This window comes from Leptosomus discolor, chromosome 9 (assembly GCF_034619465.1).
Source record: "Leptosomus discolor isolate bLepDis1 chromosome 9, bLepDis1.hap2, whole genome shotgun sequence".
Classification (NCBI taxonomy): domain Eukaryota; kingdom Metazoa; phylum Chordata; class Aves; order Leptosomiformes; family Leptosomidae; genus Leptosomus; species Leptosomus discolor.
In genome coordinates, this window is record NC_141399.1 from 47,714,840 (window position 1) to 47,786,266 (window position 71,427).

Consider the following 71,427-nt stretch of genomic DNA (forward strand, 5'->3'; position numbering starts at 1 on the left):
TCCTCCTCTCCCTCTGCCCTCCGCGCCTTTTCCCAGCCCCTTCTCCAACCAGTATAAATTAAAATCCTTCCATAAAGAGAGTTTACAGCCAAACCCAGCTAAGTCAGATCCTGCTCCACCATCACCCCGACGCGGAGCAGGAGCTGAGGTCCCTTCTGTTTTCTCCCCTCCCCTCCCCTCCCCTCCCCTTGCCATCTCTTCGCACAGGCACTGCTTTTCGGAGACCCCTCGTAAGCCAAAATGACTTTGCCACCACCAGTTCACGGCGGTTTCACGCCGCACAGATGCGAGCGGCTTTTAACGCGGGGTGCTGGACGTGTGTCCGGGGCAGGTATCTCTCGGGGCGGGCTGGGCATCACGGCTGGTGTCGGAGGTAGTTCGCCAGGACCGTCGGGATCTCCAGCTCGCCGAGGGCGGGCGGGCGGGCAGCCCGCTTCAGGAGGCGTCTCATCGCCAGCCTGGACTGAGACATCAAGGACTTGGGATGAGCTGCGTAAGGAGAGGGAGGAAAAAAAGGAGATGGTCCCCTTCAAGATGCACAACCCCGCTCCCCTCCAACCCGGGCATCACCCTAAGGCGGAGGGACAGCGAGAAAGCAAACCCAAAACTCTTTGCTAGGGCTGGTTACGCAGCGTGAATCAGCCGCAAGCTTTGCAGCGGGTGTTTGCGGGAGCCGGGCCCACAGAGATGAAATCTTCCACCATCATATGGAAATGAGTGCACTTTTCCCGGACATAGGGGGTACAGGAGAGCCAAAGTTGAGCAGCAGAAAGGAGAGGAATGGCAAAAAGCAGCTTTTAACCCAACAGGTTTATATATAAAGGGGCAAAACCAGGCTGTGGCGACCCCCAGCCAGCACCGGCTGCGGCGAGGACCCTCATTGAAAGCAGCTTCTTCAGCAAACGTCTAGAACTATTGACGAAAAGCAGACGCTGCGGTGAGTCCAAGAGGGAAGACAACCACGAAAACGTACGCCGTGGCTGCACCGAGTCACACCCCAGGCCCAAAACAAGGTAGCCTGCCTCCAGCCGCAGCCAGCAGTGGAAACTGGGGATATTTGGTGGATATTTATTAGAAACAAGCCCTCCCGTGATGCTCTCCCCCAAATCCCAGCAATTTGTTTCAGGGGTTTCCTGCAGTAGCGTGTGTATCCAAGCCATCGGATTGAATCACCGGTGGTGGACCTATTCTCCTTAACCTTGCGATGTCCTTCTCTTGCTGTCTGCAGTATTGGAGACTTTTTTTTTGGCCTGAACACAGCAATCGTTAGGGGAGAGGGAGGAATAAGAGTTCAAACAGTGGAAATACTCAAGAGTTTAAGACTGGAGAGACCCATGCACTCCAGTGATGCTGCAGAGGGAGTCGAAGCTTGTAGGAAAGCCGGGATAAGGCTGTTGGGAAGCAGAAGTAAAGGGAAGGGGAATCAGAAGCAACTGGCACCCAAACGAGCAAAATTAGCGCTCGTTTCCAGCCCTGGGACCCCCACAGATTACCTCTCGCCTGCAGCAGCAGCTCCAGACCCTCGCTGCGGGGTGCCATCTCGTCTGCCGTGACATTGGGCAGGTACACGTTGGCTCCAAAGTCAATGAGCAGCTCGACGAACTCTCTCCTGCAGCCGTGCCTCAGGCAGGTTTCCAGCAGAGTCTTGGGCTCCTTGATCTGGGCGATGACCCTCTCCTCGGTGCAGTTGTAGTCAGGATCGGCGCCGTAAAGCAACAGCATCTTAAAGCACTCGAGGTGCCCGTACGCAGCGGCGAGGTAGAGGGGACCGGAACAAGCCACCGAGTTGGCAGCCCACTCGGGCAGCCGCGCTTGAACGTTGGTTTCGGCACCGTGGTCCAGGAGCTGCTGCAGGATGTCCACGTTCCCATCCCGCGCGGCGATGAGCAGCGGCGAGCAGTTGTTGTAGATGCTGCCGGTCGGGCAGGCCCCCGCGGCCAGGAGGACCTTCACGCACTCCCGGTGGCCGTTGCTGACCGCCATGAAGAGCGGGGTTTGAGCCTTCACGTCCAGGCTGTCCACCTCCGCCCCATGGGCCAAGAGGACCTTCATGCTCCTGACGCGGCCCCACACGGCGGCCAGGCGCAGTGGGGTGCTGGGTACGCCCCAGCCGCTCCTGCGGTTGATGAACCTCTTGTACCTGTCTTGGGACAAGAGGTTATCTAGGGTTTGGTAGTCGTCCTCGGATACCGCTCGGTTCAGCTCCTCGCTTTCTCCGTTGTCTTCTTCATCTTCTCTGGGCTGGAGCATGGAAAACATTTTAGTGATATCCATTAAACTCATTTTGTTTTGGTCTGTCTCCCACGTACCGCTTTCATGGTAAAAGGCAAAGCCAAAGATCTACGGGACAACAAAAAACAGCACCACCACTGCGTTAGGACGAGTGACACCAACGCCATCTTTTTATTCCTGGTTTTTTATATACAATTGAAGGAAGGGTCTCAAAAAAAAAAAAAAAAAGACAAATAACATTGGATTGTGATGCTGCTGACACGCTCATGCCACCGCGGGTGAGGAAATCCAGGCTGGTGAAGGGCTAAGGCAAAGGCAAAGATCACAACGTTTAAAGGGGAGGTGGCCCACGCACGTGCAAGAATGTGCTGAGATAATGGAACCTGGTGTTGGAGCTCAAACGCTGCACGGGGGAAGTTCACAGGCTTTTACTTAATTGTTTAAAAATTATTTGACAGTGTACAGGTAGCCCTTGAAGCCGTAAAGGGTGTGAAGCTGCTGATGGGTTACTCAGACCTTGAGATCAGGGAGGCTCCTGGGTGGCCACAGGCTCTTGGAAGGACTCTGCACCTCACCGCTAGACGAAGCCACCTGTTGCCCCAAAACCCTCAGAAATCACCCCAACCAACTGTTCTCGAGGGGAGCTGCTGAGTGAAGAACACACTGGGAAAGAGCAGGAATCAACTCTGCTTCGTATCAGCCGAAGCTCGTGCTGGAAGCCTCACCAGCACCTGCCCTTCCAGGTATTTTGGGGCACAGGGAAAACTGGGGAGGGGGGAGTTTTCATTTAGGAATTAGGCAGCATCGCGAGGTTTTTACACCTTGTCCCTCTTTACAGGGATTGGATTTCAGGAGATGAAGGGAAAGCGGCCGGTTCGATTGAGGACTTTCAGCATCGCCCTTCCTCAAACGACGCCAGTGTCCGCATTCGGCAAACCCTCGCCCTCCCTCCTGCCTACTCAAGCCCGAGGAACGTGGCTGCGAGAAGGGTCGGGGATGTTTATAGCGGGGGGCACGGGGTGGCGGGAGGAAGGTGAGGGAATGCCGAGCTGATCACACCGGAGCTGGGCCTGAACCCCGACAGGGTGCGGGATCTGGCCCCGCGGTGGCCGAGGAACGCGACGCCCCGGCTGGGAAACGCCAGGAAGGGCAGAGGAATTTCTCGCCCCGTCGCATCTCGGGAGCTCCTGGGGGAGAGGCGGCAGGGGCAGAGCTCCGGCTCCTCTGATCCCAGCAAGGAGCTGCACCGAGGAGCCGTTCGCCTCTTTCTGCAAACGAGCCCGGCAGCGAGGAGGCCGTCACGGGGGGCTGGTCCCACGTCCCCCCCGCGGTGGCTGGGCGGGCGAGCTCGGGGGAGTCCCCGGCCCACGGCCGCCTTCGCAGCTCCGTTAAGTAGGGCGAGTTCGACGGCAGCGAGCGACAGCAACGCTCTGCTGCGCTTCCACCTGTGGCACTAACCTGATTTATACAGAAATAGGTGCAATTATAACATTACTGCTATTCGTTAGACACGCTGATAACGAGCTCCGGAGGTTTGGAAACACCAACACCCCCTCCCCCTGGCTAATGAGGTGGGGCGTTTGCTACAGATTCGACTCAAAAAGATGGCTCAGTTGTATTTCCAAGGGAGATGGTCTGGAAAAGTGAAAAAAAAAACCCAAAACCTAGTTGTGACACTTCCTGAACACAGAAAGGGACGTCAGCTTGACAGGGCAAGCGCCCCCGTGGGGAGCTCACAGGCGTTCCTCAACCAGAAGAGCCCAAACCAGAGTTGTCACCTCTTGAGCTGCAGGAAGCTGTTGTTGCACCCCCAGAAAACGAGGTTCTGACTGAAGCTAAAGGTGACAGAGAAGATGCTGGTGCTTGTGCCACCAGTTACCTCCGACCACCCGATGCTGCTCGGGCGCCTTTACGCTGCTGCCTTACCTTTGGGAGGAGGGCGATGCTCGCAGCCAGGCAGTGGCGGTCCCATGGCGAGTTCTCCCTCAGTTTAAACAAACAAACCCAACAAAAAAGGAGAGAAAAAGAGAGGATCTTGCCACGTCGGGGCTGGACGTCCGCTCCGCGCGACCGGGATGCCGCAGGCTGTCGAGCTCACAGCTGAAATGCCAGGAGAAGGGCCAGGGCGGTGGGGCTAATTTTAGCCCCCCTCCGGGGTTTTATCTTACCACTTCCATTCTTGGCAAGCTCCCCCTGGGTAAATATAGCGAGGGGCAGCGAGGCTGGGGGCGGGGGGAGGCTGGGACAGGTGCTGGAGGCTGCTTGACCCATCCCAGCAGAGACGAAGCGGCGGCTGCACCGTCCCCTCGCAGGAATTGCAGGGGACCGGGCGGGTCGAGTCCCTGCCGCAGCACCGGCCTCCACGGCATCTCGGGGGGCTGCCGATCCCCCGGACGGATTCCCTCGGGACCCCTCTCCCCACCGCCTCCTTCCACTTCCAGAGCGACGCGAACGACCACCCGCAACACCCAGAGTGGTTTATTGGACACCAGGAGGACAAAAGGCACCAAAGATGGTCCCGATTTCTCACCTGAGCGGCTCCTCATACAACATCATAAAATTAAGCAGCGCAGAGCGAGGTAGAAAACTACAGAGGGCCCAACAAAACGAGGGGGGGGGAGCAGCGTTTGGGCTGCCTTATCACAAGCTGTCAACCACTGAGTGTAATCGTATTTTACCCAGTTCCCTGGAAACCTTTTCCAAACTTCTCGGCGGTGGAGCAGGGGCGGGCTGACAGTTTGAGGCAGCGTTATCAGTGGTGCCAGATAACGAGAGGGGAACCAAATCATCCAGCAGCAAAATCTCCCCTGCTGCAAGAAGGAAAGTCAGGGGGCTCTGCGAAACATCCGTGACGTCCCCACCGTCCCCACCCCACTCGCAGTTTGCAGTCACACCGTGGAAAGGATGGAGAGCAGGAACGCTCGGCAGCGATAGGTTTCAGACTTCGGGAAAGCCTCTCCAAACTATCTCCAAAATGGATTGTTACTTCAAAAAGGTCGATGTCCCAAACTCAATACTATGAATGGAGTTATCCAGGAGGAGAAATGTGGATAAATGTTGGAGCAAAAGCGGGGTTTTCAGGGTTTATTAAGTGTGGCGAAGCTGCAAGCACAGGGGGGGTGTGGCAGCCCGAAAAGCCAAGCCTGGCTGGAAACCCCTTCAACAAAATGCAGAAATAAAAGCAGCAATTAAAAAGACAGTGTAGAATAAAGGGGGGAAAAAAAAGGGATACAGACAACAAAACGAGTACATGTTAGAAAGTGTGAAATGTAGGAAACTGTAAGGGAACCTAGAGATGAAAGGGAAATCCTTGAATGGGAAATCGAATGATAAACTGCCTATTCCTTTGTTGTTGCTGCTGCTGTTTAGTTGTTAACAGAGAAAAATCTCAAGAAACTAGACCAGCTCTTTGGTAAGGAACGGAGATGAAACTGAATGCTAATGAAGCAAAAAGCACCAAGTCCTGGCTGATAAATCGGCCCTCAGCTGGAAGAGCGCAGGCTCGACGTGCTCATTGTGCTCCCCTAACAGCCACAGGAACGCGTTAAAGAGCGTCCCCCACGAATATTTAAACGGGCAGATTCGGATAAACCCCAAAGGGGAGCCCAAGGAGAGGCGACCGGTAAGTCTGACCCGTTTCGGATGAGCTCCCCAACGCCTCCAACAGCGGGGAAGGCTGAGGAGTCGGGAGAAGCCTTCACCTCCTGCCTGCGCTCCCAGCTGCCCCCCGAGCCGCCGGCTGACCCGACACATGCTCCAGGCAAAGCGGCTCCTTTATCAGCGCTCCGTTAATTGGGGAAGAACGAGAGGGCAGGAGTACATTTAACGCCAGTCGAGGAGGTTTTTTGGGAAGTAAATCCTGTCCAATGAAGTTGCTTCCATTAAAGAGATTATAGTTATTAATGCAGCTGAAGAGAGGTAATGAGCTTTCTGATTTAACGCCGCTAAGCGTTCCGATTTAAAAGTTTAGCGCTAAACAGCACCAAATAAATCATTTAGCGGGGATTAAGGATTTACCGACGGTCCTCAAGGTCAGAAACGCGCAGTTATGGCGAGGGGGCTCCTTCTGACTCCCGCCTTCGAGCTGGAAGTCGCTGCCAAACCGCAGCAAAGCCTCTGAACTCGGGAGTTCCCCCCCCCCTGCCCCGTGCTGATCAAACCATCCGCCACCCCACCTCCCCGCCACCCCACCTCCGAGGTGGCTCCAGCTCCGAGGTGGCTCCAGCTCCGAGGTGGCTCCAGCTCCGAGGTGGCTCCAGCAGCCACGGGATTCAGGCATTAACCCACGAGAGGGCACAAACACCCATGGACCACCCCTGCCTCCGCCGCCCAAGCGCAGCAACAGCTCCCAGGGCCCTTCACAATGTAACGGGCGTATTTGCACCGAAACCCCGTAGTTAGAAGCAAAGGAGGGATCCAGCAACTCTTTCTTCTCCTCCACGAGCTGCAATTCCTCGAGGAAATTCAGCAGCGTGGGAGCCCCACAAGTTGCAAGGGGGCTCCCTGCATCCACCGCCTTCCAGGAGCCCCTTTCCTTGTCGATCCGAGGATGCGCCGGATCAGCCGATGCCAGACATGATTGTTAAGGACCTGACACACAGAAGCCGAAGTCAGCACGTGCCTGCTCCTTGTGACGCCCATGGTTCCCATAAATCTGTTGGCCCCAGCATGCTCCTAGCGTGCCCCAGGGCTGGCAACACTTAGAAGTTACTCCTGGGAGATCCAGGGGGTCCTCTCTTCATTCCAAGGCTTTGGGGAAGAAGTAAACCTCTAGTAATCAGCTCTGAGTCACGCCATCCCCAAAGGCATCTTTGCCCAGAGATCGTAAGCCATATATATTCAATAAGCGAAGGGGGTTTTGATGGATCCAAAATTTCAGGCCAGGGGAGAACGGTCTGCTCTTAAAGGGTTCTCCAACGACAGGTAAGAGTCATCAACCCCCCTTCAGAAACAGAATTTCTGATCAGCAGATTTGCCTCACACGCTTCTTCAAGCCACACACACACTGCGCAACAAAAATCATCGCTTTCAAAGCATCACTGGTCATTCAAAAAAAAACAAAAACCAAACCAAAATCCAACCAAAAAAACCAGGAAAAGGGAAGTATCGAGCTCTAAGATGCTGCAAGAAGGGACACGAGTAGGACAGAACACAAGAGTTGGACCAGAACTTCTTAAAGTGGCAAACGGACTCCCCGTATCTTTATCCTTTCCCTGGTCTCCCCTCGGTCGGGTAAGGTCTGTACAAGTCTCTGTTGCCTGAGGCGACTGCCCTCAGCTGCTGTACAAAAACCGGAACACTGGCCCAATCCTCACATTTCGGAGAGTCAAGCCAGCCCCAGCCTTCGGTCCGTCCGTCTGCCTGGCTGCCGGGGTGTCAGCCTGCAAAGCGAGCGGCCAAGCGCAGCGCCTGCAAATCCAAACACGTTTGGGGTTTGGTTTTTTCCACAAGGAAGCTCACATATGTATTTTTATCGATTCCCACTCACGCTGGATTCCTTGCTTCTCTCCCACAGCTCAGCAGGCTCCGAGATCTGTTCTTTGTTGAGAGGGAAAGAGAAGAAAATAAATAAAATTCAGCAAGTAGCGTTGGCTTTTCCCAAAACCTACTGCAAGAGAGCCATGGGAAGAGGGCTCTGGTCTGACTTACAGAGGGGTTATTACTCTTAAGGCTACCGGGTTTTGTCTGCCCCCCATCCCCTCCACTCCACTGCCCCCAAGGCGAACGAAAATACAAGTTACAGAATCTAGAAGGTGGTCGCATGCCAGAGAGATGACGACGAGCACCCCTTCTGCCTACCGTGAAAGGACAATTATTCGGGACAAACCGTCCCTCTAGGCCGGGATCCGAGGTGCCGAGGGCCTGCAGCAGCCCCACGCACCGGCTGAGCCCGGCCAAGGGTCGGGTCCATCCCCCCCTCTCCGCAGCCAACGGCTACGGTGGAGGTTCAATCCCGTTCCTGCGCCGCAGCGAGGGCAACCAGAGCATCTCGTGGCCTTGCCTGCGTACACAGGCTCAAAGATGCTCTTTCTGCTGCTAGTCTGGGTTGGCTTTTTTTCGGTGTTTATTCCCTTTAAAAGTCATGAACCCAAAAACGCGTAGTCTGCCTTCAATATCGGAGGAGTTTATCCGTTTTACACGTATGCATGAAGCCTTGACACCAACGTATCTCCAGCAGATCATCACCGGCATCTTTAACTGCTGGGTCACTGAATTGTATAAAACTGGAGTACAAAGTGACGCCGCTATCGATAAAAATATCAAGTATTATTGCCCTACTCCAACAAAGAATGCAGCGATGCAGAACAGCAACGAACCAGCATTTCGAGGTACCCTTGGGCACACGTGAACCCGAGCCTCAACGAGCAAGCAGGTTAACTGCACTTGAAACACCAGATTTGACCTTAAACCAGGGATTTTTCAGTACATACCTCCGCAATTATCTTCACTGATGGGTATTTTTACCCAGCGTAAGGTATTTCCCGAGAGCTGGTAAAAACATCAGTCTTCAGCAATACTCCCACGACGACTCTAAAGGGAACCTGCCCCCTCAAGGCTAAAGTCAGCTTCCAGGGGGAAGTTTTCAATCACCTTCAGCAAAGATGCTCTCAGACAGACAGCGAGTTTCCCCCAAATCAGAGCTTTACCAATTCTAGTCAGTGTTAATGCTAATAATCCAATTAAATGCAAGGCAAGCCTAATTTAGGTAAATGAAGGATTTCACTGGCAGCATTAAGAACATTTAAAATTAGCAGGGAGGAAAAAAAAAGGCTCTGAAACCCCTGGGGACTGAGCATACCCGAGCGTATCTTTTGCCTTCCCACACAGCAAAGAAATACCCGTTTGCAGGATGCACAGTGCAGTGGAACACACTCACCAGGGGCCGGGCGACAGGTCTGGGGGCCGTGCCTGCGCTCCCAGCCTTAACCCCCGACGGGGAGTTCAGGGCTGGTCGGATTTAGGAGCCAAGGCTGAACCGCCCGGTGCTAAGCTGACGTGGGGAAAACGGTCCCTCCGCCTCCCCTGCCGACCTTCAGCACGTTCCTCTGCAAGTCACATCCCTGTCGCTCGGTTCCCCCACCTCCCAACGCTCCTTTTTGAAATGAATTCCTAAAGCAGCCTACCCGGCTTTCCCAGGCACGGATTTAAACCATTTCTGTGGATCTGCCAATCCAGCCGGCACCCTGAAGCCTTCGGTGAAGCCTTAAACACCCAATTCACTCCTGTCACCTCATTTCTCTCTGGTTTGCGGATCTATCTTTCCCTGTAGGGCTGGACTGCTCCTGCACGGCTCTAGGTTATTAAAGCACCTGCTCCAGCCTTGGTTATGAACACGAGGCAAGTTTTGCACCCGGAATCTCCCTCTTCCCTGAGCATCCCCCCAACCACCCTGGAGCTTAAAAAAAAAAAAACCAACCCACCTTGACTCACTGCTGAAGTTACGACTAAAAATAATTGGAGAAAAGAGCATTTTCAAGTGACACACCATCAGCAGATGGACTGCAGATTCTTCACTCACCAGAAAAACAAGTCTCTTCACCTGGTACCACACAACGCCCACAAAGGTCAGACTCCATTCCTCGCGGCAGGCCACAAGAAAGGTCTGGTTGCTTCTCAGAAAGCTTCTGAGGTCAGCCCGGAGTCACCTGTAGACAGACTTACCCAGGAGCGAGGGACAGACAGCTTTCCAGGAGGAAGAAAACCCTGAAATGCTATTTGGTTTTAATATATAAAGAAAAATCTAATTAAAAAAAAATAAAAATCAAAGTGTAGAGAAGATACTAAGACTTAACACAGCTTTGTTAGTAGTATTACTTTCTGTTGGGTTGGGTTTTTTTAATTTCAAAAGCACTAAGCAGTGCTGCACTCAGCAGCCCTTTGGAAACCAGTGAGGTCACCCAGTTTCTATTCTGTAAAAGCAGGGGAAGTGGAATCGCGCTCGGTTTAAGCTCACTCCTAAGAGACTTTAGCCGACCTCCCATTTCAAAGTGTGAAGTTCTGGTTTGAGTTTAATTAACCAATAAACAGACTAGTCGTTTACTTTAAAAAGGCAAGGTATTTATTTTTGTAGGGAATAAAAATAAACTGTAATACAAGTGAAACTTCATGGAACAAATATATTTAGAGAAAAAAAAAAGACACAGTGCTCCTCTAAACATGGTACTTTTTTTTTTGTTTTCTTTAAAAGCAGTGCATGAACTAGAACGACTTACACGTACACAGCCATGGCAGCACACTCAAGCACACGGGATTTCATCACCCACAGGTTGATACCACTGTCCCTCAACAGTTACACCGACAAAACGAGCGACCGACTTACAGAAACAGCAAAAACATTCACAATTTTCAGCCGAGCGCTACAGACAAGCTCAGGTACGTTCCTACAAAGGCCAGTTTGGGGCTGACAGGAGAAGTACATCCGCGCGCTCGGCGACGCACGGCTAGATCCAGTGCTACAAGTTACTCCAGTAGTATGCTGCTACATTAAACACAGACGGATATACACGGATAAACCACAGGAGGGGAGCTGTAGGTCCGGCATTTTGCCCTACCCTCTTCCTGCACTGCTTCGGTGGCTCAGAGATGCCAAAAGGACGCGGCGCTGTACGTTAAAGTACCCGCCCTGACAGCTCACAGCGAGCGCGGCTGGCACCGACCCGGCTGCTCTTAGTGCGGAAGATGCTCAGGCAAACGTGGACTTTAACATCACCTGGTCTGAGACATTCCTCATCTAATTAATCAAGCGTTGCGTATCAGTTGAAACAAAACCTACTACCTTCAGAACAGACTCTTCCCCCGACTCCACCCCTACGTGCACGAGGGACAGCAGGCCAACAAGGGTCACTGTGTGAGGTCCGCACAAAAAACGACCCCGGCGCTCACCGCAGAGGGGTGGGGAAGGGGAGAAGAGCCAACCAGCAGACACATCTTGAGTTCTCCTGGTCACGCGTGAGGATTTGTTACTAACCAGGGCCAAGAAACGGTCCCTTTCGGGCACTGAAGCTACGCAAAGCCCAGTTTTGCCAGAAGGTGAACTTGAAGCGGCGTCCGGCTCAAGAGCTCTTTTCAAGGCCTTCCCTGCAGGTGCTACAGCTTTGTGAGATGCAAGGGCGGCGCTCTGAGGGCTCACCATCTCCAAACCTGATGGACACACAACACGGGGCCCTTCACCAAGGTGGAGATCTCCACCCAGAAGCCAACCAGGTCTACCTGAAGGCAGAGATCCTGCCAAGCTCTGCGCGCCGTCCGCTCCCAGCCAGCCTCTCTCACCAGGACTGGAGCAGCTCACTGAAGCTCAGCAGCTACCTGCAAGCGAGTCTCCTTCTCCCCCCCACCCCGGTCAGGGGAGCTTCGTGTACCGGTGAGCACCCACCTAGCAGGTGGGTTCTCCCCCTAAGCACGTCAATGAAAGGCATTCACCAAGAGCAGCGCAGCTAGAAGCGTCCTGTGCCTACAGGCTTTAACAAACTGCTTTTTCTCTCCCCAAAAAAAGATGGCCAGCTGGGAACTACAGCATCTATGGGCAAACCAATGATTCCCTTTTTTTTTTTTTCTTTTTCCTGTAAAGCAAACAGCAGCGATTGGGTTTTCCTCTACCACAGCTGACAACCACAGAACCAAGGACGGTGTAAGACTCCAGCAACGTGAAGTTCACAAAAGACATTTCCACCCAGAAATAAAGCGACACGAGCCCCTCTTCTACTTCCAAGTAGCAGCTTTACCACAGAATACTACAGGCGCTTGCCTGCTGCAATGCTGTACCTGTCTGTAGCAAGAGACACGATGTACAGGCGTGATACCACGGAGCAGCTTGGTAAAGCAAGAGGTGCTCCAGAAAAGCAAGAGTTTTTCCACCAACAGAGCCCACCCACAGCAAACAGGACCCCTCTTCCCTCCCAGTCAGAGGAATCCAAATGGAAAGCAGCAAGTTGCATTGTTCACTTAACAGCCCCCAATAAAACCCAGTTATTCGTGGCTTCACCACGCACGGATGCTCCACTAGGAATAAATAAGTTACAGCAACTTTTCACCTACATAAGAAGATTCCTACGTAACAGCTTCGAGATTTCCTTTAACACTTTTAGGGAACAACAGAATCGAGTCACTGGCCGCTGCCAGCAGGGCTCTCCGTAAGGAGTCAACACAGGCTTTCTGCAGGGCGCTGGGAAGCCAGTCCCAGCCAACCAGAGACCTGAGGACACGCCGCAGTGCTCCGAGCAGCTCCTCATTTTTGGTCTTGAAACACACAAGAGTTACCTCAAAACTAAAAAGCTTCTAGCTCATGGATTTTCAAGCAAATAAGCTCAGGGAAAGCCAGGAAACCCTGGAATCTTTTTCAGCTCTGTAAATTTACAGCACCAGAACGAAGGATTTTTGTACTATCTTGTAGAGTTTGACCACGTTTATATACCTTAAGGTTTAAAAAGACAGATCATTACCCTTTTTCTTTTTTGGCTAGGTTTTGCATTTCAAAGTACAAACTCATCCATTGTTTTGTTACTGAAGCCAAAAGCAGCAAGATTACTAAGAGCTTACTAATACTTTGAGTGTCCAAAGTCATCTTTTCACGGTTATATGCACCTGTAGTAATATTGTAGGCAAGGAGGATTTGTGGAGATGTCAGCATCACCTTTTAGGGCTAAGCAGAGACTATACTTTTTCCAAGGTAATCTATGGTAATTCAAAAGGCAAGGGAATGTGTAAACATTTATAGAAACCTTCTGCAGAATGTTTTCATGCAAAGATTAACCATCGGTATGTCGGAATCCTTCAGTAGTCAGTCAAAATTGTTTTACAGCTCTATCTCTAACTTGCACTGGCGAACAGATTAAAAGAACTGATGACATCTAGAACAACTGGTCCTAAAAAGTGCCTGTCTTGGTCTCATTTACCACTGTAGAGTTCTCTCCTGAGGAAGCCACGCGTGCCACCCACTACACTCTTCTACCACCTCCGAAGAAAAGCCAGGGCTGATCGATCAGTCCGTGTGCAACAGGCTCCAAACGGCAAAGCGCACGTGTGAAACTGAGCTCTTACACTACGCAGAGGGAAAGGGAAATCATCTCCCCAGCACCCTCCAGTGGAAATCCACAGCAGATTCCGAACCCCGGCTACGTAGAGCAGCCGGATTCAGACTCGGGGTGCCATCTCTTCGCTCGAGTAGTACATGGATATGGCAAACTCAAAAGGCTGGCAGACCCTCTAAGTGAACGTTAGGAGCTTCGCAGGTCTCGCTAGGAGCAAAGAGACTCAACAGCAGATACTTGAGATGGAGAAAAGACGCGTTCAGAAACGAGCATCCTTCTAAATAAAACGTGTAGCGGCTGCACGATGCGCTATTTCTGACACGCACCCACCCAACACATTCCCAACACCTCCTGTTAAGCACACCTGGTTCACTGTTTTATGGGCTTGGTTTTTAAAGTAATTGTACGCGGCCGTTGCTGAAAACAACTACGTTACCTGCTCCGAGACTGAAAAACCTCCAACGTTAAAAAAAAGTTTCTCTGTGCCATTCTAGGGACTGAAGAAACTCTGTGTTCTCAGGTACTGCCCTTTTTCCTTGGGTCTTCTGATAGGCTTAATAAAATATATATTTTGTCACCCAAAGTGAGACACTCAGGGGAGTTGTTTGTTTGTTGTTTGGTTTTTTTTCTTTTCTACTTTATCCTGAACACCGAAACTAACCTTATCATTTCACCACAGGTGATGTGAACAAGGGCTGTTGCATTTTATGATGCTATAATGGAATGTTTCTACCTTTTATTGTAGATTGGGAGGGCTAACTGAGAAAACATTCTCAGTTTGTTTCAAAATTTTACACAAGAGCAAAATCTGATTTTAAGACCTAATGGCAGCACTGAAGTTAAACAACAGGATCCAAAAGAAAGCAGAAAAGCATCTCGAATTAAGCGGCCCAAAGGGACCCTCTGTGCAATTAAGCACATCTCTAGAAGCTCATCCAGAACAAGTACTGTGGAACAGCTTTCCTGGGCCATCCACTTCCCTGGGGAGACAAGCCCTTGCTGCTTCCCTTCTCCGTAAGTGGAATATACGTCTCTGTTTTAAACCTGCAACTTTGAACTAGGATCTCCAGCTGAGATTACTGCAGTTGACAGACACCAAGTGGCGTTAGTGAGCACTACAGTGAGTCCAAGCTGGAGCCACAGCCACAAGCCAAGCTGTCCCCTTCTCGCTCCAACAAGGGGTCACATCCTGACTGGCATTTTGTCACCAGCTTCACCAAATGACAAAGTTCACTGCCATGAGAGATACTGCTCACCTCACCACGTCTTGACAGGACAGACAAAACACCTCTGAGGTTCATGTAGTTTTAACATCCAAGGTAACATTCGCTGTAATCGCTCAGCACATGATGGGAAGCGACCGGTTTAGGCCCCCTTTCAATAATAGAACACACACTCATCTGTAATTATTGCCTCATCGATGGATGTGAGGGAAGCAGATGGACCCCGGCTTAGAACAAAGAGTTAGTGTCTTGCTTTGGTTTAACCAAGATCATAAAACAAGAGAGCAAAGAATTTATATGGAATTTTTCCTATCTTTTCTCATTTCTAACCCTCCCTCTGTCGAAAATACACGTGCTACCGGCCGTCTTTGTGGCTTGCTGCACTCTCACCGCCAGTAAATGAGGTCCACAAAAGCTTACTCTTTGAAAGGTCAGCTTAGAAAGAAGCTACTAAACTCAAGGGATTGGCAAAGATCCTGGAGAAGCCGGCAGCAGATAAAAAACCTTGTTTAAAAATACTGACTACAAAGAAGACCCAACTACTACACCCTACGCTACAATAATAAAAATAGCACATCGCGTGGCTAGACATTAAAACGGTCTCCATAAAAAGGCACAGGGGGGTTTGGTTTGTTCAATATGCATAGGAAACAAAAAAATGAATCAGTTCTGCCACAAGGTGAGGGTCCATGCAGAGATTCATTTACAGCTACGAAAAGGGAGGTTGGGTTTCTTCCTCATTTTAAGATGAAGTTTTTTTTATCATTTTAAAATGACCTTGCACTGAGAATAAACGGATCGGGTCTCTCCTACTCCAGTTATAAACGCTGCACAACTCCTAAACCCCAGTTAATTGGCTGAGATTTCTTTCAGCTTGAAATACCAGTCCTGGCAGGCAGTCCTAAGCCTTAAACACACCGCGTGTTGCCACTGAGAAAGGTTTACCCGAGCTCAAGGCAGCCTCCTGGGCAGCTCCGTACGCACCTTCCTCCTGCGAGCCGCAAAACGATGCGAACCAACCCAAAGGCAGGCTCTCCTCTCCCGCGAGCACCGCTCCCCCCAAGCAGAGGTCCTCAGGCTTAGCTGTCAGTGGTCAGGGAGGGTCTGCGCCCCCGGGGGGGGGGCACAGCTCCCTCACGCCTCACCCCCACGAGCGCCTGGGTCCTGGGACACAGTTCTCGGAGCTGAGCAGTGGTGCTGCGGCTCCCCAGCCTTCGCCGCGGAGGCTAAAGTGTCAATGGCGTCGCGGAGGCGACGGAGGTCCTGGTGGCGAGACAGGTTCTCTTTGGGCTGGTGGTCCCCACCTGACATCGCCTCTGTATCCCCTGCCGAGGCGCCGTTGCTCAAGCCAGGAGCGGGGTCCCCTTCGTAATCCTGAGGAGTGTTGAGCATCGGTGTTTTTGAAGCAGCACGTCCTGCTTTAGATGAGGAGCAAGCTTCACTGGGCAAAGGACCATCGAAGAAAGGAAGTTTCTATGGAAACAAAAAGATATCAAAAAAATTAACAAAAGTTATTATTCCCAGGTCTCAGGGATACAGAAAAAAGAACTGTCAACATAATAGTCCTGGTGCCAGCGCCTCTTCCTCAGCTCTGTAATCCAGCATTAAAGGACACGGGCACAGGTCCTTACATGCTTGATTCAAACGTCATTGTTTAACTAATAAAACTAAAGTTTTCAGCATTCACATTAACCCAGCAAAGCACAGCCGCACATCTTCTCACTGGTATATTTTAGACGACTCTCCCACTACCGTATTTTTAGGCATTTTCTGGTTTATTTGTGGTGCGTTTTTTTTGATATGCACAGAAAGGATATTGCCAAGTAGAGCCTGAGGCATAAAGTAAAGCCCCAGTTCTCCTTTCGGGCGGCTGTAGAGGACTGGGGTGGGCTGACCCTGGCTGGATGTCAAGTGCCACCAAGCTGCTCTGTCACTCCCCTCCTCAGCAGGAAAATAAGATGAAAAAATACCCTCGTGGGTCCAGAGAAAGGGAGTTTGATAAAGCACAAGCAAAAGCTGCGCACAAAAGCAACGGAAAATGGGAGATTTATTCTCTACTTCCCAGCAGCAGGCGATGTCCAGCCACTTCCCAGGAAAAAGGGCTTCAGCAGGCGCCACTCTTGCTCCAGAAGACAAACGTCATGATAATCAACGTCCCCCCGGCTCCTCCCTTAGCACTTACTGCTGAGCAGGCTGCTGATGTTATGGAACACCCCTTTGGGCAGTCTGGGTCAGCGTCCCAGCTGGGATCCCCCAAAATCTTGCCCACCCCCAGCCTGCTGGCCTGTGGGGGCGAGGGTGGGGAATGTGGGAGAGACACCTTGATGGCGCGAGCACTCGGCCGCGGCCAAACACCGGTTCCTAATGACAGAGACTATGGGGGCTGCCAGGGGGAAAGTTAACTCCATCCCAGCCAGACCCAACCCATATGGGACCACAAAAACTACAGCACTTCAAAACTAACAAGACTATCCACATTTCCCCCCCCCATCTTGCACTGCTGAGACAGGTATCTACATCTTTATACAGGTAAGTAGGGGAATCCGATCAGAAGTGAACAAACCACAAAGTGTGTTGCTGTTTATTATTCTGTGTTGAAGGAGAGAAACTGGTTATTCTGGACACAAGACCTGTGCCCTCCAACACCACAGAACAGTAGATGTGCCAGATTCCCTGTCTTGTTTTAGCAAAGCACTTCAAATCCGAGGTGGCCACTTCTAGAGGGTAATTCAGCCTACACAGTCCAGTTACATCTTGGCCATTACCCAAAAGCCAACTTCAGTAACTCAACTGTTTTAATACTTGGTTGATCATCAGTTTTTCCAAGGTGGCTTGGGAATGAGGAGGCAGGAAATTAAAATGGGGGGGCGAGCTGAAAACAAGAATATTTTTGTATATTCATATTATTTGGAGGGGGGGGGGGGGGGGAGGAAGCAGGCCCATTCTTTTCTTCTCTCCCTCGGAGTCTGCTGCGAGTGGAGTTGAAACCCAGATGTTCTCTTAACACCTGCCTCATTTAGCAAATCAGAACATCACGAGCCTGCAACAGAACTTGACCAAACACAGCTTTTCCAAACAGATGAGAATTCTGGGTAAATCAAACCTATTTATTACAGCAATGTCATTTAACCCCCTCATTTTGCCCGGCATGTTGAAGCGATTGCTCGGTGCCAACGTTCAATCCCAGTTATATTTGCCAAAACCACCACGTGATTTTAAATATTATTAAGATTCAGGACTCACATTTTCCAATTCTGATGCATTGTCCTCCAGTTTCATCTTTTGGCTCATGCAGCTGAGCAGATGATCCAGCACACGCTGTTTTGGATGCATTCCTTTGTCAAAGCGATTATACATCCCACACCAAAACCTCAGGAACAGGGCGAGAAAACACAGTTAGGCAGCTGATTGTACACTGGTGGCCAACAAACGAGATGCTGTTTAAGAAAAAAAGTTTCAACAAATTGAGATGAGTCATCGATTTTAAAACACTGCCACAGCCTGAGATGAGAAAATTCAGTATCAATGGGCAAAGTCTCATAAGTTAAAAAAAAAAATCTGAGGATTTAAGTACTTCTGCTTATGACCCACATGCACTGGCAGCAGGTATTAGCATAAGACAAAAAAAATACACTTTTTTGTATAGCAGGATCACTGGAGGCTTGGGCAGATCATCTTCAAGCCCTCGGTTTGCCCTGCCTCCCTACTTTTTTTTTTTTCTATTAAAGCCCTTTCTTTGCCCACCAGCAACCACACAAAGCACTCGAGCACCTCTGCATCCCTCCCTCTCTCAGCAGGGAACAGGAGTGAGCCAGAAACCAAGCAAAACGAACCACTTCAGCTCGAACACCCCGGGCGAGCAAGCAGACGTGGCGACAAGAAACCCCTCTCGTGAAAACCACCCTGACTGCATCAGCCTGGGTGTGACTGCGCACTGAAACTCCTGTTTGAAAGACTTCCTTAATATATATTAAAAAGGAGGAACTTTCTTTAACAATTGCTGCCCTGTCACATAAAATTTGACAGAGCAAGCAGTTGGGGGGTGGGGGTGTCTATCTACACATCTGAAGTTGTTTTGCTTGCCTTCTCCCACCCTCTTTCTCAACACTGAAGGAAAAATATTATTTTAAATGACACTACCTGCACTTATTTAGCAATTACCTGTGCACTACTACTCCCAGTTTATGGATGAGGAACAGAGGGGAAAGGTAAAACAAACCATGCTAATCAGTGACAATTGATTTCATTAAACCTGAATTACCCATCTACGGTACAATGAAAGAAATGTCCCTCTTCTTCCCCTTCTTCAACAAGCAACTTACTGGAAACTGAAAGGTAGGGTGTTTGGTTGAAGCTCTTTGTAAGCTGTAAAGCCTCTGTACAAAGGATTTCTGAATTCCTGCTTCTTCTGCAAGAGGAAAGGCCACAGAGAATGGGTCTTCTCAAAGATTCTGTCAATTACAAATAACATCTAATCACTAAAAAAAAAAAAGAATCAAGTGAAGTGGACTAATAACACTAGCTGTTCTGAGCAGAATTAGATTAAGAGAACTAAGAATTATTTTTACACAGTATCTGATTAACTTCACAAGCACAAGATACATCACTGAGGAATATATAACCATTTAAAACCCACTATCCAGTCCAAAAGGGGTTATCTGCAAGTTGTTACTGTGCTCCAAAGGTAAACACCTGACTTTGCAGATATAATTAATCTATCATCTTTTTTTCACCCTGCAGAACAGAAGCATCTATCAAGACAACGTTCCCCTTAATCAATCTACAATTACACAAAACACACACAAACACACACAACCTGCCCTTTTCCTGACATCTAAAGTGACTTCTAGCCTGTGAACTGCCAACTCACTTCAGGTCCTCACGCTCCTTATGACAGGTCCCAAGGAAGTTGCCGAACTGGCAGGAGTAAACATGGTCATGGATTTCCAGCAGGAAACGCTCGTTAAACTCAAAAGCGCAGGGGAACTGCTGCATCAGCTGCCAGATACACTCAACGAACTGAGTGAAGACAGGGGACACTTCTTTGGGGTCACCATCCAAATGGCCACACCTAGAGGGAGGCAAACAAAACAGGGTTAAACCCCGCGTCAACCAAAGAATAAAGAATATTTCTTCACTACCAGAAGAAGGAATTATTCTGCAGTCAGAAAAACAAACCCCCGTGGTTTATCTTACAGCGAGTGTACGCTAAGGTGTGCCAGCCTCAGCATTGATTATTCTCCAGGGGTACCTGGCAGGAGTGACAAGAACTGTGCAATGTCCCCTTCTCTACAGTAAAGTTAGCAAGGGAAGAGCCTGCGTAACAGACTCACAAGCATCACAAGAAACACGCGTGAAAGAGGAATCCTTGAGCCTGTGCTAGGAGGTCAGCACAAGGGAAAAAGCCATATTCTCCAAAGAAGCACCTATTCCTCAAATAAAAGAGCCAACGCGAGCCCTTAATTGGGGGGGAGAAGTCGACATTGGTGGGATTCTGTCTGTCTGCCAGGAACAATAAGAAACGGGGGGGGGGGGGGGGGGAGCGTCCTCCACAACCTTCTATGGATGTCAGTATTTTACGGTGCAGGCACAACCACAACGGGCAGCAACGGTCACAACCACCTGATTTTGCCCCACGTGGACATTGAGAATGAAATCCTGGTAGGCAATTACTCAGAAAGGGAAAAAAAAACAAACCAACAAACAAAAACACTCAAACAAAGAAAATCCCAAAACAGCAATCCCAAAGTATTTTTACAGCTCCAGATGAAGTTCAGAAAACCCCAAATAGTTCTGCAAAAATCTAGCCAGGGATCTATCGTTCATTACGGCTCATCACAAGTGAAAAAACCACCAGAGAAGGAACAACAGCATTTCTGGAAAGCAGCCAACACGCTGTTGTACTGTGCTGACTGTTCTTTCTCAAGAGAAAAAACAAAACTGGGGCAGAATCCTCCTTTTCTAGAAGGGGATAATCTAGAAATCCCCAGAAAGGAACAAGGCATCCCCACGCTCCAGTGGAAAACTGAAGTCAGGTTTCTTAGGACAGAGGTCTAGCCGATCAAATCCCGGTTCCGACTTCTGCGATTCCAACCACGACACCCTAAGCAGCAGCGTGAAGGAGGATTGGTTTCCCCCAGAACCGCAAGGCACCAGCCACCACTACGAGAGGAACGATTTTGTCTGCTGGAATTAAAGTTCATATTCTCAGTCAACACCAAAATTCGTGTCTCAAGTAGTTTTTGTGTCCATTGCTGAGTTCTCATATTTGGAACAATTCTTTATAATACCAGAATAGGAGTATTCTTTACCTCTTTTTTTCGGTCTTAAAGCAAGAAAGGTGAAAAGAGTCCCTAAAGAAGCAGAAGCAATGACCACAGAACATTTATTTGGGCAACAATGACCAAACAGCAGCTTATCTTTGGCTGCTGCTCTTTATATACCAGTAGAAGGGTGTGCCTATTGCTGCTTTTTCCCCAGGTAGGCTTTAAGGCAACAGTTAAAAACAGGAATCGGTTTCACATGAAGAACAAAGCTTCAATTTTTAACAAGCTAATATCACTGAACAGACCAGTCCCTTCCCTCCTCTCTTTCTTTTGGACCACCTCAGTTTCTAACTTCTACATGGTAAATCTAACAAGAAGTCACTCAAGGCAACATCCCTACCAGATGCAGGCTACCAGTTACAGGAACGACAGCATTTTTATTCTGCTCCAAATCGGTTTTTAGCACTACACTGGGCTCAAGTTTATGTTTTGAACTTGGTAAAAGTCCTGAAAAACATTAGCTGAGATTTTCTTCCAGGAGATAACTGCAGAAGAACGAACACGTCTTGCCAGAACGTCACCACTCCTCACGTAACGCAAATGTGATTTTACAGGTAGGAAAACACTCAGAATTCAAGCAATTTGTTCAAGACTGGACGATTCTGTAAAGGAATTCAAAAAGCCCTGACGAAGTATCAACCCTAGCAGATACTGGCCTCACGTCACCAACACCAGGATTTTCCAAATCTTCCCTCCTCTGTCCTGTACCTTCACCTACATTCTTCATGGCAGTACCTGAACCTGAAACCACTGTATTAGTTTCACAGCCAAGCCTTCGCCCAGCCACCACACCCACGAGAACACGCTGCTCTTACCGGTGCGAGAACTTGTGGCCCATCGCGATCCACTCCTTCTCTATCAGAACCTTCAGTTTCAAAACAGAGATTACAAAGAGAGCGTCACTTTGGCTAGAAAAAGCAAAACGAAGCCTTTTCTGTTAAAACTCCAAAAAGCTTACAACCAACGCTACCTGCTGCTGTGAGGGTATCCAAGCCAATGAAAACAGTAAGTGATTTACAGATTAGAGCTATCCACAGTTACTGTTGGAACCAGAAGTTACTTCAATCAAGAAGTCATTTCAAGTCCAGCACAATTTTGAGGGAGCTTCTATGTTGTTAAAAATCACAATATATAAACACACTGAGAATTAACAGCTTGATGTAACACTATGTACTATTTAATTCGGAAAACAGCATCATGATATTCAGCAAAATAAATCACCAACTGAAATTCAACAAAAACTTAACACACAAATAGGAATAGAAGTAGTACAGCTGTGTATTGAGGAGCTCAGGATGAAATTGGAAAAACTATCAGGCTATAAAACTGTATTTTAAACAGAATGCCTGTGCTATAGATAAGGAAATAACAAGGAAACAGTATTTTCCTTAAACACGTCTGTGAAGGAACCAAATGTCCGATGCTGAATCCATTATGACTCGCCTTGCTGGATCACACTTAAAAGCCCAATTCCTGCTAGCATCATCCAGAGACTTACAGAACAACAGGAAGGCAGAAATTCACAACAAAGTCATATGGCTTTTCAAATTTCCCCATTCTTCACGCTTTTGTTGCGTTCATTTTGGAATAACCACTGTCAGAGGACAGACAATTAGTTACTGCTCCTGTTCCTGATCAAAATCGACTTTTAGTTCACACAGGATCGCCCTGTGCACAAGAATGAGTTCCACCCAGTTTTAAATCCCAGCAGGTAAGAGGCCATTTGCGATCACGGTCTTAAATGACAAGCTGCTTCACCACTTTTTTTGTGGCTTGCTGCCAGACTTGCCTCCTCTGCTCACTCCTCTCTTGCTGAAAGGTCCCATTAGTGGCTCTCACGCGGACATTCAAGGGAACAAAGATTTGGGAACCGTAAATCAAACGGTGCCGTTTTGTGCCCGTGCTGTTCAGAGCAATTAAAGCTCGTTTATAGAGTCAAAGCTGTTTTTATAGAGGTCACCCACTGTTTGTTCCAGGAAATGACCCAAACCATTTCATTAGGGCCCGTTTACATTTCAAACCCAGGAAGCACTTTTCATTTTGGAAACTCCCAACGTTCGTGTTCTTACCATGAAGCCTTTAAAAGTCCTATAAAAGGGATCTAGGAGGAGGCTGGCCAGGGAGCAGACCTGGGCTGTGCGATCCCAGCCGTCAGAGCAGTGGACTAACACGCTAGCCCTTTCATCTCTCACAGCCTGCGAAGGAGAGAGCAGACACAACAGTTTAGCAGCTTTCGGGGTTGGTTACCGTAACTAAATGCTGCCCTTTCATCTGCATTTACCTGACTGGCCTAAAACTCAAGAGGAAAATTGGTCATTTCTCTTCTGGACCACGGCAATGCAGTTTCTGGGCACACAGCCACCACCCCACAGGAAACCCCAACCAGAATAAAACGCTGTAGCATGCCTGGTCAGCAACACAGGCTGTCAAGAAACAAAGGCCCTGTGATCTCAAAATGCTTCGTCTTCTGAAAGGCTAAGAATCCTCGGTGCCCTCTGAGGAAAAATTTGGTGGATGAGCGGAGAAAAACGGGGACTAAGAACTTCAAGAAGAACTAGAAGAGCTCATCCCAACTTCCTCCCATAAGGATTCCCCTTCTCCTCCACCGGTGGCAGAAGAGAAACACCAAATAGCTTCTTGCTGGCCACACAGGAAATTTTAAGAGAGAAAAGGCAACATCCACAGAAGGTCACTCCTCTGGTCACGTGTTACCTGCATGCCCTCTGCTGTCACTGAAGAGCCATAGGGACTTTTCTCCTTTTGCCTGACCTGCAAAGCCACCAGCTCTGCAGAAACGAGGACTGCCTTGAATAACCAAAATGAGCAGTCCCCGCATCGCACGGAACCAGGAGGAACTAAACCGGTCTGAACAGTCCCTCACTTAAAGCAGAGCAGTTCAATAACTAACGAGCACAAGGTTACAAGATGTTTGCACTACTAAACAGGCGTTATATAAAGGTCATTTATTCACATTCTGGGATTTGATTTGTTTCAAATGAGTTCTCATAAAGCCTAGAGAGCTGCTCGTTACCATGCAGCCAACAGGACAACGTCCCAACCCCAAGGCATTTCATTTAGTCACAGGCAGCGTCTAGGAGAGCGCCAGCTGGGTAACCCACTCGACGTTCTCCCGCTGCAGGCTTGGTTTTGAGAGCTGAGGCCAACCTCAACAGCCACGTTTTCCCACCTTCTCTCCAGAAACACCTTCACAGCCTTGGAGCAGTCCCCAACAGACAAGTACATATTTTTTTAATTCCCCTGCAGGTTGGAGGACAGTTTTACCTTGGCAAGAAAGACACCTGCATCCATCACAGCCTTAATGTGCCGTAACCAGCCTGAGTTCTCCAGCCCAGTGAGGAAATCGCTCATTGAGGGGGACTTCATTTCACACACTAAGAACACAAACACAGGAATTAGCTGACACTCCGTCACCAACATCTCTTTCCCACCTCCTCATTATCTCTTCACAGCACAGAGCTTGGTAGATCCCAAAAGCTAGCATTCCCACACTTTTTACATGTCAACAGCAATACCCTGCCTAAAGGACACAGAAACTACTGCCTGCAGACTTAAACACACAAACCAGCAATTTGTATCTAGGGAAGAACCTGAGGATCTCAAAATATCCTCCTCCTCTCTTCTTAAATGGTAACTCAGTATTTTTTCAGCTGAGGTTTTTTCCGCAACAAAGAAGCGTTTGGTGATCTGGTACTTCGCTATAGATCACACATCCCAACCACTACCATGCCGTCACCATCAGAAAGATCTGAAGAAAGGAGAACTCTGACTTAGAGAGAGAAATAACATGTCCAACCTTGAGGGCAACTCAGATGCTACACTGAAACCCAGCACAGAAAATACTTATCGTAATACAATCCAATAGTCTGTGAGGACCAGCAACAGAGATTTTATTGCTGTCCAAGAAGAACATGGGAGTAAATCAGTACTTATTCTGCCTCTTCTTCCACCACAAAATAAATCTGCCAGGAACAGGCAATTGAGGTCTTATACTTGCGATCAGGCCAATCTCTTGGTAGTGTGAATAGCCTCATTTTTTTCCAAGGTCACCACAGATCCTGCAGTGCTACCTGGCCAGGCAACTGGTAGCATCCATTATCCAACTGTTTTGAAGCAAGATGACTCTTAGGCTGGTTACTAAAATATTAAACTCCTATTCTGACTGACAGCACTTTATTGCATTTTAGAAAGCTAAGCACAGGGACCAAGCAGAATGATTTGCAGCATCTACTCCGCCCTGTTCCGCAGTCTTTGTCAGCCCACGGATGGTAAAAGTGCTGGAAAGCAGCTAGCAGAGTATGCTGGTTGGATCCAAGCTACGCCCTCACCTTTAATGGAACTTCTCCAAAACTACATTAATGAGAAGATGGGCCTGACTCACTTCTTCTCTCCAATGGCTCAGGTAAGCATTGCTTCTGCCCTGCTTCACAGTTTTACCCAAGATCACAATCTCAGAGTCACTGAATTACCAGAGCTACTCTGCATTTTAATATATTTTAATGTATTAAAACATTGATTTAATACATTTTGATGGATTAAAACCAAGTTCAGCTAAAGAAATCAGAAATAAATGAAAAAAAAAAAAAAGAACTACGTACGTATGAGAGTAAAGTCTCTGGAAGATCATGAGAAAACTTTATTTCAAATCAGAAGCACTGTTTAACACTGAAATACTCCAAACTAAACGTAGCAAACCCCACAAAAGTATTTCCTCAACAACCTATGGTAGTTTTCTTTCAACAGCTCACAAAGTAAGCACGAGACCACCTTAACGGTAAAACGTAGTATTCCGTTGGCCTTTTTCTTCTAGTTCACGGAGGGTTTCTATATTCAGCAAAAAGTTCTGTCCAAAATTAGCCAAGGGTAATGAAGACGGGCCGCTGGCACGGACCGCACCTACCTTCCAGGAGTTTCTGCAAGCTGTTCCGCATCACATGGATGTTCTCTATGCCGATGAACTTGAAGCGAATGTTATCGTAATTATCTTCATTCTCATAACCCTTCCCCGCAGCTCGGTTGGCCATGGCATTTAACTGTCAAATCCAAGGGAACGGGATAGAAAAGAAAGAGAGAAAATTACAGCAAACAATACACAGAAATAAACGAGTCTTTTTTTTTTTTTTTTTTAAATCTCCCAGAATATATACTGACCAAAGTCGTTACTCAGATGTCCTGCCCCACCTCCCAGACTTTACTTCCAGCCGTTGCACTACCATTATGCCAGTGTCTCCAGTCCATTAGCCATATGCAGAGACTCGTTAAAACCCTGGCTTGAATTTTTAGGGTAGGCAGTAGCGAAACTGCGCCCAATTTCAGAATACTCCTGTCATCAAAACAGGTAAAGAGACACCGAGTCTGCCTGAACCGTGAAGCTACGTAACAAGATTCAGACAGGAGCGTACGAAAGCAAAACTAGGAAAGCCGCTTTTACGAGTAACATACATACATGGTGGTACAGAAATAGTAAGAGAATTCCAAAGCTTTTCACAGACATACATGCACAGATGAAATAAAGCCACCTAAGGGAAACATAGAAATATTAAAGTTGAGCAGAAAGAAAGCAACCACCTGGAACTGCAGAAAAGGAGTAGAAAAGAAGCCAGTTGCTCTAACAATTACCTCAATCAGTTCAAGAGCTACCGGGAAATCTGTAGTGGTGACCAATAAAATAAAATAAATAAAAAAAAATCACTTCAACCCCCCACATATTAATTTGGGAAGAGGAGCGATTTGCCTCCATGGAGAGGAGAGCAGGAAGAGTCAGATACAGTATATACATCTTTAGAACAAGTACATAACCCCTACCCTTCAGAGGGAGACAACGGTGTTACAAGGAGAAATGTGACCAATTATAAATTCTCCCTTTTCACCAAAGACTTCAGAACAAAATTGCCACCAACGACAGATTTCAGCGGAACATCTACGACACTGGAAGCTGTCTGTACCCAAAGAACATGCAGCGGTTGCCATAAACATACAGTAATTACAGAACGGGTTCTCTCTAGGAAACATCATGCTACAAAAAGCCAAAATACATCTTGGAACAACAGGTGAAACATTCCCTGTTTTCCCAAAAAGACTTTTTCCCTTCTTGCCCTTGCCATGGTTTAACTAAATCTGCAGTTTCTATAAAACAACTGCAATATCTGAACAGTGAAGCAGGTTCTCAGAAAGCTCAATTTCAAAACCATCAGAACACTTTGAAATCTTTGCATTTAAATAATTGTGTACTATGAAAATCCTTGTGTTCCGATTTGCTTATACCGACACTCCCAATCAATAGGCTCACAAGCCAATCATTTGAATTGGTTTCTTGACTCCTCAAGCAGGAGTCAAGAGATTCCACTCTGGGAATGTTTCTTCAATATCCTCTTAGATGAACATCTCCCCAGAGAAGTTCTAGCCCCCAACAGCGGCTACGGACCAGGAGAGCTGAATTGTATTAAACGCCAAGCGGCACATCATGACAGTAACACCAGTGTTATCCTTACAAAGGCAAGAAAACGGAGGAATTGCTTTTCTCAATCGTTACCAGACTCCGTACAGCCCCGCTTGTTGCCAGCTCTGCTGATCAAAGCACTTCAGCCTCGTGGAACTGAATCCTAAGGCTTCTCTCCAACTCAACACAGTGAGGAGGGAGCTCTCTGCAGGAGAATGCTTCACTGCCTCGGCCAGCTCCAAGGCTGCCAGCCACTTCAGGTCATCCTTAATGCAAACCTCAACCCAGAATCCTCCAGGAGCACATTCTTAACAGCACTTCACGCTGCAGTTCTATTATGCACGAGCATTTGTCACATTCAGACACCGAACCAGGAGCCTGATGCTGAATTCCTGATTGGGGAATTCCATCTAACGCAGCATAAGAAAGCATTAGCACAGCTGTGAAAGAAAGAACTGGAAACAGCATTACTACTTCAGACACAAGCTTTAAAAGTAGCCACAAACCCCGTGAAGATACCTTTGGCCTTGTGTCTACAACATACATGAAGGGGCTCCCAGGGTTGGCTTCTCTGATCACCTGCAGCATTTGTTCATCCTCCAGGCAGCGCGCACTGAACCCGGACAGAGGCTGGCTACAACGACATATGGCAGCCTGCAACACACAACAGCTCACAGCTTTCTGCTTTCAGGTTGTCTCCACTGCACTGCCCCAAAGAGCACTCATCTGTTGGGCTTAAGTGTCCTCTTCTCCGTTTCACTGAAAAACTGCTACTTGAGTGGACACACAGAAATACTACTGGAATATTCCTCAAAGCTAGAAGTTTGGGAATCTTAAGAAAAACCATCTTTTCCACAACTTTGCTCAGCAGTTGCTACCGTTCCATGCTCGGAACTGCACTGAGTATGCTTTGGGGGAATTTCAATCCTCGCCAGCACAACTCCATACAGTTGCCCAGGTCAAGGCACGCTTCCTCAGGAAAACAGCAATTTGACTGTGACAGCATTTTCCTAACATCTGCATCTAAAACATTGCTGAGACAGCAAAGTTAAAAATTTACATTCCCGTCTTCAGTGGAAAAAAAAAAAAAACCAACCTGAAACCTTCACTTATTCTGAGCTACTGGGGATTTATTTCAGGGTGGCTCCTCCTCTTCAATACTAAGAAAAATCTAGCTGAGTTACGTGTTATCTCGTTAAAACATTATTCAATACAGCTAAACAGTAGATTAAAAAAAACCCACGTAGTGAGACACTGCTGAAAGCTGATTAAAAAAAAAAATTTCCAGACAGGAAGCTTGGAAAGTTTGTGCTTTTCACATAGCGCTGGATGCGTCCCAAGCGTTTGTCTTTAGCTGATTCTGTGACTCAGAACAAACTAATATCAAAGCTGTTAAGAGAAGCACAGCTCTCAAACGTGAAGTTAACAGGCTCTACTAATTATCTCATTCTTTCCTTTCACTAAAAAGGGACTGGACACAAGGGGAACCCTTACTCCGCACAAGGACAGCAGGCAATGAACAACTAACATTGTTTTCTTTATATAGGTAAGAAAGCACCGGAATCCGCCCTCTGCTTCTGAACCTTGAACTTCCGATCACCACTGCCTTATTAGCAGCTCTAGGCACCACTATTTCTGGAGGATATGTGTTGCAAACCTAAGTGAGAAGAAAGAAAAAAAACAAACAAACAAAAACAAACCACCCAGATATTACTACTTAGCAATTCCAAATTCATGAAAAATTCATCTTCAGCTTATAATCTAGCATTTATAAACAGGAATAGATTGTTTCCCACAGTGCATCTAGCGCAGCCCACGTCTAAAGTTTCAAGCCATTAAGATACATTTAGAAAACCAGGAATAGGTGCAAAATAAAACAATGTGGTGAAGGAAGCAATGAATTTTGCAATCGAACCTAAAAAAAATGGACTGCACAGCACACCATACACAGTATGAGGAAGTTCTTTAAACCCATAAACTTCATGAAAGTTTCTGATTTATCACAAAAAGAAATTAGGAACACCTATATTAAAAAAGTTCCCTCTAAATCTTATTGAACTTGAAATGAGCTTCCAGCAATCAGGTGGCATCCTCAGAGACCAGCTTTATCCTTTTTCCTCAAACAAGTACAGTCTTTTCAGCACGTACTTCAGAGATAAGCTGTTCTCCAAGTCTCGCTTTACTTTAGGCTTGACAATTTTAAAACATAAGCTGGAAACCCTGAGGAAATTATAAAGCCCTGGCACTCGAGAGTTAGCAAGCAAAGCTTCAAAGTGATTAATGATTTTAGATGCCCACATTCAGATGCCCTAATCAGCTAATGGAAAAAGCACCTCTCGCGCCATATCTCAATTCAGGCAGCCAAAGATACAGTCATTTAAAAGTACCAGTCACTTCTGACAGCACAGCCTTCCATTTCTTCAACCCAAAGTGTAACAGTAAAGAAAACTAGCGGGGGAAGAGAGTGGAGAGCAGAGGGAAGAGATTTGAGACTTAATATGTTGGTGTCTTCCTCGGAGTTGTTTGCTTTGTCTTTTAGACAGAAAGGTCTGTCTGTTCACTCCACCAGAAGAAATAAAAAGGGAGATAACATGAAGCAGGAGTTTGAGTAAGCTTGCTGAAAAATGCTTTCAGTTAGTGTTGTTTAGATCCAACCTGGCCTTATACAGGGGAGAAAGGAAGGGGTTAACAGCAGCAGCCAGTTCGGACTGAAATAACTGAGAGCCCTTGTTCAGAAGAAGATCCAAGCAAGCAAGAAAAAAAAAAAAAAAAGTTATGTCTGTTTTCCATCACCATTTTTTCCTCCCTTACCTAGTCCCTTTCCACTCCGCCTCATTCCCCCCCAGGCCAAACCACTGCCATTTATTTCTCTGCTACACATCTGTCACCAGCCTGGTGGGACAGGGCCTGGAAATGCCAAAAGCAGCTAAGGGTACTTCAGAGTTTTCCTAACAGATGGTTTGACATTTCCCTAGAAAAACAAGCGGCTGGTACTTTGCCAGGGGGATCAAAGCAAACCAAGGTGACTCTGCAGCTCTGCTCTGTTCTTCCAGAGCATCGTTACCTGCAACTTCACATCGAGACGATGCTGCTTCGATTAAAACCAACTGAGCTCATCCCTCCCCAGAGGCAGCACTTATGCAGCAGTGGAAGGACTGCTGTATGTCATTAATAACAAAGAGAGAACTGCATTAAATGGCTATTTTGGGCAAGAATTACCTCATAGTCCTTATTAACATCCGTTATTTCCCAATAGTCATTCGGAATTCCCATACGCTGGTAATCTACTTTTAAATCAATCAGCTTCCATCCAATCTCCCGGTTTTCTTTAGACATTTTAGGATTGTAAGAGAAAGCGTAAAGTTCTTCAGTTTTCACTGGGAAGAAGAAAGAAAAAAATTACCTAGTTAGAGACACAAAGACATAGGGAGAGGTCAGCACTTCTCCCCAACGGTCACCTTTCGGGTAAGCCCACGAGCCCCAGGGGGACCACGACCGATACAAGGGCTGAAAAAAAATTATTCCATCAAGAAAGATCAGGAGACTCAGAAATCATTTACTAAAGAAGCCAAAGGGTCACGCCACCGTACTGCAGAGTTGGCTATATTTTAATAAGAACTATCTTCCTCATGCTTCTGCCTCCTCAAAGGTCAGAAGCATGAAGTTTTCTTTTATCACTTCGCATACTTCGCTACTCTAAACAAACTTCAGACTGATTCTCACTCCTTCAAAAAACAAAAATTCAGTACTACATAGAAGAGTACAGACATTTAAAATTTCTCAACCTCACATTTACAGGTTTTCGTTCAGGGCAGCACTGAGCGCTGACAATTTGTACCGAAATCCTCAGGAATTTCCAATGCTCGGTTCCCACATGCAGCAAGACAAGCTAAAACACCTTGTCAGAATTAATTCAAACTTCAAGTCAGTCATTTTTCCCCGGACAAATTATTTCCTACTGATTTCACTGCAATAGGCACGTTAGACGAGATTTATATCGTAAGAATTAATCCATAATTGAAAACATGTATTAAAAGATGTATTTTCTGTGAGGAGTTCAAAAACCAGCTCTTGCACACCCGCGAGTTCACCATGCAACATGAGTTCTGAGCCACACGGAAAACTTGATGGATGTCTTGAATATTCCTGTCAGCCCAACAAAAGCTTCAGGCTGTGTCTGACAAATAGCAATTTCTTCCTCCCTCCGTCTCTACCGTCCCCATTTCCTTCCCTCTCTTCATAAATTGCAAATCCAACCAGTAACTCATTCAGCTGGTTTGCAAGGCAGCAAGTGCTCCAGAGACAGTGACACCTGTCAGTCTCTGATAAAGTAGCGAGGTCACCGGACAGGTAACCCACAGCTGTCCATCACACACAGGCAAATCCTAAATAATTATATGCTCTGTGAAAAAAAAACCACGAAGGAAGCACACAGAGATTTTAAAACAACAAAAGAGAACTGTTGAAATCTATACATAGAACAAAAGAGCTGCAGAATATTACACAAATAACCACAAGACAAAAGAAACTGATGTCATCCCCCGCGGTGACGGCTCCCACGCTTCAAGGCACTGCACAAGCCTCTAATTTTCAAAACTGAAAGCCCAGTGACAGCTTTTAATCGCCACACGAGAAACCTGCCAGCTTCAGCGTCAGGATTAGAACTCCAGAACTAAGAAAACTCCAATGCTCAGAGCACAAGGGAGATGCTGGGAATAGACAAAAGCCTTAGTTTCAATCAAAAAAAAAAAAAAAAAAACCCAAACTCAGCAAAACCCATTTCTGCTACGGTATTTCTATTTGAGTCCTATGTAGTGGCCAGTGTGAAGCAGGCTGGTGCTATCAATTCCTTTCCCTTAGACTAGCGACATAATTACAAATGGCATCGTTATAATAACGTCAAGCTTCACACACTGGTTCACTGGAGGAGCACCCCAAAACCAGAAGCTGCCACAGACAGAAGTCAGGTAGGAAACTGGGTGGAATGCTGTCCCGCAAGAAGAACAAGCAGCCTGAAGATTCATCCACGATGGACTGAAAAGCTGAAGCCAGAGGAGACCACAGGCTTTTGAGGATGCTTTGTTTACACTCTACGAGTGACTCCAAGCCAGGGTGAAGCGCAGGGTTTCACAACTGAATGAAGACAAAGCACTGAGTAGCCTAAACGTGCTATTGGGAATGTTATTGTGGGAACTCCGTGAACATCTGGATCAACTGGGAAGTGCAGAACTACCCACGGCCAACAGCTAAGTCCCAGCAACGCCTGACAATGGCCAGGTATGGGATACGTCACCCAGCCTGAGCGCTACAAGCCCAAGAGGCCACGTACAGCCTCAGCCAGGCAAACGAACTTTGCACAGGTCTTCCACAGGTCCTCACGGGAGACCACCTCCTCCCCAGCGCCACGGCAGATCTGCGCTTCGTTTGGAAGCCCTGGAGCGCAGGCCAGCGCTCTACTGACTGAGCCAACCCGCGCAGATCGTCTCTGGTGGTGGAAACGGGTTCTGATTTCACGTCCTCCCTCTCCTGTACCGACACCGCAAACCCGTGGCAGAGCTTTCTCTGTCGCTCAGACGAACCTCCCAGCTTAAAGCACCTCAACAATTTGCAAAACAGACTCTGATCCCAAATACCTGGTTGGGAAAGCTTAAGCAACGAGGTATACACGTCGTGACAGTCACGTTCCTGCCCGATGACAAAGTGGGCCACGTGGAAGTTCTTGCAGTGAAGGAGGAGGGGGTACCCAGCCGTGGTCAGGGGCAGTTTTTCCACAGTTGCAATGTGGTGATGCAGAATCTGAAAACCAGGAAAGAGACAACATTTTTCAGAAGCCAGCGAGGAGGCTGCGAGCAGCACAAGCAGATACTGAGTTTTTGTGATACCATCACTTATTTATGCTTCCTGCACCCGACTAGCAGCAGAAAAGGAGTTTATTGGCGATATTGATCAAGCACACAGAGCAGACGTCCAGACTGCGCACCCAAAGGCTACGTAGCCAAAAGCAAGACTGAAAAAATACAGGTCTATAAATATCACTTTTAGAGACTGATGTGCAGCTCAGCTCACCTGGTTCACTTTGCCTTCCCACCACCCCCACATGCAATATATTTTGTCACTCCCTTTTTACTTCAGAGTTACTAAAAAAGGTTCACTTCAGTGCTAATTTTGCACTTCTAAAAGCTGTAAATTCAAGTTTGGTGGCTCAGTATATTGAGCTTGAGACAGGAAACTAGACAAGTTTTGTTATATTCCTGGAACTAACAGTAATTCTGCGAGTGACCTCTACCAAGTCACATCACCAGTGTGTTCATTTCCTTCCAAACCAGCTGTTTCTGCTGAGCATTTGGTATCAAACTGCTATAAAAGGCCACTACAGCTTTGGAATTCACAAACCTGTTCTTTTTGGGTACAAAATATAAAGTAATTTTTACACTTTTAAACAGGCTCCAGGTATCACAACATACCCATGTTTCTTTTCTGACTTCAGCAGAAGCATCTACATAGATAAGGTGGGTCGCTGTCAGGTATAACGTCCCGTTTGCTGCCTTCCTATTTGTATAGCGGTCTAGTAATTTCACATTTTCAACCTGCAACACAAAAAGAGCATGAGAAAACGAATTTAACTTTGATCCAGGGAATATCTAAGCACTTGTTGAACTGCAAACATGTAACTGCCAATACACAACTCGGGAAGAAACACAGAAGAAGACAAGAATTAAAGTTTCCCCTGCAACAGTAACTCAGCTTTAAACTACAAATTCAAATTATTTCTCCAGCAATTAAAGCCAAAAAGGTTAAGCAAACAGCCCAGGTTTAGCACCAGCGTGAGTAACAGGATTACTGGACTCGTAGCCAAGATGATCACAGTTTATTACTGTGCAAGGTCGCAGAAATAATAAGACAAAGAACTTTGAAATAAAAGACTGTCCATGTTCAGCGTAACCAAAGTGTTGCTCCGAAAAGCAGCCCTCCCCAGGCTGACTTCCAACTGCTCTGACACTCTAAGAAGTATTAGTAGCTACTTCTAACTACTACTAACACACTTCCTAGGCATCTAAGTGCATTTCATAAACCACACTAAGCTAATTAATAAAAACAGTTTTAAAGAACATCAGCGCAGACATAATAAAATATTAAAGTATTTTACATTATTTGATTGATTTTTCTCCTGGCCTATTTGCTTCTTGATGGATGCAGATGGAATTTTTCTTCCACCATTAAGCAAAAATAATGGAAAAAAAATAATTAGAAGGGCAATGCAAGCAAACATTTTAACAGTATCTGATAAATTAGGTCTGGGTATGGGATATGTGAGCTTCCTTACAGGGTCATTGGTCTGAGATAGATCATGGAAAGCGTCAGCAAAGAAACTTAAAAGAGCAGAGGCCTCGGCTGTACGTCTTTCTAGCATGCCATGTTTTCCAGCACCTGTAATTATTACGTCTAATACTGCCCTTTTTCAGGCCACTAGAGACAAGCAGGTCCAGCAAAGCACCTGAGGCAACATGGGTAAGGAGCATCCCCAAATAACATCCTAGAGGATAAAAGAACACAAAATACAGCAACCTGCATGGTATTAAAATAAATAGATCAGTCGACAGCTGGACAGACAGCTGCCTTAAGTAAATACAATTTTTTTTAGCTGCCACGAGCACAGCATTCCCAGAGCTCCTGTTTTACTGCACTTAACTCAAAAAAAGGCACATTTTGATTCGCTTATTCGGACTGAGGAGGGGGGGGGGTGGGGGGGTGTCTCCGCACTTTGATATCAATGAAGTTCACACGAATCGCACGCAAACCACCTTTTGATCAGAATCCTTACTGCAAGCTGCCCTTCCAACGAGGCAGAAATACCTAAAAAACACCATGTCGAGGAGCTTTAAGCCTGCCAGGTCCATCCGTGACCCGCCTGAGAAGCACAAGGATACCTAGGCCTTCAGGGAAAGCACAGACGGCTCCTTCCCTGAAACTAATCGCGGCTTTAAATCAGAACAAGCCGTTGGAATCGCTCGGCCCTGACAAGAGCCCCGGCCGAGGCCCGCCGCCGCCGCCGCCACCGGAGGGGCTTCACGTCGCAGAGCGGGACCCGGGCCCGCCCCCGAGGCACCGCGGGGGGACCCCCACAGGACGGCGGCTGGCTCCCGCGGCGACCCGGCCTCTTACCTTCGGGGTGGTGATGTGCTCCATGGCGGCACCGCCCGCCTCCCCCCCGGCCTCACCTCGGCGCGCCCGGGCGGCCCGGCCTCCGCGCCGCCATTTGCACGGGGCAGCGCCCGGCCCCCGCCGCAAACCTCGCGAGAGTTCTGCGGAGCGGCGCTGCGGCCGCCATCTTGGGTGAGGGCAGGGAGCAGCCGGGGCGGCGGGGGGCGGGGGTCTGCGGGGTCTCCGGGGCCTCGGAGCCCCGGGTTGGGGTGAGCGGGGGGGGGGGGGGGGGGGGGGGGGTCTGGCCACCCTCCGCAGGCCCGAGTAGAGGGCCCCGGAGAGGCCTTTCTGTCCCGCTGTGGCCCCGGTGTCTCCAGGCCGACTGCCCTGCCCTCCCGGCACGGGCGTACGCGAAGCTCTCCGGGGATATTTCGGGGAAAAAAAAAACCACTTTTTTTCCTCAATATGTAAGGTCGTCAGCTCTGGCATTAGCATTGCCCTCAATGAGGGGCAGGCTAACAGCATTCCCCACTCGTGAAAGGGGGTTGCAGACCCATTTGACCGTGTTAGTACAGGCACTTACCTAATAATACCGGTTTTATCTGTTTTTTCTGTATATTTAAATTTCAAAGCAGAATGCAGTCTCTCATGGATACCCAGGCTTGATCCTGAAGAACTGCTGTAATTACTATTCACCTGCTGTGCCTCTGCAATGAATATTGATGTCTCACAAACCCAAGGGCAGCAGTTTCCCAGGTGTTCGTTGCAATCTAAACCCTTAATTTGCTGAGAAATTTACCTCAGGAGGATGACCTTGTATCGAGCCCGAGAATTTACAGTTTTTAATTGTCACGTAGTGGGTAATATTTAGCGTATGGGCTGGTCAAGTGTTTGTTACCGATCCCAGCAAGGCACTTGGACTCCATAAGGCGTTGATTAAAATACTGTTGATTAGCGATAACGCGAGAAGGAAAAGGGATAGCAGAAATATTTTGCATTCCTTCAGCTGGCGGGAAACCCAAGCTGGATGGGGTCAGACAGACCCCCTCCACCAGCGCTGCGGTCCTTAGGCCTGTTGCAGGATGCTCTTGGCAGTAAGCGACCCAATTAATTTCTCCAGCTTCTATAAAACCGCACTGCATCGCTTAAGGTGAGATGAGACACACGGGGGGTGTCATTGCTGGGTGCCAAGCAGCACCTGCCCGCAGGCTTCTCCACCACAATTAGTGGGGGCAGCACTCGTTAGTCAGAGCTTTGTGGTTGAGCTGCACATCAATCCCAAGTCATTTTTTTTCCCCGGTACTTCTGAGGTTTGCAGAGGGATGATGATAGTTTACAACATTAATAATAAACAGGGTGGGGATCATCGACACGATGCACACGTATAATAGCAACACTTCTTCCTCCTCTTCCCAAAGGAAAGTTCACACACAGAAGGCAAGAAAGAAAAAATGAGGGAAGAAATAAGCATGTTTAGAGGAGAGGTAGAAGACACAGAGTAATAGATACATTTCTCAGCCAGACATTTATCACCTTCACAGCTTGCTTGCAAACTAATTATTATGCCACAGGGATCAGTTCTGAGCAGGAATCCCAAGGAATAAAGGGTGCCGCCTTCTTCCAGGGAGCTTTTCTCCAGTGATAGATGGAGCCATGGGCAAAGGACAGAGCAGAACCGAGCTGCTGAGGCTGGCAAATGCCCACAGTGGAGAGACATAGTGATTCAGCTTAATCTGGGAGAAATTTGAAAGTGAAGGCAATTCTAGCTTTATCAGAGGGACGCTGCAAAGGGGGGAGATGTTGTCCAGCGCAGAACTGGCTCCCTCTCACCTGACGCAGCAGCAGCAGGTTCACGGTTCCTTTCTGGACCCTTCAGGTCTGTGTCCACATCTTCTGCCAGAAATCTGCATTTACTGAACCTGAGGAGATGAAGCAAAGGGCGGTATCAAAAGCAAGAACTAACAGCGAACTAGGCCGCAGAGCTGAGCTTAGCAAAATAAATTTTGAGGGTATTTGGGGAGCAGGGTGAAGTCAGAAAAAGGGGTCTTACAACCACCCAGCTCAACGATGACTAGGATTTCCAAAGAGGCTGTCTCACCTGTCCTCCAGCTCCTTCTGTTCTGCGTTGCTCTGCTTTCTTGTTTTCAAAGACGATATTTAGAAAAGTCAATTTGCTCAGACCCTTTGCTCAGACCAGGTTGAGCTGCACTTCCTACCATTAATCAGAGCTGTAACCAGCCGGGATGCTTTATAAAAAAATCAAACTCCACTGCATTAGCTTAAAAAAAAAATCAAACTCCACTGCATTAGCTTAAAAAAAAAATCAAACTCCACTGTATTAGCTTAAAAAAAATCAAACTCCACTGCATTAGCTTAAAAAAAAAATCAAACTCCACTGCATTAGCTTAAAAAAAATCAAACTCCACTGCGCCAGCTCCATCACAGCATTCACTCCACAACACGAAACCACATGGCTGCTGTGGTAAACTGGAGGCAGAACAGTGAAAGAAACAGCTGGATTTTCCAGGAACCAGGGAAAGTACTTTTAAAATAGGAGTCGGAGTCATCCGTAACTCCTGCTTCCCACAACGTCCTTGTGTTGAAGAGGAACGAGAAGGACGTGTCGCTGCCGTGCAGCGTGCCCCCTCGAAGGGCCGCAGCATCTCAGCGGAGCGAAGCGTGTTCTCGAAGGCCTCTCCCCTACCACAGCGGTGTCAATACGGCCGCGCGGAGCCAGGCAGCCAAACGCCGGCACGGCCGTGCTCCCTGGGCCCGGCCGAAGAGGCTCAGCCCTGCGCCCGTGCGAGGAGTGGCTCCAGGGAGTGTTTTTGTTGGACAGACGGTTTTGAATGTCCCCCACTGGGTCACGGGGGGCACCCAGTGTGTTACTGACCCCGTTGGGCGGGCGAAGAAAACGGAGACAGAGCAGTGAGTGTCTTGTACAAGGCCACCGAGACTGAACCTCTAAGCAGAGCTCACAGCACCTTCAGGCTACCGACTTTTTTCTGTCATTTTAAGTCCCATTTATTACAGAAATCCCCCGGACGACAGGAACCTGTAACTCTTTTGATCTTGCTCCCAGTTCCTTACATCGACATTGATTCTGCCACTCACATGGAGGCCACCATCAGCCTTGCTTTCAGTGGTGCTACCCCCCGGCCATCGAGTTGGTCAGGTTACTGGGAGCCTTTCTACTGATCAGAGTGGCTTTCTAAAATTATTTTGCAATCTGGAGGCCGGTTTGAAGATCTTTAGTTTGCAGGGAAAGGTAAGCTAAACTGTAGGCACGGGGCGTCCCACACCAAGCGACTCCTGTAATCTCATTTTCATTCGTCACCATTTAGGAAGTGTTTCAACAGGCAGCTAAAGCCTACCATGATAAATGAACAAATCGGGGAAATCTTGTGTAATGCAGTTGAAAACGACATTTTGTCTGGGAAACGCTGAGAAAAAAACCCAATTTATTGTGCCATTTTTATGAGTGAAGGATGGGAGGGGGCAATACTGGACACCCACACCGCAGAGCTCCTGGAATAGGAGCGCTGAAGGGGCTGTTGAAAAGGGACCCTCCTTTGCAAGTGTAATAAAAGAGAATGGTGCCCAAAAGTACATTGAGATGGTGGGTTTAGGTACAATTCACACCGTCCTGCCGGGATGCTGGATGCTGTGGGTTTGCAAGCAGGAGGCACAATGGATGTGTCCAAGCCCATTACTGGTGCTGCTGGAAGGTCAGGTGAATGACCCCAGGCATGAATTTGGCCTTCGGTTTGGTTTTTTTTTCACTTTAATGATCCTCAGGAAATAGCTATCTCAAGGAATAGCCTTAGGGCGCACAGATTTTGCCGGTATTTTAGAATTTTGACTGTCACAAATAGATTTGGAAGTATTTCCAGAGAAGAAAAATTTTAAAGTAGCTTAATTCAGGGGATATGAGGCTGCTGAGAAGCATGACAGCAGAACTGGGTACAGGCTCCTGCAAACTTTAACCCTTGGAACTGTCTGTAATCTAAAGGGCCCTTGGGTGGACATTTTTTTAAGCGAGTTTAGAGGTGTCGGGGTCCTTAGGTGATGAGATGCAGCATCATTATAATTACAGCCTCTGCTGAGAGACCCGATATTATGGAACTAATGAGTTTCCCCTGAACGTTTAGAAAACAGCTCATGGGAAAAAAACCTCTCCCATTTCTTACACCTTTTTCTGCTGAGATCCCGGGGACAGCGATGATCTTAGTGCCACGTGTCTGGGTCAAGGGCAGCGTTTCCTCACACCAGGTGGCCGCTGCTGTACCGCAGTTAACATCTCCCACGTCACAGGACACCAAGAGCTCCGCTTGACAAAACACAACTAGTCCATCCCAGGATGGAGCTGCAGGACTAGCACAACATGTGCTGCCTGGAGGTGATACTGCTAAAGCAACTCGAATATCCAGCCTAGCCCCTGATCTCCCCCTCGAAAGATTTCACACCGCAGAAGGGGTCGTGACTACGAACGGGCACCGAGCAATCTGCCCGCTGGGACTATCCCTCTCCTTGGCTAAATTCAGTACAATCCAAGGGAGCAAGTCAGGTGTCCCTGGTATTTTTAGGCTCCCCAGATGTGTTGCTTCGCTTTAGATTCATAATCTGCTAGCGATGCTGTGATGGGGCTGTGGGACAGCACCTCCAACCTGCTGGAGTCAGAAGGTTTTTAGTTAATTAAAGCATCGCTTGCAGAGATGGAAAATCACTAAGGAGATGTGAGGTAAGGACATATTCAGTAGAGTGTTGGGGTTTTTCTTTTTCATTTGCAGTTGCTGTGGCTAGATGTTTTTAATGGAAAGAAAACAAAAAGTCATCATGACAACTCTGCTGAAATCGCCTGACACTTAACGCCCACTTCCAGCAGAGTTTAGGAAGCTTAACTGGTGAGCATGTAGTTTCATCTGGTTTGTTGCTCTTGGAACTGAACTGAATACTTCCATAACAAATAGTTCCTACAGTGAAGTTCTCTTTTCTAGTGAGTGGCCCGGAGCAGGCTGTGATATTTCTCAGATGCATTGGTTTTTTTTCCCAAATTATTCTACAAGATTCTTCTTGCTTATTGCCTTGCAACTTCAGCTGCACTTCTTGTTTTTTAATGGTCTTACCATTAAGTGGCATTGTTTCTACCTCCTGAAGAGAAACAGCCTCCCTGAGCGTCACACGGCATGCTCATATAAAATTTACTTGCTGCCTGAACTTGCGAAAACAGATATAAACCTGACTTTTGCAAAGAGCCGGATTACTGAGAACTCACTTGCGTGAACATTCATGGAATGGGACCGTGAGAGAAGGCTGAGCAAGGCCAAAGTAGATGTGTTTACAGTTTCAAACAAATCTCTGTAGATAATGATTTGCAGTATGTGGCTGTCTGTTGTGAAGAAGAAAGCTCCTCAGTCTCCAACCACCGCAGATCCCAGGCTTCCCCAAGGACGCAGAGCTGTTCTCCCTCGCCCTGCTGTCAAGTGGGGAAGTTGTTTCCTGGAACTATTTTTATAACAGCTTCCATTGCACACGGGGCTCCCAGTTGGATTAAAGCTCCGCATGAATGAATCGGGGACTGAGAGCTGGGAACGGCTGGCTGCCCCTTGGCACTGCGCTAGGTTAGCTGAGGGCTGAATTTGTCTGTCAGGTAGGGGCACGGAGAGCTCTCATGCAGTGGGAAAAAAGAGATCATACTGAATTAGATCCAAAGCAGAGCAGGAACTTTATAAGGGTCTTACACTTCCTCTAGTGTAAGACACGATCTAACAAAATACAAGTGATCTAGTGCATTAAAATGTGTATGGCAGGGAGACTGAATAGATTATTCTTTGCAATATAAACGTGTTTCAGGGTTTTAAACTCTTTGCTCCAGCACACAAAGCTCTGACCCAGTCAAGCTTGTTAGCAGTTGCAAATTTATTCCTAACTATTTTTCTTTGATGAAATTGAGTTGTTCTTTTTTTGAGACAGGGCTCAATCCGTAGTGACAAAGGGTGGATTATCTGCCTCTCAGCAAGCTATTGAAACCTATCAGCGTGAATTCGGATGTGGGTTTAGGAAAGCTATTGAAAACATGCCAAGAACTGTAGAATACAGGGAAGAAGAGCAGGGATGGTACTGAAATGCAGCATGATATTAGGATGTTAGCAGCGTCTGGAGAACTGAGATGGTGTTGGCAAATGACAGAAAGGGATAGAATTCAGGACTGGAGCCAAACTCAAGCTTTACTTGGCTGCAGACAGAATCTCCTCTGGGGTTTTCCCCTGCCATACTTAGAAAATTGTTTTTTCCCATTTGTAACGAAGCTCAGATTTCAATATCCACGCATGTACTATGTATGCAGCATCTTTTCAGCGAGAAAATTAGCTAGACCTTTTCTGAGGCCCAGGTTTTATTCAAGGGTAGACAGAGGGGCTTTAGAAAATAGCTTCTTGTTAGAGAGCAAATTAAGGAGGGACGTCCCTAGGGCTTGCAGTGGAAAAAACACTTTAGGATTCTTCTATGCTGTCTCTCCGAGAGCCTCCTTCTGCACGTTGTGCATATCTGTGGATTTGACTCTCTTGTTTAATTACAGTTCTAATCATCTTACTCATGCTTCATTTCCCACTGTAAATAAAAGGAATTTTAGGCTGCACTTTTCTTTTTTCTTCCAAGAGGCTGCATAGATTTGCCCTTTTTAAAAAAGCGACTGATTATTTTATTGTGAAATCATGTGCTCATCTAGTCAACATTACTGAGTTGAGTCATCCCATTGTCAGGGAAGGCACCCCAGGGAACCAAGATGAACAATTGCAGGTTATTTGTCACCAGCAGTGTGCGGAGTGCTTAAACTCACTGAGTGACAGCAAATGACAGCAAGATGGCTTTGTACTTATACATTCGAAATATAATATATTCTGGTGCAATCATTGGTGGCTTTATGTACAGGGACAATGGCAAACGTCAAGGGAAGACAAACTGGTTTTCCTTCTCAGGATGGTCAACTCGTACCTCCTTCCAGTGGGGATCCCTGCTCTTTACGAAGTTGGCTGCCATGAGCCACTTTTGCCTGTTCAGTGTGCACTGGTTCTGCGTGGCAGTGTGCTTTGTTAGGGTCCATTTCCGAGGAATATTACCCCAGAACTTCCGCGCTGTCTCTGTTCACTCTGGCAGGGTCAAAACAGCTTCCAGAAATAAGCTGGAAAAAAGTATTTTGAGAAGGATGAAGGGGTATGGAGGGAAGTAACAATCTTAGCATCTGCAGTTTCCCCAGGGCTAGGCACGACAACGGCTCCAACCCTCCCTCCACGCTCTGCTGTACTTCACCCAGGTCTGCCTGAGAATTCGCACACGCCAGTACCAGCCCATTTAGGGCAGCCCAGCACCGGAGGAATCCTCACATCCATCCATACCAGTTACCACCACACTGGTTTCAGGTGGCCTGGCCAGTCTTGTTCCAGCAGTCCCAGCCCCATGGGAATGGATTGGCCGGTTTTATTCTTGTGCACCCCACGCCCCCAGGAACCCTTAAAGCCAAGCACACTGCTCTGTAACGTGCCGTGTTCAGGGCTGTCTTCTTGTTGTTGTGAGGAAAGCAATCTTAATTTTGGGGCTGCTGCAGGGAACAGAGTCTCCTCAAAGTCATCTCTTGAACTTAGGTGTCACAAGACTGCTTTAACTCAAGACCAATGAAGAAGTGGTGAAGAAAGGTGTATCCCATTCACCTCTGGATCAGCCTGTTGGACCATACTGGCCAATGACGAAGTCCTGCCTGGTGCTGTTGGAACATCTATTAAAGCTGGTATGTGGGTAGATGAAGCATGGATGTTTCTCTACAGTGAACTGGAAAAATAATATGTGGTTGTCTAATAAAGTACTTCAAGGACACCCTAAAAGGAAACTTGACAGAGGGCAATTTGTCCAGCAACTCTTTGCGCTCTTAGCTACCAAGAAGTAGTGACAAAGTCCATAGTGTGAAGAACAACAGGCCTCCTTCATGCCCTTGGACAAAAAAACCCATGCAAGGTGAAGAAGACAGCAGCCAGCTGGCTCATACTTGTAGTGTTGCTGGAAAATGTAGAACAGAAAGTGTTCATCCGATACAGGTCGGTGTGTTATTTGCATGCCTATCACATTTACTCATCCACTGCTGGTCTGGCACTATTGTCCCCAACTCAAGATGACAAATCGGTTTGAAAAGCCCATCGCATCACCCACCACCAAGCAGAACCTTGTCGCCCCTGGATAATGTCATTCCAGTTCATAAGAACCGATTTATACTTCTATTGCCAGAAAATAAACACTTCCTAACAACTCCCATTTCTCACTTTGCCCACACTGTCTCTTCAATATGAAATCTCAGAAGGGAAACAATAGATACCCAGACAGTTCCACTTAGGGACCTCTGGCACACCCCCCCCCACTAGTTACCATGCCCTTACTGAGCCAATCTTTTTGGAACAGGCAGGAGCGCTGGTAACTTCCTCCAGGAGAAGCTTCGGAAGAGTTAGGTGGGTGCTCACACCAGTGAGTACCATGTTAGCAGTGGGATGAACGGGTAAGATACCTGCCTAGGCAAACAGAAAAGAATATGGAGAAAGAATCATAAAAAAAAGTCTTTGGGGTTTGGGTTTTTTTTTTAATCTTAATAAGATACAGACCAGACAATCTAGCCCTGGCACTGAAAGGTAGAATTCTTCTTCTTTACACCTAATATAATCTGTGCAACGACTACTTTGTCATGCTAATGAGATGGTATGTCTTCTAGAAGAAGACGGAGGCTCTAATGCAGTCTGTATCAACAAAACGGGGCTGGCTCGGAACGTAATTAGCCTTGACAGACCAGCAGCACGTACCTGACCCAACGCGGCAAAGCGATTTTTTTTCCAGTTTACTTCCAGGAGAAATCTTTCCTCTTTCTTTTTTCTCTCTTCTGCTGAACCCACGCTAGATACTTTAAAGGCCACAGCAATTCAATTGATCATCAGCAGAGCAAGCCTAAGTCTAGAACTCGTATTTAATTTTCCTGGACCATCTTGGCTCAGCCCATTCTCTACAAGGTTTAAATTAAACCCAAAAAGATGCAGCAAAGCAGAAAAAAAAAATGACCTTTCAGCCCATGGGTGAAGATTTTAACTGAAGAACAAAACAAAGCTGAGGAAAAATCCAAGAAAGTTTCTCTCCATACAGATGAAAAGCAGGTTTTTATTTTGTTCAGATTTCAGGACCTGTATAATAAAGCTAGTCTGTAACACTGGTTTCACTTAACATTTCAAAAGCAAAGAGCCTCCTCCACGCCAGTCCGTTGATAAGTTATTCCTAGCACGCCACAGGGTACCCTGTGCACCATGAGCTATGCCACGCACATCTTCACTGAATGTAGCTCGGGAGCCTCCGAGGCAAGGACTGTGATCATTTCGGAAACAAAACTGTACTGAGTGAAGAAAAAAGAATTATAAACCTTAAATCCTCTTACTAAGATGTTCAAAATCAGACGTGATGCCGAAGTTCCTTCTTTCTTTCTTCATCAACCCCCCTTTCACGAGATGGTGCACGTACAGAGCAGAGAACTAATCAGTTTGTACCTTAGCTGTGGGTTCCTCATCTTTCTGCTCTTTGTTCACAAAACACCTAATTACCTCCCTCATAAATGCTCAGTACATCTCGGATGCTAGACAGAACCTGCCCCTTTATGGCTTTGGGAGCTATTTCGAAATTACCTGTTTCTAAGAAATCCCCCTGCAGGGAGAACTTACTGTTTCTCATTCCAGCAAGAAATTCGGTCCAGTGAGAAAAGCTTTGGTAACATTTAGAATTTGCCACCAATCACTCTGGATTTTGTAACATTAACCAAAATACTTTACTGAACAAAAGTTTTAGTCTGCCCAGGCTGCTTGTGTCCAAGATTGCAAAAGAGATTCCAAATGATCTCCCGTCCTACAACTTCTCCAGCAGTGCTTGTGCAATCCGATGGAAACATGCCAGCCTGGGAATAAATAAATCTGTGTAAGAATTTATACTGAGCTCTCATTAAACTGCAGATATTTGCCCAGCTCAGATCTTATTCGATCTTATTATTTGTTTTCCAAACGGAAGCCCAAAGTTTCTTTTGCCTACATAAATGCTGGCCTAGTGTAATCTTAAGAAAATAAATGATCTATATATTTCAGATGTCACTCCTTTCACTGAGAGTCCACGAATGAAACTGTGTCGATGTAATTGAGACTTTTATTACCATTTCTCCTGGTGAGACTATCGATCCGGGAAATTCTGAAGTCCTTTCTCCCTTCTTAAGTTTTTTTTTTTTAATTCACAGAAAGGTTTCTGTAGTGGGCTGTATTGCTTTTCTTCTAGGCAGCTTTCTGAGTTATTTATAAGCTCTTGAGGAAATAAAAGAGTTTAGTAACCAAAGTAACCAGAGTTACCTTAGTTTATCCCATTTAATCTGTTAGTCATGCTTCTATCTCCAGTTCTGCCATAGCTCAGGTACTGCTTGGCAGTCTCTAGATGACAGCCACGCGCATCCGCTCACAGCCACAGGCTGGAGGCACTGCCCTGCCTTGGAGGCACACCCCCATCGTCCTCCTGTGCCTTCTCACCCGTGCTTTAGGACACATGGATCCCCTGATAGGAAGCTCGGGACCGAGCCAGATCCCACAGTGTCTCTGCAGCCACTCGCCACAGACGCGGCTTTCAGACGTAGAGCTGCCACTGGGAGCACAGAAACGAGCACACTGGGCGCACTGGGCACACTGGGCCTGGATGAATCCTAATTAATCCCATGCACAACACTGGTGGCACAGGCTCTGACTGATGGCAGTTAACCTGTCTGTGGCATCTCCCAGAGGTGACAACTACGAGCTCCTCAGCTTCCAGGCTCTCTGCAGGCTCGGGCAGACCGTCCCATGCTATTTCCATCTTGATCACATTTTCAAGATCTTCAGCTTTCCTTTTACGGTAGCAAACAGAAATTAAATTGGAGATGTTAATGTTAATCACGTGCCTCCAGGATCTGGAGGACGAGGTGTGTAGTGCCTGTAGGCAGCTCCGTGACCCTGGTGGCACATGGTCTGGCTGCTGCCCCACAGCCACCTCCACCCGCTTCTTCGCTCCCCAGTTTGGGCAGGTGTGACACAGCCCCCTCGGCTGCCACTCCTGGCTGTGCCCCTCCCCTGCAGAGGGACACGGGGTCAGCATCGCATGTACCATGTACTATGTCCGTGAGGCATTTGGTCTCTCTATCAGTTATTCTGCTTGTCAAATAGGATCATAGGGAAAAAAAAAAGAAGGTTGGAAGGCACTTCTGGAGGTCACCTAGTCCAACCTCCTGCTCAAGGGAAGACTAACCTCAATTAAGGTAAGTATAATAATTACCTCCATGAGAAAGTCTGGAGAGATGCAAGAGGAAGGGAAGTTTATGTAAGATTAGCCTTGCTGTTGAACCTCACAATCCTAAAGCTGATATTCCCTTTAGTGATTCTATTATTTCCATTAGTGTGAATAATTTCTGATTCTCCTATTATATCTTTATTTTCTAATACGCACATTTGTGGAATTTAACTGTTAATTGCTTTGGCTGTAAGACCTCAAACCGGGGCAATTTAAAGTCAGAGAGGAAGAACATCAGTTCTTAAAAGAACGGTACAGCAATACATCAGTGTGTTACAGTGACAGTTTAATATGCATGATCAGTAGGAGGCTGAGCTGCCATCCTTCCTATAAGGCTATTAGCTATGCTTCCACAGAGAGTATCAGGTTGGACAACACTGGGTTTACCAATAACTAAGATTATATAGCAATTTGGAAGTCAATAAACATAGCTGTTGTCTTGGCTGCTGACGTTCTGACAACCAGCAATTTTTCTCAGTCGCTGTGCGTATCAAACTTCATCTATCATACTTAGGATTACGAGCAGAGCGCTAGGCAACGTGCCGTAGGAAACAATCGTGTGCTGGAAGGATGTTCTACCAGATCTCTTTTGTTTGACGTTAGTTGGATTTTATTACAGTTTTCTTTTCTTGAACCATCTCTGCTATGGCCAAGCAGGGATGTGCACAACGGATCGGCTTCCTGATCCTGGGCTAGCCACATCCCAGAGGTTGCTGGGGTTATTCCAGTTACCCACAAGGGGTGCCAGGCCCCAGAGAAGTGCCAGCCACACCCCAACTGCTGGAGGTGGAATAGGAGCCACTCTAGCGGCTCTAAAATGGATGGGATGCCTTTCTGCTTCTTGCTCCTCTGACGTCAGGGTCATATGAAGAGAACAAAGCGAATTATTGTGGTCCGCCCTGAGCTTCTGTTGTGAGACAAATTATCAGTTGTATGTTTCAATTAGCAAACCTAAAAGCCTCAAGTTTGGGGTTTTTTTGATCATGGGTTGGCCTACACGACACCAGGTCTGCTGGCGACGGACGGGATATGCCCGTCGCAGAGGCGGAAAAGGATCTTTGTGCAGGAGTTACCAGGGCTCGTTGAAACTAGCTTTGGAGGGGGAAGGGGATAAAACCAGGCTCGCTGGAGGTAAGCCTGGAGGTGGCACACCAGTGTCAGAGGGACGGTGTGCTAGTGAGGTCCCCTGGTCTGCCGTCTCAGCGGAGGCAGGGGATGGAGATCCACGCGGCACCAAAGACGCAAGGGTTATTGGTGAGTTAGAAACCACAGAAGCGCCGGAGAACGGGCATGTAGGAATTAGAGCTTCTCCCCCCCAAAAGGTGGAGGGATCGATACCCACCTGAAGTGCATCTACACCAACGCAGGCAGCGTGGGCAGCAAACAGGAGGAGCTGGAGGCCGTTGTGCAGCGGGGAAGCTATGACACAGTTGCCACCAGGGAAACATGGTGGGGTGACTCGCACAACCGGAGCGCAGCAGCAGACGGCTTTAAACTCTTCCGAAGGGACAGGCAGGGAAGGAGAGGCAGTGGGGTAGCCCGGTATGTTAGGGAGTGTTTTGATCATCTAGAGCTTAACGATGGTGACCGCAGGGTTCAGTGTTCATGGGTAAGAATCAGGGGGAAGGCCAACAAGGCAGATAGCATAGAATCATACAACCGTAGAATCGTTTAGGTCGGAAAAGACCTTTAAGATCATCGAGTCCAACCGTTAACCCAGCACTGCCAGGTGTTCAAGTTCACTTTAAGTGCCTGAATCGAAAGAGAAACTGGCAGAGTGGAGGTTTTGCACGCACGCTGTTTGTGCCAGGAATGCCATCAGTGCTTTTTAGTGCTGTGTTCAGAACAGGCTCTGTGTCAGAGGCAGAGCACAAGCTGCCCACACACAGCTCTGCAAACTCAGCCCTGACTTGCAACAGCCCTTATTTCAGCCTCAAGGTTCAACAGTGCACGGCAGCCCTGACCTCGCATGTCATCAGCCCTTACTGGCAACATCCTCTTCTGGGGAGCGTGCCAATCACATGAATCCTTCCGCTCGGTGACACTTCTGCATTTGGGAAAATGTCACCTCGCTGAGATTAAAAAATTACTCCATATATAACATCCGCTTCACTTGAGCAGATGAAGACCTGTTCTTCAGTCTTACAATTCTACTTGTCTCTGCCATGTCTGCCTGTCCCCGTCCCACCAGGCTGTCTAGGCAGCAGGTTATTTCTGCCTAACATTGCAGCAGATCTCACAAATTTGTCACAATACCAAAGTGGAACTCTGCTGTGAAAAGTGACTCTGTAAAATAAACAGACAAATAAAATCTCATCCTAGAACTCTATCTTAATTAAATGTCAGTAAGTCTGTATCGCACTCGCCTCGGTAACAAGTCAAGGGATGGACTCACCCCATGGCCATTTCTGCACTCTCAGCCCAGACATTAATAATTAATGAAGATATGCAGACCAAATCTATGCAGGCCAAATCCTACCCTTCATTTCAAACATGCAGACTTCTTACTTTCAGTAGGACTCGGGGAGCATGATCGATGGCTTGATCTGAAAAGAAGGGAATTGCACTGCTGGTTTTGCAGTTGAAATTCATGTAATACACCTGTTGATACCACGCAAGACAAAACAGGCTCCAGCTTGGTGTTGCCTAGCTTTGTTCTTTCTAGACAGCTAACAGGAGAAAAAGGTAGTAAAATTTGCCCTTGCTGCTAACGGGACAGGTGAACACGTATGGCAAATGGAAAAAAAAAAACCTCAACCAGGCTATATTTATCTTCTCTGCCAAAGAAAGAAAAGATTTTAGGCCAAACCTTCAGCTGATGATTAATCAAACTGAAAAGTTTTATTTCAGGTAAGGAACCAGCCCTTTCAATTCTCCCGTGGTTAGAACAGGGGATCTTGAAAAAGGCCTTAGAAGACTCTTTGTGTTGGTTAAGAACACTAAGAGATGCTTTAGCGTGACCAAGAGCTACAAGCAAGCTGTCCATTCTGAAAATACCCCAGGGCTGGCCCACTCCCCTCCTCACCACCTCACAGCTTGGGTGCAGCTGATGGTGGGAACAGAAAACGGGGCTGGACCTGGCTGTTTCTCTCGAATATCTCTGCGCCTGCGCTGGGGCTTCGTGGCCAGCTCTGCTGAACTCTGCCAACATGCAGCATCTCTCCTTCCAAGGAGGGAGCTAAGAGTGAAAGCCAACATCATCAGCTCCGTGTATTCCACTCTTTCCTTAGGATCCCCGGGGAGTCCAGGGATCTCTGCAATCACCAAGGGGCTGCCAAGGCCGGTGGTTTCTCAGTCGCTGGCACCCTCTGGTGGCAGAGAGCACAGGGAGGGTTTTATGGCTTAGACACAAGATCGGTCGTACGCCCTGAGAGAAGACACGTATCTTTTCTGGCTTCTGCCGTGCTGTTGCTGGCCTGTCCGCTGAAGTGCCAAGCCACTGCTTGCACCCATCCTCTTTACCTTGCTGTTGTGCTGGGTTGTATCTTGGGAGAGATAAGGATGCTCACTCGTTCTAGAAACCAAACAAGGCCTAATATCTCCTCAGAGTATGCAAAGGCCTTATTGGTTATGGTGGCAATTGATGCACGCTCATTCACGGTGAAAAGAGACACCTGCTTAAGAGAGGTCATCTGCAAGGCTTGCTGTTCCAGAAAGCTCTGCCTTTGGCTGCTGGCTCCTGGAGAAGATTTCCATCACGAAGGACTGCTTGCCACATTCCTTCCCTCCCGGCAGCACTTCATCGGTCATCGCCCCTAACACCACGAAGAGAGCTCTGCCGAGATCTCTGTGCAGGTCTCCATGTTTCTCTCTCTGTTGTGTGGTGGAACCCCACCAACGGTATTGTCATTTGAGGAGCGCATTGGGGGCAATCAGGAGATGGGAGGAGGGACAGGGCACAGGACTGGCCTGGGCCAAGTGCTAAAATTACTGTGTGAGGCTCGATGATAAGTAGTTTTTAGCATAGGGAGGCAACTGGAAGTCAGTGGGGGAAGGCACTGAAGAGATATTCAGCCAAGCCCATCACCAGCTCTAGCCAAAGTGAGAGCTAAGGTAAGCTCCGGCGTAGTGAGCCCCACACTTGGGAGCACCCACTTTACGTGTGGGGGCACCTGACTAACAACTGGGAACGTTACAAACCTTTGCTGACAGGGCTGCTACACCCGAGGCTGTGACTGAGGTGTGATATGGGACTGGAACCGTATGCTCACAAAACCACGGCATGAATGAACATATCCTGGCATTTATTAATTCGTTTGGGGCAATGAGGGATGTTAGTGAAAGCGCAGTTTCGTAACCCACAACCAATTCCTAGTGCATCCCAAGAGTATTCCCTGATGTAATACAGGAGCTGTGGCAGATCTGGCCTAACAGCCTGAGTTAACCCTTCAGGACAGGCGCCTCTCAGATGGCTGGAAAATGAAAAGCAACAGCCCAGAATATGGGCTAAACTGCAAAGCCGCACTCTAAATTGCTGCCCTTTCTTTGCCCACTGATTATTTTGCGTTATATCTGAGATCAGTCAGGAAAAAGAGAAAGACTTTGAGCAGGAGACTAAAGTAACACATGACAGAACTGTTCAATGTTTTAATGTCCGGGGGATTTCGTCCCTTATCTCTGAGGCCAGCTTGGGAGAATGAAAGACTTTTCTTGGCATTAGATGAAAACTAAAACATCACTTATAAGAAGGAATGGTCAAGCTGAAAGACGTTCAGAGGTTCACCCTGAGGTTTGGCTTTGATTAAGTATCCAGAAATACCAATGCCTCTTTAAATGATCTAAATCTCTTGGTAATGAATGGGGCAGAGAGGACACCCTGTTTCTCCAGCATTTTCTGTTGTTCCCTGGGCATAGGAGGGTAGCGAACTGTGGCCACTTTGCTTCCTTTTCTACTCAGAAATTATCCAGAGAGGCTCTTATTTTAATGGCCATGGAGCAGAAATGTAAAACCAGTAAAAGTTCTAAGTGAACTGAACTTTTCTGAATTTTCTAGAAAGGCTTGCGTTCTGCGAGGGCAACGGTTTGGTTTACTGTTCATCTCCTTCAAATATTTTCCCTTGCCTGAATTCCAAGTGATCAGTTTTACTGGACACGCCAGTACTTGTGGTTCCGTGCACTTCCCAGCTGCTTTCCCTCCCTGCTCTACCCACACTGTGCAGAACTCATTGGTTTGTGTCCACACGGGCGTTCTCAGGACATTTTAGACCTCCAGGGCCAAATTCATCCCGTATGTAACTTTGAGGGAAATGGAGAGAATGGTGCAGGAAACAGATTTTGTGACACCACACGGTTTTGTACCCTGTTGAGTTCTGCTTTTATTACAGTCTGCACGGTGGAGCTGTAATTTGAAAGTGAAGCAACAAACAACATTCAGCTTCACAGGGTTTGCTCGCGCCCTGTTCCGCAAGAAATCCAGACAAACAGCCTGGAAGGTAGGGGGCTCTGCAGCCCGTGCTCACAGGCCTTATCTCTGGGGTCCTCCCTTGCTCCTCAAGGCACGGTTTCACGGTTTCCAACCTGAGACATCCACACCGGTTATTGCAGGCTACCCCTGAGCTATGAATCCTGCCAGTGCAATCCCCAAACCGCAAGGCAGCAAAGGTAAAGCCGATTCCGCAGAGCATGCGTGAGTGGCACACGGTCTGCCAGCCCATTCAGAGCAGCGATAAGTGACTGATGGCATCTAAGGTTTCTCTCAAGTGTCAGAGCCATTGTAGAGCTGCCAAGCAGATCGCAACTTGTGTCTGCAGAATGTAAGAAAGTGTCAAGAGAGACAATCACAAGAGACATCAAAGTAATTTCAAGAAAGAAACAAGCACTAACCAGAAAGGGCGATGTACCAAGGAATAGTAGAATGAGTCTTGCCATGGACACCTAAATCACTGCTTAATTTAATCCCCAAGACAGCGCCTACAGTCCAAGTACAGCCCTGGGACTGACCTCTTCCAGGTCAGTCATCACGCGCCTCAACTGTCTCCTGAAAACCCTCAGGTGACATGGTGCTGTTGAAAGCATTGCCTCTTTGCTGGTTTGCATATTTTCTGCGTGCCTGTCTGCCTTTCTCTGGGACTGACTGAAAGCTGGAACTTACAGCTGTAGGGTCCCAAACCGCCACTTACTACATCGCCTCGCTCCTACAGAAATTTAAAAAGGAAAGCGATTTAGAAAGGCGTCTACCTTATCCCACCTTCTATTCTTAATGTAACTGTGAAGGATGTGTTCCTGCATGAAATTATCTAGTAATTTTCTTGTCTTTATTTTCAGTGTTTCAAGTGTTCTTAGGAGAAGCACTGCCAGACTTTCAACATATTGTTATGGTTATCACCTTGATAAATATAACCCTATTCTGTCTGCTTACCCCCCTCTTTGAGTCTCCCCTGCTGACTCCTTATTCTCTTTCCTATGAAGCATACGTTTCTTTTCTTTATTTTCAGCACCTTCACAGCCTTTTCCTCAACCAGTTTCCAAAATCTTCCTGACTAGCCTTCACCTTTTCTACCGCTCCTCAATTGCTATGAAAACATCGATTCCAATTCCCTGCTAGCCCACAGAAAGCCTCCAGTTTGTTACAACTTCAGTGAAATGCCTGTGGATTTTTTTTTCCACTTTTCATTGTCCTGTCTGAGAGAAGGTCCTTGTAGCTAAATACTCACAAAGCCAGCTCCTCCTCAAAGGCACGCTCTGCTGGGCTGACTCGCAACTCACGGGCAATTGTAGCTCACAAATAAGCTGACCTCACTGCTGATCCGTAGTCCCACTGTTTTGTTGGACGTCTCCTCAGTCAGAACGCCTCACATGAAGACTACTGGCAACTTAGGGCAGAAACTATTTCCTTATTGTTTTATACAACACCTTGCACAGTTTCCCTGACTGACAGTTAGGTAGTGCCCACACAGAAATACAAATGAAATGGCTGTTCCACAGCCTAACAGACACCCTGTCAGGACTTTTTCCTGACTGTGCTCTGATGAACCCAAATGCCTGCGAAGACCTCGAGTTAAGCTTATGAAGCATGATTCAAGCTGTCATGATACTTCTCAGTGACTTGACTTCAGTTCAGATATAAACACCAAGCCTCTTGATAGCAGCCTTTTATACTTAGCTAGAAAACGCCTACTGCAGAGAAATTCAACAGAAAATAATAAGAGCCCAAGGGGTGAGATTCTCATTCAATTCAGAGCTGGAGAATTTAAGAGCAGGTTTTCCTGTGAGGTTTCCAGCATTTCAGGCTTCTAATCCTTTAAACTCTGAAGCAGCTGCATCTCAGAAAGAAAAACTTACAACTGACTAAGTTTGGAGACTCATTTGAACTCCAAACACATTGAGATTCGAGTTGGCAATGAAAGTTTGGCTCAACTCTTACTGCGTTTGATTCTTCGGTTCCATCTGCAATGGCAGCCTTGTTCAGCACAGCCTGGGCCTGATCTTCACCCAGAGGGAGCTCCGGCAGCTCCTGCTGACGAAGCTGCGAGGACTTATCCCCTCTTGAAAATCAGGCCTATTGTACACGAACAATCAAGAGCATTCAGGCTGAACAAGCGTTCAAAAAGCACACCTCAGTAAATCACCATCTCACCAAGTTCTGCCGTTCTCTTTTCTAGTAACCACTTGTCATAGGGGGTTTGTCTTTTTAAGTTAGGAGGGTCTTTGGACTGTCCAGCCTTTTGCTGACACCAGGAGGGGGCTCATTCCAGAGGGAAGAGCCCAGCAAGGAACACATGAACACCTAATTTTCTCCCTCAAAAGACTTGTGGTAGAGAAGTGCAGAAATGAGGCTGGCTCTTCAGGAAGGAGGAAACAGAATGCAGTTGGGAGAAGAAGGAAAATCACCAGGAACGAAGGGGCTGCCAAAGTCTAACTCAAGGAAAATTCAAGACTTGGATTTTTACTGAAGTCTGTTGGAAATCGCTGGTTCAGTCAAAAAATAATGCCCCCAAAAAGGACTAATGGGGTTAAATCCACTGACGTGAGCCACCTCTGTCCCATGCTCTTGGCTGAGGAGGATGAACAGTACTGACTGGTTTTAATATTTCTTGGGTTTGCTTTTAGAGAGGTGGCAACCTAGAAAATGAGAATGTAAAATACAGGCTCTGTTTAGATTTTTGTGACTAGGCAAGTCATTACACAGGGATCATGTGGGACTGTGAGTACCAGGTAAGCACAACAACTACTCTAACCGTACAAACAGACCAAAGATAGAGGTGTCTTCTTTTTCATGCACCTCTCAAAGCAGAGTGCGAACATGCTTGTTGTCTTTTTTTTTTTCCTTTCTTTTTTTTTGCTTGTGGAAGCTTTGTGAACATTTCCGAAACAGAAACTTTCTGCAGCTCACTTTGAAGAGAAAAAAACCTAACCTGCCTAAAAAAGAAGAAGAAGGAAAAAAAAAAGAAGTAAACTGGAGACCTCTCCAGTCCTAAGGAGAGCTGGCTACTCCAGCCAGCACCTTCTGTTCCTAACGCTCCACAGTGCCTGCTCTGACTCATCATTCTTACCTGCACTTCTGTGGATAAGGTAAAGCCACGCATCAGCAGTGGCTCTGCTCCCGTGAGCACACGGCACTAACGCCAGCCAACGGGCTTCTGTTGAAAAGACGTGGTGATTGTGTCCCTTTTTAAACTAATAAGCTTACAGGTCTGCTCGTTTTCTTCTGCGGAGGCAGGATATGTTTTTACAGATACTAATGCTGTTGATTCTCCAGTCTCTTTTCACCTAAAACCTGGCCAAAGCATTGGCAGAACAGAGGAAGCCATGCAAGCCTACATTAGAGAGAGCTACCGTCTCAATAACGTAAGGACACCTTGGTACCACATCACAAAAGAAAACCTGACACCAGGTTGAAATCTGTATCTTCAGAAACCAGTTGATACTGCAGCTTTCTCATCTGCATCGGATGAAACACTCAAGTAACTATTAGCTTCTCCTGTAGTTCCCTCATTAGAATGGCAGAGCCTGGATTTTGCTAAGTATCCACAGCAGGCTCCTGGTCCAGGGATGACACCCCTTCACTAATCAACCCCCACTAATGATGTGCAGAGAAAGATGTGTGCGGGCCCTCACCTTGGCACATGGGCCTCCTGCCTCTACCCTGAATTACTGTCTTTCCTGCATTTTTACTTCCTTAATTATACCATAATAAAGCAATACGACCATAATTACTAATAAAAGGACTCCTGTTAAAGGACAAATCTTCAGTTAGCAAGCAGTCGCTGTAGGGAGCTCCCTGTCTGCATTATACAGAGCCAGAATTAGGAGACTGCTCTGTGGGACTCTCACCTGCTAGCACCAGCCTATGCGCCAGCAGTAGCTCCCTGCAGCTGCCTTACACCAACGTGAGCAGAAAATCAGGCCTCAACAGCTTCGGGAGAACGGAATGGCTCAGTGGTAGGAGACAGCACTGATTTCAGTCCCATGAGGCTCACAGTTTGGGCTCAGGAACCCCTGTGAAACTCGCCTAGCAAGCCTTCCTCTCCAGCCAGTGGGCTCCTCCACTCCATCCCAGCTGCGGTCTCCGCCTCTTCCCTCTGAATCACAACCATCAATCTTTCCTGAGTCTTGGCTCCTACCGTGATTCTTCTGCCCTGTCAGTCCCAGTCTCCCTCTTCCCCTAAACTCCTCATCCCTTGGGGGACTACACCTGCATGGATGGCACAGGGTGAGGCAGGCAGGAGTACAGAGGTCCCTAAAGAACTCGAAAGCAGTCATCTCAGGGAGCAGCTGCTTTCCAGCTTACGCTGAACTCCATGACGCTCCAGCTAGTTTTCGTGACACCACAAGCAGTCCCCCAGGTCTCCAGAGCGGTACCCTCCTTCCTACGTGTCTTGACTCGGTCTTCCTTACCAGGCTGCCCACTCACACCACGATTCAGCGTCCCAAGTCTGGCTCCCTGCCTGCTCTCTCCCCCTGTTCATTCCTTGTTTCCTGGCTTAGACAGGTCTGATTCTCTCTTTCTTCACCCTTGTGCCTCTCTCAATTCAACATTCACGCTCAACCAGCTCCTTCCCTCTTGTGTTGATCTTTCGACGTGCATAAAGGCAGCAGGGAGGTCAGGGAGAAGGAGGTTGCTCTATGTTCCGTGGTTAAGCGGAAGCCGTTCGCCCAGGCTCCCCGGCCAGCACCATACATCCGCACTCCCCCCTCACGTGTTGAGACATCCAGAGGAGTACCGAGGTGCAGAGGGCCCCCCCCCAGTCTTGCAGCTAACAGCTGGAGGCAGGTGGCATCGATGATGCACATCAAGCGCGGTGAAAATGAAGTCTCTGGACTGCCTGGCTATCTATCGCAGAGTATTTGCGTAATTTCTCACAGGCGGCATTCAGGCCATGCAAAGAGCTCAGCTCCTGTCGGGCATTCTCACTGTGCCTCCTGTATCGCCCAGCACGGGGCTGAATGACCTGATGTCAGAGGGAAGCAGCGCACGTAGCACCAGGGGAGAATTGATCAGCACCTTACAGGATCTGACCATCGCACTGCAGGCTCCTGTTAGCAGAGAGGGATTAGTTCTTCCCTCGTTTCTTGTTCTGTGTTGAAGGTTCACTTGGCATTAAGAAATGACAAGAATATACCCGAAATCTGGTGGCAGAGTTCAGCCTTCCACATTACAGAAGATTGTAAAATGCCGATACTGAGCACGGGTACTGCAGGGAAGGCAAAGCAGCTGCGAACCAGAAGTTCCCAGTTTGTGCTTTCTGCTTAGAGTAACAGGAATTTTTAATCATCTTGCTGCCTACATAAAATTCACGACGGGGGAATGTACATTTCCCTAAACAAGAAAACAACCCTCACATGGGAAAGAAAGACTTCTCTCTAAGGGCTATTTCCATGGTAACTTGTAAATTCAAAGCTCAAGCTGTTTTGGCTGCAGGGATACTCAGAAAAGGTAACAAGATTGTTTGTTGTTGTTAATAATGGGAAACCATCATCACTGTCCTCTCATGCAAAACAGGCCGGATTGCTTTTGTTTAAAGCTTCCTCAAAGCTGGCAAAGAGTAAGTCTGAAAAATTTCACCTTGGCAGGTGAAAGACTTAAGAAAGCTGCGAGTGACTGAACAGAAGGGATTAGGGTAGAAACTTATTCATGATTTTACTCTTGTAGTTCACAACCTGCATCCCAATATATCCACGGAGCCCTTTTTATCCCGTCAGAACTCCAAGTGGGTCACAAGTTATGTAAGCCTATACAATTTTTATACACGATTACATCCAGCTGCTGCTGCAGCGGTTAAGTGGACATCACAGCCCAGAACAGGCTATGACAAAGAGAAGAGGACAGATTTAGAATCGGGAAACCAATGTCCCCTGGAACACACACAAACACACCTGCAGACCCTGGAGAGGAACTCTGCCGTTCGCTTCACAGAGTTTATCCCTGATAAGTGAGGCAGCGTAATCCTATGCAGGAGAAAATAATACATGGCTGTTAAAGCTGGTGTATATGCAGAGAGAGGAAATCACGTAAAGGCAGCCATCATTCAAAGTGTTAATGCAACGAACAACTTTAGGAATTAAAGCCTGTCTGAGGCTGCTTTTTCCCCTAACAGCAACGAATAAAAGTTAGTATTTAGTCTGGCCTAATAGTGCTGAGGTCGAATGTGTAAATAAACTAGAATTTGCCTTAAGGCAACTACAGCTTTGGGCTTAAAGTACTACTTCAGTGCTTTGAGAGCCCAATCCAAGAGAGCACGTCACTCACCTCCGGCTGTCTTCTTTTAAAGCGTGTTGGGGCTGCTCGGTATTTTCTAGATCGGGCGCGTGGATATAGGTTTAGGTCCTATGCAGTCAGCCAGCCTTACACTCGCAGAGCTGAAACTCAGCCGGGCAAAATGCATCTCTCAATGTGCTGAGCAGTGTTTGGAAAGCTCTCCAGTGCTAAAGAGAGGTTTAATTTAAGAATCCAAGGATCTCTTTAACCACGCTTGCCAAAAAGCCAATTAAAAACTGATGCACGAAAGGTGACGGACTGGCAAAGGTGATGAGTGCTGATGTCTTTGGCAGACTGAAATAGGACTCAACTGAACCTATGAAATAGTTAATAAAGCATAAATGTGCAAGCTGTTATGTAATATTAAACAAAAAAATAATCAGAACGAGATAATTTTGCACAAATGTTTCTAAACGTGTGCATCACTGGACAGCTTCCCTCTGCAATCAACGGCAAGGCTCCTAAAAAACTCTGTGGGAACGAGCTGTTGTGTACACTCAAGAACATGGTTTGGAGTCTTCAAAAAAGCTGCAAATAGTGCTACAAATTACCAGGATATTGATCCAAAAGATGTTGCCCTAACTCCCTGCTTTTCAAAGTGCTCAATTAGCAACAATTTTCTTTCTTACTTCAGTTAAGCACAGGCTAAGGATGCTTCAGACATGGATCTTGTTAATATAGCAAGTAGTTAGACTGGTAAGGGGACTAAGAAAACCCACAAATGGTCTGGTTTTATTTTTAGTTCAAAGATGAAGAGGTCACTACCACTACCGTGCTGCTATGGGGTCTTTGTAACACTGCAGGATTTTCCTTGTAGATGAAGCTTCTAGAGAACTTAAAATAGGCCTTTTGTCCCCTGAAACACGCTTTCTAACCCATGGATCGCACTGTGTGCAGAGAAAGCTGAAGCACAAAAGATCCTGTAAATTTTCAGCCTCTAGGTTTTCAACCACGGAGACAGAAATTAGACCAACTTAGAGCTTTCAAAATTAATTTTCCCTACATTTTCAGATTAACATCTTCTTTGCATTTATGTCATTGACTATCCATGTTAAACAAGGTAAAAATTACCTTGGTACCAGTTTGTACTAATAACACTTTAGAGCCCACGAGAAGCTGGTTCTCCCTCTATTTTCTTTCTGCTCTGGAAATTTCATTTCTCACTTGTCACCATGTGTTGTCCCCGGCCTCCCACCTCTGACACTTCAGCTACTGACAAGCCCCTGAAGGTACCAGGACAGCCACAGCCCTGGGCTTTCTGCATCCCGCACTCCTTAGCCCTGCTAACGGTGCCAGGCCAGTCGAAACGCCTAACCCTGAGCGTAAGATGTGCCACCTCCAGCAGGAACCAGTGGCTGCTCCTTGCAGGAATGAAGAAGAGAAATGAGGAAGGTGGAGCTGGAGTAGCTGCAAATGGTTTCCAATTAGTGGGTCCTTCTTTGTTGCTGTAAAGAGAGGGGATTAGAGGCAGGTCACAGGCCAAGAGATAAAACCTCCTGAAATAGGAGCTTAGGCAGTGCCTTGGTGGGCAGCTGGTGGTCCGGGAGCGCTGCACTCTGCAGCTGCCTGGGGTGGTGGGTGCCTGGCCTTCCAAAAAAAGAAGGGGATTAAAAAAAGGGCCGTGTGGGCCAAGCGGCTGGAGGTGAGACACCCTGCGTGACCCACCATGGCAAGGGGCGTCCTTGGTGCCCTGGCGCTGCTGCTGGCCCTGCGCTGGAGCCCCGGGCAGGCAGGGGAGTACTGCCACGGCTGGGCTGGCAGCCTGCAGCGCTGGCACCGCGGCTTCCAGTGCCCCGAGCGCTACGATGGCCCCGAGGCCACTCTGTGCTGTGGCACCTGCAGCTTGCGCTACTGCTGCTCGTCCAGAGAGGCCCGCCTGGACCAGGGACGGTGCCCTGGGGACCACCAGCAGCCCAGCCCCAGGCCTCCAGTGCCAGGTAAGCTTCCCGTGCCTCTAGCAGATCGGGTGGGGGCATCTCAGATGTGTTTTCTTCTTTGTAACCCCTGTAGCAGCCTTCCCTGGGTGTCATCAGTCAGATCCTTCCTCTTGTTTCTCTGCCCTTCGGAGCTCCAAGCTGTCAGCGTTGCAGCAGAAAGGTGTGGAGCCCTGGCACAGCCCTTGTTTTGGTGCCTGCGTGGGCCAGAGCCACTCGGTTCCCTTCACTGGGAAAAGGGAATAACTTGGGGCTTCACACAAAAGACTTTTCTGTCAGTCCTGCTCTTAGAAAAGCCTCTAGCTGCTGGCAAAGTAATCTGTAACACCTCTGATGTTTGCATCCCTGGTGGAACACGTGTGTTGCTAACCTGTGCTGTCGATGCATGTGGACGCCTCTAAGTAACGTATTTAACTTAAGTTCTGGCTTGTAAAAATGCTTGTAGCCCTCAAACCCAGATCCCGCAGGCAAACCAACCGCAGTTTAGGTACTGACTGGAAAACTCGGGTACAAGCCTGAATTTGTACTTAATCTCGCACGAGTGAACAGTAGCTGTGACACTTGAGCACTGGAACAGCTCTTGCACGGATATGAAGGGCAGATGCTGCAGGACTGACTGGTCCAACCCTCTGTACTTCAGGCTTTTCCAAATGAGCCAGCCACAGCAATTGCCAGTTTCTAACCTTCTTGCTGCAGCAAGAGAGGAACTGAGAGGCAAACTCCTCTGGCCTGCTGCCTGGTGCACGCATGCCTTAAGGGATGAAGAACAGAATATACCCTAGAATAACCCAGGACCGAATGGTTGGCTAATGTCACTCTTCCATTTTCAGTGCCCGTGTACCTGCCGTTCCTCCTCGTTGGGGCTGTATTCGTGGCATTTGTCGTTGGCGGTGCCTGCGTTGGAATTTGCTGCTGCAAATGCTTAAAATCCCAGGACGAGGGGCAGCAAAGCGGACTTGCACCTGGCCAGACTTGGCTACTAGAACCTGATCTCCCTTCTCGCCTCTCCAGTTCCAGCTCCGCCACCAGAAGCTCACTGAGTAGCGCTCCTCAGACCAGCAACATCTGCATGACCCTGGCTCCATCCCTTCCTATCATGGGGTTGGCTGAAGATACTCGGTTCTTAAGTCCTTCACCTACCAGTGGGCAACTCTTGCACCCTTCACGCGCTCACCACAGAATTCCGACTGATCATACCGCAATCATGGCTCCAGCATCTTTCCTTAAAAGAACAATTTATGGACACAGCGCTAACGCCTCCCCTCTTGGGGTAACACAAGGTGACCAAATGATGTGCTCAGGAGTCCATGTCTGAGAAGACGACACATCAGCATGCAGCCTGAACTGGATGCTACTTCACGATCATAAAAAGTTCTTTGTGACTGAAACGAGGACTTTCAAATGTTTGATGCTATTAGGAAGTGCATCAATTTTGGCTTTTTACAGCTCTGAAGATGGCAGTTTAGAACTTCTTTTAGGTTCTTGGCTTTTGAACTTGTATTATTTTAATGCTGTTGCAACAGGCAAGGGTCTGAGGCCTGCGTACCTGTTCAAGGAACGACTGAAACGGTAGAAATGAGTTTCACCGCTCCCTGGTCCTTTCAAGCTGCCCTACCATGCTCTAGGGGACATGTCAGAGGACTTGGTTCCAATTTCTGTAGTTGTGTCACTGCTCAGTAACTCAGGACAGGGAGCTGCCTCAGTGGAGTTATTAACTGTGGACAGCTGACAGCCTGCAAAGCACAGTGAGGCTGTACTCAAGTCGACACACTTCTACCAGTAAAGTGATGGTAAAACACCGCCTGTGACTCCCCTGCCCCTGATGAACTATCCGTTAAGTGGTGCTGCTAAAGGAGCAACTTCTAGCCCTAATTTCAGTAAAGTGTACGTTTAGTACAGATCCTAGGGGAAGATAATAAAAACAACGTATGTGTTGCTTCCTCTCTTTGGGTGGCTTAGTGGTTTTTTTTTTCCTTTACATAACTGGACACTTCAAATGGATGAAGAATTACAGGGTAAGGTAAGAACAAAAATAAGACTCCAATCATTTTTCTGAGAATATGCTGGAAAAGCTTGCCTACTTTGCCTCCTTGTTAAGATGCATGCTGCCTGACTGCAGCCATCCCCTTCACAGCAGGACACTGATAGGAAGAAGTTGTCAAAATATACTACTCGCTGCTGGAGTGTTTTAACACCTCCTCACAGCACAGAAACCTGAGTGATTATACTGTGAATGCACGTTAAAAGGACTCCACAGGTGTTGCCAGTACGAGCAGGGGCCAAGGCTTAAAAATCTTACGGGTATAAAAAGTTAAAGCCTTTCCCGTGTTAGTACTGCCTATCAAACAGAAAACGGGTACGATAAAGATGCTTGGAGACTTGTAAGTCAACGGGACGAATATACTGTGTAAACAAATTATGACCGTACACTTCTTGATGTATATTTTACTTCAGAACGTTCCATCTAAATTCTGGTGAGCTGTATGTCCTCCATTAATGCTTATACTAAGCACATATATATCCGAGTGCCCTAGTTTGTAGGGGCAAGGTGATGTATTGGGATAACTTCCTGACTTTCATGGGTGTGAATCAGAAGTTTCACAGAGCTTGGCTGACCCAGGGCTGTGACTTAGGTTTGCTTGGCCAGTTCCTCTTAAAATCGGAATAGGAACATAAGGAGGAAAACAGAATACCCTAAAAATAAAAGCTTTCCCAAAATACTGAGACTCCTGTTGTACACTTATCTTAGTACTGGAAAATAAGCTAAGGCTTCCAGAAATGCACTAGCTTGAATTTAAAAGTGTTGTCCTTGTCATAGTCAAAGGGCACTGGGATTTATTGATAACTGTGCCCATACACAGCACCGCAGCTGGAATGATGGTTTTTAAAGCTACGTGTTAAACTTGTATTGCTGAAAGCACTTAGAAAGCGTCTTCCTTTTTATACTAACTGCTGGTTGCAGCTGGCTGAGGAAAATCTGTGGCTGAAGGGAGTAGTTTATCTGGTTAAGTGTCCAATTTTGATAGTACATCATGACAAAAACTCGTCAGTTCAGAGACAAATGAACAGAATCCTTCCTGATGCTCTTTGTTCTGGGAAACACAGAGCAACTCGCGTCACTTTTACGCCCTGAGGAAGATCTATTTTATGCTTCGTACACTCGGACATTGGGAATGGACAAGAGGTGGTTTTATCAGCTAGTGTCTCCTTTACCAAAACTTGGTTATTCTCTACCGGAGATTTTCTGAACTAGGAAAGGTAAAGGAATATGTGACCTGACAGTACACTTAAGCCTCAATCTGCAGTGTCACAGACCTCCTGTCAACTTCAACAGGAATGGAAAGCTCTCCAGGATAAGGTTTTAAATTAAACAAGAAACCAGAGAAACAGCCTTCCTGAGACCATAAAACAGAAAAGGGTCAAGAGGTTCACGTGTAACCCTAAAGAATTAAACGGAAAAAAGCTGGTCAGAAGTGAGGAAAAGAAAAGCTAAATCGGTTTGTGAATGCTGCCTTAATTGCTCTCTGGCAAGGATTAGCAGACAGGTTGGAGTCAGCATACCTTCCTCTCCCCCCACCTTCCGCCGTGTGTTCCACGTCTTAAAACCTGAGACACCCACAAAAAAAAAAAAGGCAAAGGGGCTTAAGCGAGCAGGCGCTCGCTGGCAAAGCTGGTGGGAACGACAGGATTTTCTATACAGTTAAAACTAATGTTTCCGGCAACAAAGCCAGAGCAAATATTTCAAGGGTTCAATATTTTTCAAAACCGCGAGGGAAAACAAGAACTAACCGATTTGTTGCCCTCCACGGGCTGGAGAGACGTTTTTCAAAGAACCATTTGCTTAACAGCTTCCATCAAGCACCATTGTGAACTCGGATTACCTTGGTCTCAATTAGCATCTGCATTAAAAGCAGATCAACTCATGCGGGGACGAGAAAAAGCCCAGGGTATTTTTTATGTAAATTCTATCCCTTCACTAATTTGAGGGGCCTTGCTACTGAGTTTAGCATATCTTTAGCTAGATGGGATATGTTCCTGCTAAATCCCTTTTTTCTCCCCAAAACTGCTGTTCCTGGTTCAAGCTAAAGAAGAAGTACTTAGCAGAGACTAATAGTCTACTTACCACCTATTGTACTAGCTGCTTTGCTTTGTTTGCCTAATGATGCCCCCATCCTATTCCCCTCCCCTTCTAATTAAGAAATGATTTACACTCTTTGCTCCTTAAGCCTCAGTAATGACACAGGTGATCTGAATTGTTCTGGGGAGATTTAGGAAGAAGGAACATAAGAGCTAAGAACTGAAAAGGGGAAGATGACAGCTTTAGCCCTTAAGAGCTGGCTAGGAGGCTTTCACAATGGTGTCCGTGCGGTTCCTTGCAGGCTTGCCCGCACATGGCATTGCCTTGGTTTGAACGGCGGGTTTAATTTTCTTTACCTTCAATCTGTTCCTAATTGAGCTGAGATAAGCCAAGATGTATTTTTGTCCAGATTTTTCGGACAGATTTAACCAAACTAGTTTAAAGCATGGCAGGTTTCTATGTTGCATATAACCGTGTCTCCACAATACTCCTTTTGCACTCCTTTTTTTTTTTTTTTTTGCACTGAATCAATATACAGCGCTGATCAATCCGCTTTGTGCTACTAGAAAATAAAACGAAAGCAACTCCAAGAGCTTTCACTTCTCACGCTATAAAGCCAAGACTTTTAAAGCACCGGATAAAAAGCAGCCCCCTTTCTGAACAGGTGAGTGTCTCCGGTTTGCCCTTGGGGAAAACTAAAGCACAGAGATGTTGGTCAAGGTCTTTCACCTCTTCCAAGGCCACCCAGTGCACTGAAGAGATTCCAGCACCTCTGGCTCCATACCATAGATGAGTTCACTATGGGTATGAACAGTATAATGAATTTCTTTGGCTAAGACAGATGATCGATATCAGCCTTGCATTAAGTGATAGATTTGCTTTTGTTCAGCATAGCTGCAGTTTTTTAAATGTAAAATCAGAGTTGACTGTTATGGATGCTGTATGGGTTTTTTTTTTTTCGTGTTTATGCCAAGGGTTTCACAAAGATCTGCAACAATTCATTCCAATCAAGTCAATTCAACTCTGAACCAAAACGAGAACCCCCTCTCTCCTTCAAGCAGAGCTACACTGATTTGCTATTCTTCAGTACCAGGTATTCCGGCAAGTGGATCAAAAATTATCCAAATGCAAAAGCCCATCAAAGCTCCAGATTTCCGTGGGATCTCAAAGCAAGGAGAAGCATTCCTCACATGGAAGTTACACTATTTCCTTAGGTCCTTCCTACAAGAAAGTGAGGGTAGTTACAATGTGAGTTCCAAGTTGTAAACTGGTTTGTGTTTCCATTGCTTTGAAACTGTTTTGACTGTCTTTGTACTTATTTGATGTTGTATTAGATCTTGATACAGTAGAAAGGACAGTGCCTAACCAAAGCCGCATGTACTGGGAAGCACCAGCTGGAATCCCAGTGTCTTGACACAGATGCATGAGGGTGAAGGAGGATCACAGGGCACAAGGAGACTGGATGTTTTAAACACAAGTTGGGGCACGGAGGGACGTGCATAGTCCTGACTGGATGCCTGTGTGTGTGCGCAGCCACTACCACAGCGTGTGACACGGGAGCGAATGCGCTGCTGCACCAACCCCCCCAAATGTGGAGGAGGGGAGAAGGCTGCAGGGGCGTTTCCAGTCAATCTATCCTGCCTAGGAAAAAACCCAAGATCCTTATGTGCTCCCCCTTCCCTCCAGGGCCTCTGAGAGATGCAATACCGATCTGTAAACGAGCCCTCTTGCCAATATACTTTCTGTTTGGTTTTTTTTTTTTTTTTTAAATTAAATAAGCTCTCTTGAGCAGGAGCACGGTGGGAGGTTCCAACCTGCACCAAGCGCTGCCAGCTTGCTCCCGACTTCCCAACCTCGGCCCCAGCGCTGGGCAACCGGGCAGGCGCTGCCCAGGCAGCACCAGCGGAGGGCAGCAGCCTGGCAAGTGCCGAATGAAACTGGAAATGTTTTCCCTTTCCTAGGGAATACGGCGTGGAGCTGCACACAGCAGCCTCCTTGCTTACATACCTGATGCCTGCCACTGTGTTTTCATGAATTTTGCTGGAATAATTTTTTTTTTTTCTCTTTTAAACCCTTAACAGTCACTATTTTACAGACAAAACAGATTTCCATGTGGTTCTCGTGTAACAGGAACCGCCATCTCCTGTTTATCAGAAACAGGAATAGATGGATGGGGGCGCAGGAGAGGCCTGCCGTGCTGGAGACTCGTACTTGTTCCTTGACACCGGTTTATGACAAGGATGAAACCCCAGCTCGTCGGTGCTTGTGGTTATCTCCTGTTTCAACTGCTGGTAATTGCAGTCCCTTCTTGTTGAAAGCATCAAGGCTATTGCTTTTACAAACGAATGACATGTCTCAGTACGAGCCTTGTGCATGCATAAATTAACATATGGTATGTTTTGCTAGTCCTTTTTTTTTTAATTTGCCAGGCAAAATTTGGGAAGAACAAGGTGACGATGAGTTTGGTGGGCACTCTGGCTGCTGACGTTCAGAATCCTGTCTATCTTTACCGTTTATTCATGTTTATTCTGTCAGGGCTTGAGTAAAGTTGATTCTGGATCCATGACCTCGCTACAGCCGGCACTGTACAAGAGCAGGTCCTGGCCCATGGGTGCTCAGGCAACGTCAGTTCCAGCAACATTTTACACACAGAGGCATACTGCTACTTGGAACTGACAACGTGCCTCTAGTGTAGCTGCAGCTGTACCGACAAACATACACTTTGTACCAGTAAAATTACTTCTACGAACAAATCAAGCTCTACAACAGCTGCACAGGGTATTTTCTTACTAAACCTCCATGAGGGAACAGAATTGCTTGCTAGGGCACTCAGATAGCAGCATGATTTTGAGTAACAGAAATGTCAGAAAAAAGTCTGGCATAAAGCAGACAGGAAAGGAGATGGATGTCCCTTTATTACTTTCATGGATTGCAGCTGAATTTCTTAATTTCTCTGGGCTCTTCACTCAAAAGGATAACTGATCCAAATGCATTTTGAGGTTTGGAGAAATCAGGATTCAATTCTGCCCTCAGCAGACGACATGAGGCAGACAACTCGCAGTGTACCCGGCAGCCTTGGGATTTTTCTGCACCGCATGTTTCATTTCGGACGACCTCCTTTGCAAAAGCCCGCCTGGGTTCTGCTCATTACAAACCGTCACAAGGGCCACGTACATTGTACATTATCTCCCTTCTAACGGGGAACTTATTTTAATTCTCTTTTTGTTTTGCTTCTTCATGCAAGCCATTAAGGATGCCAGTCTATGGCCATGTGTACGTGTGAAAGATGTAACAGTTCTTCTCTCAGTATAAAACCCCCACTGATAAGCTTGGCTTCTTCTGGAGTTCCCTCATGTTTACGTGCTCTGATGACTAAACAAGGTGAAAAATGAGCGAAGCTTTCCTAAGGCTTGGCTATCCATCACAGCTTCACTGTCCTGTGGTGGGTCATACCGGGCGAGTCCTATAAATGCTCCCCTCTCTAGGGGAGCATTCACGGGATCTGTCTCTTCCACCTGGCTACCTGTTTTCATGAAACTTGTCGGAACTTCAAATCTTTGAGGTTGCAGCACCTATACCACATATCCGTGATTGATGAACGGATTCAAAAGGTACTGAGGAAGATTAGGAATGGGGACTTGGCTAGTAAACAATACCCGAGTCTTGTTTCCTTGGGACTGTAGGCTGCTGTGCTGTGGTGGGTAGCAGAGCCCTACTCCAACTGACCAGGTCTCTCCAGCGATCAGGCTCACCATTTGAAGTGGTTTGGTTTTTTTTTTCTTTCTGTTTCCTCATCTCCTGAATTTGAATATCACATTCCAGCACGGATCTTGAGCTGGCTATTAGGGAAAAAGTACATATGCATTTCCACTGGAAGAATGGGAGGCTCTTTGCATAAGCTCTCGGCCTAACCATTAAGAAAACTATTCCAAAATCTTTCTGTCTCCCACTGCTGTGTTCCTGTCATATCAGAGACCTGGAGACAAATGAAGATAAAAAGAAAAACTGATTTAGAAACCAACTCATGTTATTTCCAGTGAAATCTCCTTGCCTCACAGATATAAAAAATGAACCTGCTACATTTATTTCTCTTTTAAAAATAACCTGTAGATAAAAGCAACAGCATTTTCTGCTTTGGGGATGGATTTAGGAACAATTTTCAATTTCCTGTGCTAAACAATGTTTTCCTAATTTCTCTGTTGTATTTCATTCACATTCTCTCACTACCAAATTCATCTTTTTCCTGAAGATACACCTTTCATGTCTGCATTACAATTGCAATGATGAAAAGGAAGGAAGGTAGAGAGCAAGAAGAGGTCTATGGAAGAGTCCTCCAATGAATACAGCAGAGTGCAAAGATGATCTGTGCAGCAAGGCGAGCAGAATTCTGGGCCAGTACCAATGAAGGCAGCTGCCAATATTTATGATATAAAAGTGCTGTAAGAGGAATTCAATGTTCTTAGGGGTTACATGACCAGATTTTCTCTCATGCCAGAGCATGAATCACTGCTGCCCCTGCTCATCAGCTCACTGTAATGAGTCCAGTCAAGCCCTCACTGGCTCCTCTCCAGTGAAAAGATCTCTGTCCTCTTCCTCGTTCAGTGCCCATCTTCTATACTCGGCGTAGAGAAACGGATCACACCACTGCGCAATTATGCCTGTTAGAGCAGTTTCATGGAAACAGGCAGCCAGGTGGAAGAGACAAATCCTGTAACATATGTGGGGGAAACAGCAGTAGCTGCAGTTACAACTGTTAACTTGTCCACAACAGACAGGGAGATCAAAGCAGAGAGATTAAGCCCTAATTCTTCTAGAGTATCCACTAGTATTTGAGGCTTTTGATTTTTGGGTGTCCAACTTGACAAATCACAAACTCAATTTCAGATGCACTGAAGACTCATCGTTACAGCAGGAGCACATGAGGGCAGGAGTTGATCTGCGCTTCGGCAAGTCAGCCCGCGACCTCTCAAAGCGGGTGATCTGGAGCCTCCCAAATCAGATATTCCTTATGAAACCTGGCCTTGAACGGCCCTTAATCGTGGTTCCTGGCAACACTTCCTTTACTCAGGTGGTATTACCTAGTCATGGAGGCCATGCTTTGACTTTAATGTCAGATATACAGAGTCCTAGGTAATCTGGCAGTATAAATTTGATGGAATGAGGCAGGACGATAGGATCACATTTTCTATCAGACTACCCAGCGCGCACACTATGGTGTTCACGCAGCCTTTGCGGTTTACGGTAGCTTTCTGCCAGCTCTGTAAAGATAATGGTACCTGATGCCATAAAATCTGCTGAGACAAAGTTACTGCACAAATTTTTTCTTTCAACAGACCTGAACCAAGCAGTGGTTGCGCTAGTTCAGTGCTTTGTTCCACCTGTCATCGGAGCTTTTGAGCTGGCACAAAGTGCCAAAACCCAGATTCACCACGTTGTAGAACTACAGGCTTAAGCGATCAAATAAGCGTGTGCCTTACAAGGGAAACCTTGAATGATTCTTTACAAACTACCTTGTTGATTTTAATAAGAATAAACCTGATCACCATGAGAATTTTTGCAAGTACTGTAATCCAAATCAGTTACATTTCCCATTTGGTATGCAGTGCCGACAGTCACAGCTGTAATTCAGGAAACCTCAGAGCTTTTCCAATGGCAAAGAGTTTCTGCAGGGGATTAACTGAGCAAACGGTACAAGAGACTCGTACAGCGAGCAGGAGAATCTGGACTTGCGAGAGTTCATTTTCTTTCTGCGCTCATTAAGGAGCGATCATCAGATCTCTGAGAGCAACAGGGCTGTGGCTCAAACAGCACGGGGAGCTCACAAACCAGCATTGCCCTGGACAGACAAAACCAGATGCAAGACTGCACACATGACCCTGCTCTGTAAGCGGGCTTTTAACCCCCGAGACCTTCAGGAGAACACCCTGGGGAATCCTCTTGCCCAGCTGAACACATTTATACTTCACTTTCACTAAAAGAGCTATTTCTGCCAACACCCTAATTTCTGACAGTTCCTTCAGATGTTTTCACGCTGGATCATGTGGTGCTTAGATAAGGGAGCCCTTCCACCCAGCACATCACAACCCGCTGCTTATCTGTGGTGAAATTTGATGGAGCCTCACTCATATTTGCTATTAGTGAGCCCAGACAGAGAGCGATAATCCTACCAAAGAACTTGGCTCTAGCCAGAGCAGGATTTTTACATGAATAACAAAGACTTTTGAGGACTGATGACTGAATTCTTAACAGATAGGCAGTTCAGAGCTACGGTAGTTCTGTAAGCTGTATGGAAACAAGTGTAACAGCATCTCCAACGTCGGCATGAGTCTTCAGGCACTTTCAGCTGTATTTTTAAAGACACCATTTCACCTACCACAGAATCTCCTGATAATGTGCTGGGAGGCATCGATTCAGCACTAGCAGTCAAGAGAGTCAGAGCATTAGCAACACACGGTAGAGCAGAGCAGGTCTGTTGAACTTAAACAGCAAAGATCTTTATGGGGCTCACACATAAGAAGTGGCCACCTTGCAAATTTGCGGTGGTAGCTTGGAGACGGGATCTCATGAAATGCCGGTTGAACTTCTGCCAGCTGACAAAGATGGTGAATGATTTGTCTAGGACTCCTCAGAAGTTACGCTTTTTAACAAGCCGTAACTCAGTGATCCAAGTGCTTTACTATTTTAATGAACTTTCTATGGATAAAATTCATGAATTTAATGAACTTGTGCCACCTCGCAGACTATAATTTACAGAGCAGAAGTGGAAATAGGGGATTATTACTTGAAAAAATGTACCCATATATATTCAGGAGCAGACAAGGCACTCTGGAGGCAGCTGTCAAGGGGAAAGGGAGGAGCAGGCTGTGCAGCATCGCTCCTGTCACACAACAACAGGCAGTATTTGCTATGCCAACCAGTAGGTTTTTACAGCTGACAGCAT

The 71,427-nt window shown here is 47.1% G+C and overlaps 2 protein-coding genes across 2 annotated transcripts; both read right to left on the minus strand.

The window, feature by feature from the left end:
• Positions 1-355: 355 nt before the first annotated feature.
• On the minus strand, positions 356-2,283 carry ASB12 (ankyrin repeat and SOCS box containing 12). Its single transcript, XM_009953814.2, has 2 exons — positions 1,494-2,283; positions 356-489 (listed from the first exon to the last, which is right to left on the minus strand). The coding sequence occupies exons 1-2, from the start codon at positions 2,281-2,283 to the stop codon at positions 356-358; spliced, it is 924 nt and encodes a 307-aa protein (XP_009952116.2).
• A 13,333-nt stretch (positions 2,284-15,616) lies between these two features.
• On the minus strand, positions 15,617-35,452 carry MTMR8 (myotubularin related protein 8). The gene is made up of 14 exons (XM_086470697.1): positions 35,429-35,452; positions 33,730-33,852; positions 32,899-33,061; positions 30,485-30,642; positions 28,794-28,922; positions 27,785-27,919; positions 25,727-25,859; positions 24,091-24,200; positions 22,878-23,003; positions 21,624-21,673; positions 19,353-19,553; positions 18,805-18,933; positions 17,726-17,852; positions 15,617-15,955 (listed from the first exon to the last, which is right to left on the minus strand). The coding sequence occupies exons 1-14, from the start codon at positions 35,450-35,452 to the stop codon at positions 15,617-15,619; spliced, it is 1,947 nt and encodes a 648-aa protein (XP_086326823.1).
• Between the last annotated feature and the right edge of the window lie 35,975 nt (positions 35,453-71,427).

Coding starts and splice junctions, on each gene's coding strand:
- ASB12 (XM_009953814.2), bottom strand. CDS start 2,283: ATGAGTTTAATGGATATCACTAAAATGTTTTCCATGCTCCAGCCCAGA. Junction 490..1,493: donor GCTGCTGCTGCAGGCGAGAG/GTAATCTGTGGG, acceptor CTCCTTACGCAG/CTCATCCCAAGTCCTTGATG.
- MTMR8 (XM_086470697.1), bottom strand. CDS start 35,452: ATGGAGCACATCACCACCCCGAAG. Junction 33,062..33,729: donor AAGTCAGAAAAGAAACATGG/GTATGTTGTGAT, acceptor CCTGGTTTTCAG/ATTCTGCATCACCACATTGC. Junction 18,934..19,352: donor AAGGAGCGTGAGGACCTGAA/GTGAGTTGGCAG, acceptor TGTAATTGACAG/AATCTTTGAGAAGACCCATT.